The sequence below is a fragment of the Rhizophagus irregularis genome, chromosome 7 (assembly GCF_026210795.1).
Source record: "Rhizophagus irregularis chromosome 7, complete sequence".
NCBI classification, from domain to species: Eukaryota; Fungi; Glomeromycota; class Glomeromycetes; order Glomerales; family Glomeraceae; genus Rhizophagus; species Rhizophagus irregularis.
Window position 1 is genome coordinate 2,349,438 of NC_089435.1, and position 60,948 is coordinate 2,410,385.

Consider the following 60,948-nt stretch of genomic DNA (forward strand, 5'->3'; position numbering starts at 1 on the left):
CTTGAAATTTGAAAACTGGCAAGTTAAAGAGTCGGTTTATATTTTTTTTTTGTTGTAGGAACATCACTAACATACTAACATTTCTTTTCTCTTTTTTTTCTTTAGGTAAAACTCAAGTCAGCTTAAGTCCATAACAAGAAATAAAAAGGAAATATAAGTAAGATAAGGAAAAACCATAACAAGCTACTATTGCTAATTATATGTTTTAATTAAACAACAATATATATTCAAGAACAACTTAACGTAAATTGACACCATTATAATGTTACTGAAAAAATGATTGCTTCAATTGCTATTTAACCTAATGAATAAATTTTAGGTTACAAATGGTTACAAATAAAAATCAATAAAACTATAAATTCAAGTTTGTTTACCAAATAATTTAAATTTCATTTCATTTTCTTAGCATATGAGTAAAATTTCCGTTATCGTACATTACATTATTGACAATTTTTTTCATGTTTGGTAATTCTTCATTTCCTCTTTTAATTTATTTATTGTAATAAGAAGAGGATGTAAAATAATAATAAAAATGATAAATTTTTTTTCTATAAAATTCATCATTAAAAATTATTGTAATACAATTGTGTTCATAAGATAAGGTTATGCATATATAAGTATGTCAAAAAAATGGAATATTTTTTATCCCAAACATTTAGTGATAAAAAAAAGTATGAGATAGAAATAAACAACATTGATTACGTTAATTAATTGTGATAATAGAAAAAGCAATAATACTGTGTATATATATATTAATGTTTGTTTATGTAAAAAAGGAATTAATTAATTTTTAGTTAAAGACCAAACCAATTTTGATAACAATTTCGAATTAAAAATAATGAAGTATCCTAATTTTTTCCCATGCATATAATAATTATTTTCAAAAAAAAAAAAAAATTGACAATAAATAATAAATTTGTTAACCTCAACTTGTGTAACTTGTGTATAACAAATTTTTATCAATAACATAATTTATTCTTAATAAAAATATGTATAACAAAAAATTAATTTTTTAATTATTTTATGAATTGTACCATTTTCTAAAATATATAAAATATATAAACTTCCAAAGTCACAAACAAAAATATTTTGACATGATTAAATAATCACATTTTATGAAATTTTTGAAAAAAAAATTAAATTTAAAATATTTTCCGAATTAGAAAATAAGTAAAACATGTTATATATAACTATATATGAAAAATAATTGTACTGATCGTTATGATCGTTATTACAGTATTTATAACTCCCGGCGGCCGATCATTAAAAGGTGACGTATTACAGCTGATTTCATAATGTGCGGGACACTTAACAAATTTTAAAGAACTCGGAAGTATTCGGTAAAGCTTGATATGGTGGTATAATTTTATCTTATTTTGAACTTTTACCGAATATTTCCGAGTTCTTTAAATATTGCCAAGTGTCCCGTACATTATGAAATCAGCTGTAACAAAAATTATGCGTATATCAAAATTATGAACAATAATAAAATTTTATTGATAAAATCATTATATAATATAATACTTTCTTCATACATATGATCATTTAAAATATTTAAAATATCGCTCAATTCAAGCCCCCACCCTTGTTGGACAACTGTATCGAATAATTTATAAAAACTATAAATACCGTAAGAAAATTAATAGAAAATATAGAAAATTGAATTTCGTGATTTGCACGGTTGATAATATTTATAAATAAATATTAATAGTAGTAAAAATTCGGAATTTTATAAATGTGAATTATTAATAGTTTTAATAGTATTTTTTTTTTAAAAAAAAAAAATTAGAAGTTTGAACAAAATGATCGCCATGTTCATACACTTTGTGTAACAAATATAAATTAGGATGATAAAAAAATAGATAAAACCGCGTTATTTTCATTATGAATCACATTAAAACAAGGGAAAAAAAGTAATCAACGTCATATAATCATTAATCAATGAACTTATTTTTATAATATAAAAAAACACTAATCCATAAATATCATGAACCTAAAAATAAAGTTATAAATTTAAATTCATTGAACATAAAGAATATATTTATAGACCTAAATAAATCGACTCCTTTATTAACCAAAAATATTAAACCGTTTTCTCTTTTTGCCATATTACCAAATCTATTATAATCCTTCTATTTTTCTTTTTGTCTTAATATCACGTCCATTTTTAATTCAAAAAGAACCCTTTTAACTATTGTAGTTTGAACCCTACCCTAAAATCGCATTCCCTAAAAAACCTTTCACAAAATTTTTGTAACATATAACAAGTAAAAATAAAATAAAATTCTTATTATAATGTTCTTTTTAAAAAAAAGGAGGTTTTTTTTCATATTTTAAGTTTTAAGAATTATAAAATGTTACAGTATGTCAATTATGTCGAATATGCCAGTATGTCATAACTTCATAATCATGATTGTTAAACACAGTCTCAACAAATTTATCGTCTAATCTAACTTAGGAAATCGCGATTTTCATTGTCCGTGTGTGTTCGTTTAAAACACAAAGAAATTTTGATTTACCATTGTTCATATTGACAACATTCATGTGTTATATGTTTCAGAATAATTATAAATCTTTTTTAAAATAATATGATAAATTTTAGTTTACAATTATTTTTTTTTTTATAGATTATAAAGTAAAATGTACAACGTTGATTGAAACATATGATAGGTACGGTTAATCTTGCGCGAGATGAAATAATGATAACATTGATATATTATTATTAATATTATTTAGTGCATTGTGCATCATGAGATTTTTTGTTTTTTTAAAAAAAAGATTTATAAGATTACGATAGCATATCATATGGTTTGGTTCCCTTGAAATTATGATGAGAAAAAAAACGATAATCTTTTTTAAGATGATCGCGAGAAATAAATATTTATTTATTTTATATTATTTTTTAAAGAATTAGGCGAATATATATAAGTACTTTAAACTTAAAGCGCGAGAATAAAGAAAAAAAAATTTTTTTATAATTTTAGACTCGTTACACTTTGAAAAAAAAAAGAGAAAAAATTCAAGCTGCGGTTTGATTTGAGATCGACATTAGAAACTAAAACCTACTAAACCTAATTAGTTATTAGTACTACGTAAATCAATAAATAACTCCGATAACTTATTATTTTGATGAAAATGTTTTTAAACTAGGATCAAAAGTTATTTTCAACCTTGTTTTAATATAAAGATTTACTTATAACATAAATTGTAATTTTATACATTCAAATTTAACTTTTATTATGTGTTTTGAAACTATTGAAGTTGAGGTATAGTACTTCATTTCAAATTATTAATACAATTTCTTAGTATCATTTGGATTTTGTAAGCTTTTGGTTAAAAATAAATTTATTTATCTTTTTATGCATAATTTTTATAAAAAAAAAATCGAGAAAATAAATAGCATAATCGAAAAATAAATGAAACGTAATAATAAAAAAATAAATAAATAAATAAAATGAGATGAAATGAAAATAAATGAATGAATAAAACAAATAAACTTTATACAAGAAAATTGAATTAGACTTTCATTGCAAAGCTAAATTTCTTATATTACCCTCAGTTTATAAAATAATATTGATAAGGACCGTTAGTTATGTTAAAAAGTTTATAGTAATGTTAGATTTATGCTAATTTAATAACTTAAAATTAAATATTTTGGCTTAATTGTATAAAAAATAAAAAATGAGTTATAATTCGAACCTTAAGGTAAAATAAATTTATTTTACTAGAAAAAATGTATTAATAGAGTCCTTAGCTCTTAGGAAGAATTCTGGAATCCATCTTGCATACTGTAAGAAACAGTTCCGTTTACTAAATTTGAGGCCGTATTACTATAGGTGTCATTATTTGGATACACTTGGGAAGTAGATTGAGTAGTATCAAGAGATTGTTGTTGAATATCATTTTGCTGATAAACAGGATGCTGGAGTTGTTGTTGCTGAATCTGTTGTTGAATTAGAGATTGTAAATTATAATGATGCGGCAAAAGGTAACCAGGGATATGATTGATTCCATTATTCAAGAGTTGAACATTTTCTGATAGATTTAATTCAGAATAAGTAACACGATAGATACGAGTATCATTTGGTAAATGAAAATAAAACTCATATGTAGTATTATAAGGCGCAGGAGTTGTAGAATTAATATGCAAGGTATTTAAATCAGAAATTCCAACATTATTAGTAATTAAAGTATGTTGAATATTTTCATTTTTATTATTAAAAATTTGTTGAGGAGCGGAGCTATTTCCAGTTTGATCATCCATTGATAAATTATAATAATCTTGTGTATTTTGATTAATTGAATTAATGCTGTTCAGAATCCAGATGATAATAAGTAAAAAATGAATAATAATTAATATAGGGTTGTAAAATTGTAAATTTTCTAAAGTAAAACTCGATAGGTCGTATTCCAATTCACAGGGAACATTATTTAGTGTAAATTTTGCATTAAATTTAGAAAGCTTGCCGGATTGCTTCTTTTAATTATTTACTTAGTATAACGCAATAATTTGTTTCTTTACAATTATAACAGAGTTTTGGGATTTCTCCTAATCTTTTGTTATTATTTTTTATTTTTTGAATGTATGGATGCGTTCTATTATATGTAAAATTTTTCAGTAAATTCCTATCATTTTATAGGAAAAATAATACTATAAAATAAACGCGTTTTATATTGTGCAATGTTTTTTTTTTGGTTCCATTGAAATGTCAGGCGATTTGATGTACTCATTATAAAATTTGATATAATTTAAACAGATATATTGATTTCATATATATATAAATATGTATATACAGTTAAAAAAAATGTTTTATTTAAAATCTAATATCTTATTAAGCGCATAAATATTATTTACAATTTTTTTTTTTTAATTTAATTCTTACTCGATAGGTTTTTATTGAACGTCACATGTTTAATCCAAATAAGTAATAATATGTGCAACTACCAGATTACATATTATACATTTTACTTAACGGCCAAAAAAGGGTTATTATGATTACTAATTTATAAAATTCAAATTTTATAACTCACTTGGTTCTAAGTATTTATGTATTTATAAATTTAATTTAATAAAGTCTTTATCGTTTATCTCGTAAAAAAAAAATCCAAGTAACTGAAAAAGTTTCATTATGTTTTATCCATGGAAATGTTATAGCTACCGTACGTCATGATGGTAAATAGATTTTAATATAACAATGTTCTTTTACTATTATTATAATTAATTGTCCTACGATAAACAATTCATTTATTGTTAAAAAGAAAATTATCATTATTTCCATTCTAAGTACCTAAGTTGGATGTTGTATTTTTATATTATTATAATATACGATTAAAAGAAACTGAGACAAAGACAAACATGAAGGCGTCTCGGAGTCATTATTCATTATTCAGATTATTTTATACTTCACTTGTTTGTAATAAAAGAAAATCGTTATGCTGTACATATCATATGGGCGGATTTGTTTCAGCTATATTTTCATTTTTGTGTAATATAAATTGACTAGTTACACTAATTACACGGAGACCTCACAATCCTCACATCAAGTGATATGCAAATCAATTTCACGTCAAAATAAAAATACAGTAATTTCGTTTAAGGGTAACGACCAATTTATCTACAGGGTGTTTATTATACAAGTAGTAATTTCAGTATTTAGGCCGGGCAAAAAAAAAATTTAGATTCTCGTGACCCGGCCGGGTCAGTTTTTCGAAAAATGGGAATTTTTTTAAATTTTTATCACGTGATTTTAAGTTATTGGCCAATGTGGCGTAAAAAAATTTTACATATAAAAAAATTTTACAAATATAAAAAAAAATGCCGGCCGGCCGGGTCATTTTTAAAATTTTATGTCACGAGAATCTAAAATTTTTTTTTGCCCGGCCTTAGCTTTGGTCATTTTTTCATTGGTTATTATTATTATTTTTTATTATTTAATTACCGTATTTTGCGGTAAGTAAGCACCCCCCGAAAGTAAGCACCCCTGGCCAGAATTATGGCGATTTTGGCCAAAATTATGAGGATCTTGGCCGGCATCAAGTGCAAAAATGGGGTGCTTATATACCGCAAAATACGGTATTTTTTTTAATAATTTCTTAATTTATATTCTGCTCAAGATCAAGCCAGGTTTTACTGCTCCATATGTACAGTAAAAAGTGTGCTAAAAAAGGGTTTAAAAGTCATTCTGGCTTGCAGAGGCATGAAACGCAAAATATAATACACTTCCGCCATACTTTCAGATTCAGAACCACAACACCTTAAAAAAGCTCTTGCGCCTCATAATACTACACCAAACGATACTCGCAATTATAGTGTTACTTATTCCGAATTAAATCCATCAGAAAATATTCGCATTCTTGATTATCAGTTGCCGCATCATTATAATTTAATTCAACAACAGATTCAGCAACAACAAGTCCGGCATCCTGTTTATCAACAAAATGATATTTAACAATTATTCGATACTACTCAGATCTACTTACCAAATATACTCAAATAATGTCACCTATCATACAGTTTCAATCTCAATAAACGGAATTGTCCCTTATGATATGGGAAATACAGGATTCTATTCTCCTTAAGGACTAAGAGACTAATTAATATTAAATCTAATTTTTTTTGGTAAAATAAAATGAAGTAATTTTTTTTTTACTTATTTATTTTACTTTTTAAAATTCGACAATAGAAGTTCCCATTATGAATGATAACTAATTTTTAATTTTTTTTTTTTTACGTAATCGTTGATTTGTTAAATTATTTGCACTTTTCAAAATTGTGCTACCCCCTATAGATCATATAATAAAAAAATTATTAGATTACAGGACGATTACCGTGACAAATCGGACAATGCTGTCCTGTAATCGTCCTGTAATCGTCCTGCAATCATAATCACTCAATAATCACAACGTACACAGAATTCTGAAAACTGCGATAAATTAATAATTCGACCCGAATTATATCACTTTCGGGGTAGGGATTGGAATCGACTATCGAATCTTTGTAGATTCGATTTTTTGTTCCTTAAAAGATAATCCATTTTAAGCTTTAATAATTATTCCATGATCAGTAAATATATAAATTCTGAATTAAAATTGTAAAATCTATTAAGAAATTATATATCGTTACTAACACCCATCGTTGCCGATCATTTGCCGATCATTTGCCGATCATTTTGTCATTTTTGAATTTTTATCGATCAATTTTCTTTTTTGAAAATATTTTAAATCATGCATTTAATCTTTGAATGCAATGTTGAATTAATTAATTTCAATTTTCTCTTCAAATGAGATTCGATTTTGATTCGATTATCGATTCTAATCCCTATTTCGGGGTCCTATAACAACCTAGTGATATATTCTTTAAGTTTTATAAGATGTATTTCTCAATTTATTTATGCAATAGAATTTGGGAGACATGATATCACACAAAAAAGAAATGATTGCCCAGGCTTAAAAACCGACTAATTATAATTTTATGATTAAGGTTATAAATACTGTGTTTAATCCTGAAAAAAACATGGAATATAAACACTAACATAGGAATTTGATGCTTGTATAACGATAATAATAATAATTATATTAATCCCTACACAGTTTAACGTGAAAATTTAGATAATTATAGTTGCCGTAGCACCAGGATAAAGATTTTCTATCTTTTTTTTTTCACAATTTCAAAATTCTTTTAAATTTTGGCTGTGGATGTCACGGGCAATGCAGGAACGTCACAGTCGTCACACCTACTTTACGATCGATTGCATAGTAAAAACGTAGAATTCCAAAATTTTATGATATATCACTTTTTTTTTAAAAAGAAAAAAAAATATCAACCCCCAAAAAAAATAAATAAATAATTTATCTGAATTTAGTCTTATTGCCCATTTTTCTTTGATAAGTTGCTTAATTTAGATTGGTCTTTTTTTTCTTTATTTTTTTATCAAAACAGATGACCAATTTTGAATCGTCAACATGCATCGGAGTTTCCAGTAATGCAGCTTTTTTAAAAAAACTTTATTAATTTAATGTCATTTGGAACCTTCTGGAATCAAGTAAAATGAATTATCAATAAAATTATGAAAGTTTCTTTGAAGTCTTTTGTGTCGAGTAATTCATTGTAAAATTTTATAAAAATCATACGATACATTATACATTTATTTATTTACTTGTTTCACTTTCACATATGTTTACGCCATTTGAAATTATTTATTTAATTGTTATATATATTGATTTAAAAATTTAAAATAAACAACTTATTTTTATAATAAAGAAACAAAAATAGTTATTTTTAATCCATTCCTTTTACAAATTAACGCCTTTGATAATCCTATTGTTCTTTGCATTCTTTGTGTAATTCCTTTTAAAGGTCTGGAACAAATCTATAGAACGTCTTTACCATTCTTCGTTTTGAAACAAAAAAGGAAATCTGACGTTATCTGACTTTGGCCAAAGTTATGAAAATTATGCAAATTTACTCTATGGGTGATTGATCATCTTAAACTCTTTATACAGTACATTAGCCATTCGCATTTACAGATCAAATTTCTATAATCAGAATCATATGAACACATTTTTTTTCTCTAATGGTGATATGATTTATTTATTTTGGTTTAATGTATACTTATAATATCAGACAATATAATAGTGATAACAGAAAATATATACGCAAAAAGATAGTGCAATTAAGAGTGCAATGAAGAATAATGGTAATTACTATATATTATAAAATTTTGCATTTTCTATTTTTAAAGAAAGGTATTAGGTGTATAGGTGATTTTTCTATGTGACACACGTTATTTACTTTTGTTGTAAAATTATGGGCAAAAAAAAAAATTGTAGAGCGTCTTTAAAAAAAATATAACATACTTTTTATAGTAATGCAATAACGTGCAAAGTACTAAATTCTTTGAAAAAAAACGAAATCAAAATTAAAGTATACAAGATTTTAATAAACCTCTTAAACTTCTTATCAAAAGTTAGTAGTATAAATAAGTATAATGCTACGAATCTACGATGTTTACTGCGCATATATTGCAATTCAGCAATTGAATAAAAGGGTCTTGAGTCTTTAATATCGCCATACCCTGCATTAGAAATTATATTATTAAAGATTTGGGTTCATCCCATAAACATCGATTACCTGCTTGATTATATTTTTTTTCTCTTAAGCCTCAAGAGATACAATTCTTCTGCGCGCATTCTTAAAATACATCACATAAATTGTAATTTTTTTTTTACATTGAACTATTCAAATTTTTATTACTATAACTACACAGGCTATAGTTTTTTTTTATAACATTTTATTGAACTTCGCTCGAATTGTACGGAAAAATTAAGAAAAAAAATAAAAACAAAAAATATATATAATGAAAATAAACTCTAAACAAGCAAATTGAAATCGAGTCTTTTACATTTGGATAGAATTATTTTAAAATTTATAGCAATGTAAGATTCAAGTTAATTTAATTGTAGAATATTGAGGCGCAGAAGTTGCAGTATTAAGTTAGGTTCATATTCGATATTCTTGAAATTGTTGAATGTTATCGTCGCTATTATCAAGAATTTGTAGAGGTGAGATCGTGAGAAGCTATTTCCAATTTGATCTATTGGCATACTAAGAATAGTCCTGTGTAATTTATTAATTATCGAATATACAGTATGATATAATTAATTAATTATCAAATACAGTGTGGGACAAAAAAAATGCGAATTTTATTTTTGATCATTAACATTAAATTATAATTAAAAAAACGTGAATTTACTGTATTTTAAAGCTTAAGATAGCTGATTTTATTAAAAAAAAAATTTAATATTATACACTGTAATACACATTCGCCATTATTACAACATCGTCTAATTAACTTTAAAATATCGATTAGAACGATTTTTAGAGTATTTTGGCATTTCTCTATCATAAGTTCTTCCAAATAATTAAAATTTTTTTTGGTATTCGCTTCTCCGCCTTACTTTTTGTGATATCCTATAAATTTCAATAGGGTTTGGGTCGGGGCTATCTCATGGCCACCCTGAAACTTCTAATGAACTTTCTTTTACACTGAGCTTAGAAAAATGACTATTATGCATGGTAGTTTTCTTGTTGGAATACCAATGAACGATCACAAAGCATCCAGGAGATCTCAGAAGCACGTGTACAAAAAATTTCTGCATAAATCTCGATGTTCATAATTTGTCTGAAACAAAATAAACTTGCTTTTCCCTTCACAAACAACCGCTCCACGCCATAATTTCTTATATAATCTTCAGACGTACAACAAACTGGTCTTTCCTCTTTATACTAATATTTAACAGTGTTACTCAAGAGTTGCAAGGCTGATTTAAAATTTTCCCATTGATCATAATATTATTTTGTGCCTACTCTACATGTCTTTGCTTTTTTGCTTCGATTAACATAGATAGGAGTTGCTTTGGGAAGTCTTTTTTACATAACCAACACTTAAAAGATGACTTCTAATTGTCCTATATTATACTTTTCACCTGCATTTTTCAATTTTCTTGCTAAAGTTCTTGTAGAAAAGGATGTATCATGCCTTACATATTGACTGAGTGTGTGGAATGCACTTGCGGTAATTTTTTTTTAGGTCTTCCATTCCCTCTAGAATACCCAAAAAACTAGTTTTTTTTCGATTTTTTTTATAAATTGTTGATTACATGGGGGTTGTGTAATTCTTTAATATTATTATATATACCATTATTTCATAAGTCTAATGAGAATTTATTATAGGTTTTTCTTTTTGCGCAAGTCACTGTTTTGGAATTTCTCACGAAAATAAAGGGCGTTAATGGACGCAAAGACAGTCAAACATAGTCTTACAAATTTAGTTTATTTTTGGCGATGTAGATCATTTTTGTCACGTGAACACTTTTCTCTTTTTTTGTCCCACACTGTATCTAAATATAATTTAATCGATAAAATTATACCCGGTTAAATCGATAAACCAAATCTATGTTTGATTAACTAGATCTTCTATATTATTATATATAGTCAAAAGTATAATCAAATATAGTCAAATGGAATTTTTACTATGTATTTAGTAGAAAATTATTTGCATCAATTATATAAGCAGTATAATTAATTTGACTTTTTTTATATAAACAGTATTAGCTATATAAATAAGAATTACAATTCAGTCAATTCAGTTATTTGATTAGATACATCACCATATCTAATATTAGTTATTTCATGTTCATTGATCCGTGATTATCAATGATATCAACAATTTTTAGATTATATTTGCTTACGGCGTAACTCATATAACTATAATTATGTAAACAAAAATAAGCGCGTAATATATATACATCGACTTTTGACATTCGAGTTTAAACATTTTTTTTTTTTTGACGTTCTTAATAATTTTTAACTTGGAGTTAAAAATATTTTTTTTGACATTCTTAATAATTTTTAACTTGGAGTTAAAATATTTTTTTGACATCCTTAATAACTTTTAAATTGGAGTTAAAAATGAGTTGTAGCGTAGAGAGTAAGTGTGATATATAATTTATGTGAAAATATAATGTAATCTTTGCGAACTCATTTTCACATCATTCCAGGAGAAAATGTTTATACTGAATATTTTAAGCTCATCCCATATGGGATTTGGTCACTCGATGGTTTTGTGACATATGCTTTTTGCAAAGACATTTATGTTGATAAAACTATAGCCCATCAAGAGTTTTATGGGGAGTTGCATTGCATTGGAAATTGTGTGGTTTTGCAAGAAGCTAAACGGGCTAGAGAACTTTTACAGCAAAAAAAGGTTAGTAGATGTTCTTATGTGAAGTGGGATCAATCTCAATCTCTCCCACGCTATTATTGACCTGGGACCCGATAAAGCAAGTAGGTTAGTTTGTTTCACCAGTTTATTTATTTATACAGTATCTCTCAGTATTTGTCTAGTCTGTACAGTCAAAATGGTGGTTTTCTGTTAGCTTCTTCTTGCGCCTTCGTTATGTATTCTTTATATATATAAAGAAGCTAACTGCCATTTGATTTTTCACTTTTAATTTGATTCTACTTTCTGGAAAATACTTTTTTACACCTAATATTTTTTTTTTTTAAAAGTTCGATATAAAAAATCAGATCGACATTGGACACCGATGAAAAAAAAAAGAAACGAATATCCCGAACAAAATATCCCTGAACTGAATTACAAAAGACAAAGAATCGATTATTATTTTGAGGTTAGTATACTTGAATTTGAAATTTCTCCTTGATAATATAACTAATAATATAAATTTTATAGTCAACAATTATGATCAGAATACCGGATTATGATTCCATATATAATACATATTTAATGAACAGTCAAAATTGATGTAAGTGCTTTTAAACTTTGTTTTTTATGAGATTTATTGAATAAACTAAAATCATTTACAATCAATGTTTTTAGATGGAAAGGACCTTTGGATTCGACCATGTCCAAAAAAAAATATATATACAACCTTGGTGGTCTAGGGATAATCCAGCAAAATATTAAATTTTCATTTTTTTTTCTGGAACCCCATCTTAAAAGAATAATAGCTCCGACGCTCTGTTCAATAACATTATATTTCCTTTTTCAATAAAGAAATTATCTCATATAATAATAATAATAATAATAGTAATAACAGTAATAATAATAATAGTAATAATAACAATAGTATTGTTAGAGATTTCACGAAATTGGTTACATCCGTTACGTAAAAATTTATTATTATTTTTTTTTTAAAAAAAAGGGGTCGTTGTTTTCTAGAATTAGATTGACGAAATTATACAACTTAAATTAACATGTCTGATAAAACTAAACTTAACTCATGGACTAGAGTGGTTATTTGACAATAAATATTAAGCTTTATGAATATGAGGATTTTAATAATATTCAAGAAATTGGTTCAAAAGATTTTTGTGCAAATTCGAAGAAAAATCTAAAAAATCCGAAAATATTATGCTTTATACTAGTCGAAAAAGAACAAGATTTGACTTAATTATAGCCTAACGTAATAATAATTTATTAGACTAATGATTTATTTAACTTTTAAAAAATTTTTTAATTCTACTCCTAATGTCTATAATCTACCCACCAAAATTCACCCTGATTCTCTGAGAGTCACTCTAGTTATACATCCGTCATAATGCTCTTTTTATAAAAATGAAAACTAAATAATGCAACATTTTTATTTCATATTACTATCTTATATTAGCGGAAGATCCTGATAATCGTTCACTTCGAGTGACGCATAAAAAAATAAATGTGGTCAGATGATCATTAGTAATAGGAAATTATATGAGTACAGAATTTTGAACTATGTAAATAAAAACTCTCTCCGTTAAATTTTGTAATTTTATTGTAATTCCGCAGTAAAATTTTTTTTATATAATTTTGTAATTTTACATATTATTCATCAATACAAAAGTGACTTCAACAAAAGAAAATATAGAATGGCGCATAAAAACATGAATAGATATGCTTTCATGAAACTTCATACTAGAATAATAAGCTAAAAGCAACTAATAAAGAGTGGAACGCTATGCTACTTTTTACGTTACGGAAACTTTTGTGTTTTTTTTTCTGCTTCACAAAACACTGTATCTTATTTATAAATATATTAACTGACATATTGAAAAATGTTTCAGAAGCTGAGTTAGGAGATATCATTTTGATAATTGAGAAAGATAAACTGTCATAAAGTCACATAATAATCTTCACGACGAGAGGAAAAGGCCAAACGAGAATATTTGAGGAACTAATCTCCTAAAGGATTGCGTTTGTACCCTCTATTCAATTCTTACTATTTTAAAACAGTAAACAGTTTGGATTCACGACTGTACCAGGTTTAAGATGTAGTATATGGTAATCGTGAGCTGTAGCGTCCTTTGTAGGAGAAAAGTACTAGTACGGAAGGGAATAAGACTTGTCACATATGGATTAATGAGGAGTAATTAAACAATCTAGGATCTCATATAGGTGAACAGTACTAGAGACGTAGGATTATCTTATTGCCTCTCGAGAATATGTGTGGTCCTTTTTAGATGGAGAATTCAAATTCATCGTGTCCTAGCGGTCCAGTGCAGTTGGTTGTGCAGAAAATACTTCCTCACGTAACATGTAGCCACAAATCCCACTTTTTGAGGAATAGCAAAAATCTTAGGGAAAAGAATCGAACCACGATGTAGTGGTTCGTAAGGTGGTCATCATATGACATCCCGTGTCCTGGGGCAATATCAAGAAATTAGCGTAGTAGTTAAGACTTCAATGAAGAAACAAGTTGAGCATCAAAGTATTCAAACTTTAATATCGTTGAAACTCCCTTTTATTCGGATGATTTCCGGATCATTGGAATTGAAAATTCATAAAGGGCGCCAAAGATTCCAATCATCAATGGTGAATGTCGGTGGTTGGCTAATTAAAACCATTTAAACTTTAACCCACCAGGATAAACGGAGAAGCTAATGTTCTTCGACAGTTTCAAGAAATTAAAAGAGGCCACCAGCACTAGTTGGTCAGAATTATAACTGAGTTCTGAGTAAAGAAAGTAAAAACAGGGAATGGTACTGAAAAGCCAGAAGGAGAGAAAGGTAAGAAAACAAGTCAATATCCATTTTTAGTAGTGAAGTTTATGTAAATTTTGGAGGCATTTGCAAATTGATTAATTTACTGTAGATGGTAATTTTAATAAAGGAACGGTGCATCAGGAGTGAGTGTCGCCATAGGAGACGTAATGAAGGGTCCGTAAGTAATTGAGAAAATTTTTAAACACGCTTTAATTTTTTTATCTCATTGCCACGTCACCTGAGTGGTCCGCTAAGGTTAATTGATCTAGAAAGCTTTATTATATAGTCATTGCGATTGAGTACTTACATATTATTCCGAGAACTACGCTTAATACAAAGAAAAAAAAAAGAAATTAGCTTTCATCTCAAACAATGATCATATATCCTTTCTCTTAAACTTCAAGGAGTTACAATTTTATTTGATTTTTTTTACAAGCCGTATGCGAATAGAAATAGTCTTTTAAAAATATCATTAGTCGTATTTATATTAAGTATTATAATAATTTTTTGGGGAAAAAATCTTTCAAGATTTATAATAATCAAAATTAAATTTAAATCAAAATAAAATCTTTGCGGTCAAACGTGCAAGTTTATAATTTTTCTTGCTCATTCAGGTTACTCTCAATTACAAATTTAAATCTTGGTAAAATATGAATAAGTGTTTATTATATTTGTTTTATGTTGAACTGTTCAAACTTCAGACCATTTTTACAATACTATAAACATTTATATATACGCAATAATTGTTCTTATTTATACAAAAAACTTAGAAAAATAATTAAAAACAACAACATAAAATGAGTTAAATCTTGAACAAAAAAATTAACGCTAATTCTCTTTTAAAGCTTTTTTCATAGAGAAAAAAAAACGCGATAAAGATCGTTTACTTTACGCTAAAATAAAATTAACAAAATAAAAATGAATTATCAATTCCGTCATAGCCTTAACTTTAATTGTTGAAATTTAAAAGTAAATAAAAAGATAATAAACAAATTAACTCTATTTTACCAAAACAATTAAATATAATGATGTTTCTTAGTCCTTAGTGAGAATTTTGGAATCCTGTAACTTCCATATCTTGCATATCATAAGAAACAGTTCCATCAACTGCTGCGTCATTATTTGAATATTCTTGGGAAGTAGGTTGGGTAGTTTCGAAGGATTGTTGTTGAATATCATTTTGTTGATAAACATTAGGATGTTGAACTTGTTGCTGAATATGTTGTTGAATTCGAGGTTGTATATTATAATGATGTGGAAAAAGGTAATCAGGGATATGAGATAGATTAATTCCATTATTCAAGAGTTGAACATTTTCTAACGGACTTAATTCAGAATAAGAATAAGTAACACGATAAATACGAGTATCATTTGGTAAATTAAAATAAAACTCAAATTTATTATTATTATGAGGCACACTGTGCAAGGTATTTAAATTCGTATTAGATACTCCAACATTGTTGATTAAAGTATGTTGGATATTTTCGTTATTATTTCCAATTTGATCAATTGGTAAATTATAATAATCTTGTGTATTTTGGTTGTTTGAAATCATGTTAATCATAAAAAGAAAATGAATAATAATTTAAAGGTGTATTATTCTTTACTTTAGGCTTTTTTTTTGACAAGTATTTTGCACGCTTTTATATCTTTTGTTGAATTTAAGTTGGTAACACAGGTCATCATTTTTGTAGATTAAGTTATGAAACAAAAATCTTTTCATTACACAACAAAAAAAGGAAATCTTAATTTGTCAAACGATCATTGTGTAATATTTTAATATTTTTAAAAGGAAATTTGAAATTCTACGGATTTCATTCATTCATTTTATATCGGCCGATTGGGAAAATTGGGCCTAAAAATATGATCTAGCCAATTAAAAAGCACCTCATGATAAATGACTTTCTACCCTAATTTTAATTATATGAGACTGCGTCTATCCTATGATCAGCCGAGTTTAAAATAAGCTTTTACGTATCACGAATAGCCAATATATAATTTAACTTTGATTTAACTTTAATCATTAGTTTACCGGCTGCTATCTCATGACGGTCTATTTTTAAAAATGTACCCCAAATTTTTAGGGACTTCCGATATGCTCTTTATCGGGTTGGGATCAATGATCAACAGTTACTAAATTACACAAAAAAAAATGTAAATACTGACCAATGGTATTCACATTAATTTGTTTGTTATTGGAGTAAAGATGCATCAATGAAATATGATGATATAGATATCTAAAATTTAGTTTTACAGAATTTATATTGTTTCATCATTCAATGGTGGCGTCGCTTTATTTATCCGCGTTTACCGAAATGAAAAACCTTTTTTTAAAGAAAGAAACTTTTTTTTTCCACAAAAAAAAAATTCTTTTTTAAAAACAAGGTAATTATTTTTGGAAGAATTCAAATCCGTGTACTCCTCTACAACTTGTTTAATCAAGTTATAGATCCTTTTCGTCCTAATTAAGGACTTCAATTATTAATATATCCTTTAGATACTACATATTTTATCGTAACTTTATCATAATGAAACAAAAAAAAATAGTCTGAATAATGGCCGAGACTTTCATGTGTTTGTTTTTGTATTATAATACAGTAATATAAAAAAAACATTATCCTAATCAAGCTCTTAAATGATAAACAATGATTTTTTTTAGAACATTTCATGTATATGTCATTGTATTCTTATAAATAAACAAAGAATAATGAATGAATTATTTAAGCAATCAAGTTATCTAATAATAGTAATTTTTGACTTATTAAAATATACGCTATGTATATGGGAACATATGAAAATTTTTCTAATTATCAGACTATCATGACCAATTCTATTATAATAATAACGGAAAAACAGATCCTTTTTTGGGCATTAAGAAGCTTAAATAAAGTTGTGGCAGAGTTGTGGCTTGTATTTTATATAATATGCACATTTATATTACTTATTTGGGTTAAACGTATTGATGTTCTTTATTTTCAATAAAACCTTTTGAGTAATAAATTCAATGAAATTTAATTAATAATTTTTTTTCATGCGACTGCGTCTAATGAGTGTTATGAGTGTTGATTATTTTGGAAATGAATATAATGCAAATGGTAAATATTGGTAAATACTGGTAATTTGATCATCGAATTACTACTAGGTAAACGGAACCCATTGAAGTCCATTGCTTATTATAAATACAGTAATTATATAAAAAAAAGGGAAATAAGCAGGGGTAGTTTAATTCAGAAGGGAATTATGACGTAAGTTGAAGGAAGGGAAAAGGAAAGAAAATTGCGTTGTTGATCATTTAGTACACAACAATAGAATGTCCTTTGCTACGCTCCAATCAATAATAAAATTTGATACAACTTTCAATAGATGAAATACGTATTCCTCAGCTGTATATTTATATTTTGATTTTATGTATATATAAATATATATATATAGTTAAAAAAATGTTTTAGAATAAAAAAAAAATGCCAGATTCTTTTAACATAATAATATATAACACAAATAAAAATATAGCCATATCATTATTAACAATTCCTTGCAAAGCAAAAATTTCCATGGAAATAATATCGTGGGTCAAAATAAGGATGGCAATATTATTACAGGTCAAAAAGGACGGCAATAATATCGCACAACATGGATGGCAATAATATTGCGGGTCACATCGAAAATGGCAATATTATTACGGGTCAAATCAGATAATCATCTATTCTGTGTATTATATTTAATAGGAAAGAATAGAGGTGCAGCCTTATCCCTCCCCATGGGTTATAATAGTGTTTGGAATTATGTAATAGTTATTCGAATAACTCGAGTATATTTGAGTATTCGAATAAGCATAGTGGTTATTCGAGTATTCATTTAGCCAGATATAGTATAGTTAAAATTCTAATTGGGCATTAAATCCTTAAATTTAACTGAGTTAAAATCATAATTCAGGCTAAAAATTATGTAAATCGTTACTATAAAAGGAAATTTAACTTATTCGAATATTATTCGAATACACTTTATAAATTTAAATGAATACTCGAGTATATTCGAATATATTCGATTCCAAACACTAGGTTATAACATTGCGTCATGTGTCATATGACATGCATAACGCATGTTACAACTCGTGACGTTTGACATAATGCTAGCCAATGCCGTAATTAATGACATTTGACGCAAAGTGTGACGTATGACGCATTGTATTTGACGTAACTTGATAATAAATTGTATCTTATCTCTACGAAAATTTTTTAAATGCATGCTTGTGGAGTACAATGCGTTATGCTGATCCCATTTTAATAAATCATAATAAATTCGATAAACGCGAAATTTACTTCCTTCTTTTGTTTTACGTGTCACAACCTACAACTCATTATGACAGAAACAGCTAGAACTGATTTACAAAAGCGCAGTAATGACACTTTATCCGAAACTCCTCTTTCACGAAAGAAAGCTAATAAAGGAGGCCCAAAATTTGATGAAGTATGGCAATATTTTACTCAAGGAGAAGAATTAAATCCAGGTCATTATAAAGCTACGTGTTATCATTGCAAAAAGGAGTGGTCAAGGGGAAGGCCAGTAGCTTTAAAAGCTCACTTGGCAAATGAATGTTTGGCATGTCCTGAAGATATTAGCAAATATTGGCGTGATAAACTTGCTGAAAATACGGTGAATTACACCCGAAAGATGCATTTTTCACAAGATCAAACCCAAATTCCAAAGCCTCAGTACAAACAAACCAAAATTGTAAACCATTTTAGTTCAGATGAGCCACTTCCTCCTGAAATAAATAACCGTATTGATTGTTCTTTATTAAAGGCATGGGTGATGGCAGGGATTCCTTTTGAAGTTGTTGAGAATCCCTTTGTTTTGGATTTATTTAAAAATTTAAATCCAGCATATATCCCTCCATCTCGAACTACTTTGTCTGGTAGACTTTTAAATGAAGAAATTTCGCGTGTTAATAAAAAGGTTACATCTGAATTGGAGATAGCAGATAGTTTAACTTTAAGTAAGAAATTTTAATTTTTAAATTATGTTAATTATTAATTAGTTATTTTAATTTATTAATTCTCATCATTTATTTTATAATTAGCATTGGATGGTTGGACATCCAAACGAAATGAATCACTTTACAATTATGTCATAACAACTTCTGATAGAAAAGAATATTTAGTTGCTTTACGCAATTATTCTATGAAATCACATAGTACAGGAGAATTTCTTGCTTCAGAAATATCAGATATTGTAGAGAAAATCGGTTTAGACAAATTTACAGCTGTTGTCACTGACAATGCTTCCAATTCTCAAGTTGCTAGAAGAATAATAGAAGAAAAATATGGTCATATTTGGGATATACGATGTGCAGCTCATGCTATTAACTTGATAGCAGCTGATTTAGTAAAACTTAATGATATAAAGGAATTTATCTCAAATTGTGGGATGATTACAGGGTTTTTTAATAACTCACATCAAGGTTCTGCAATTTTAGCTCAAGGTTTAAAAGATATGAAGATTAATATTGAGAGATTACAAACATGGTGTAAGACTAGATGGGGTTCATTGTATATGACAGCAGATTCAATTTTACGTGTGCGTCCTGTTTTTGACTGGGTGAGATAATTTTTTTGATTGTTTATTAATATTCTTTATTTTATATAATAATTCTAACAATTAAATACTATAGATTTTATTAGAACATAATGGTATTGTTACAAATTCAAACGTTTATCTCTTGATTCAAGATGAAGAATTTTTTACAAATTGTCGTCATATTCGTTCAATTTGGGCTCCCATCAAGGAATGCATTAATATCCTTGAAGCAAAATCAGCTTCTTTAGCTGATTGTTTCGTGCAAATGATCAAATTAGCAATTGCTATATTTCGTCTCCCTTCATCAAATCCCTTTAAAGCTTCAGCAATTCAGATTTTTAATCGTCGTTATCTTGAATTTCAGCATCCTGCTTACTTATTATGTTATTTTCTTCACCCTTATTATCGAGGTATTTACTATTTTCCAGTTAATTATTAAAATCATTATTGCTAACAATTATTTTGATTTTTTAGGTCTAGGACTTAATGATGAAGGATTTAGAAATGCAGCAATAACTGCCACAACTCTCTGGCAAAATTTAGGATATTCTGAACAAGAATGTAGAGAACTTCTTACTCAATTCTGAAAATATGATCAAAAACTTAAACCTTATGATTTATCTTATGATAAAAATATGGATACACCCGAATTATGGTGGGGTTCTATAAGAAGTAAACCATATTATTTACGAGATTTTGCACTTCGTTTATTTGGTATTGCTGTTTCACAAGCAGGATGTGAACAAAATTTTTCTGTACTTAAATGGATTATTGGAGATAGACGCACAAGACTTGATGTTCAAAAGCTTGAAGGTATTTCTAAAATTCGTTCTTATTACTTAGCAAGCATTAAAAATGAATTATCATATTATGGAAAGCATTTGGATGAAGCAGAATTAAGAGAAGTTGCCAATACCTCTGCAGTTGGTGAAATTATTGCTTTAGATGATAATGATAATGATACTAATTATCTGCTATTAGAGGAAGATCAGGAAAGAGAAGGTACACAAGAACGTACTACTTTAATATTGGAGGACATTATTGATCTTACACAACCAATCTTTGAAAATGCAGAAAATGTGGATAATAATACTAATGAAGAAATCAATATAGATAGAAATATGGATTTTAGTCCTTATTGATTTAGTTAACCAAATTTTAGAAAACTAATTTGTTAGTTATTAATTTGTTGTATTAAATTCAAATTTATTGAATAAACTCATAAATCATATGTCAAATTTGGCAATTTATTATATTTTAAGTTACGGCAATATGGTATGCGTCTTAAGTTATGGCATACGTCATTACGTCAAATTTACTCTTGAGTTACATGCATTATACGTCTATGACGTGACTTAACTTAAGGTTACGTCACGTCATTAAGGCTGCACCTCTAGGAAAGAAAAAACTTAACTTGTTCCTTAATTTTATTTACGAAAAATAAATGTATTTATATCACGTTTCCGAATGTAAGTTCATGCTTAAAAGCTAAAAAAAGATAAAAGACATTAAGTTTATAATGTAATTTGGAAGAGTGGTTTCGAACTCTTCATACAATGAGTTAAAGTTTTTGATACAAAAAAAAATAAGGATTTATATACAAAAAAACTAAATGACCTGATTAAGAAATAAATTATTCAGGTTATAATGGTGTAGTTAGCCGAAAAACGGAGCCGAATTCCTGATTACCGATCATCCGGACCCGGTTTAATCGCAGAGAATCCCCTGGAATTCCACGACGTGTGTCATATGACTAATTATTTAAAAATTTAATCATATCCCACATATTAATCCCTATAAGAAATATGTATACGGAAAGGATACGTTTTGTATACATTTTATGTACGTTTCTATAGTTTCCGTATACAAATTCCGTATATTTGATAAGCAATTCATTTTTGAACATTTTTTAAAAAAACTAATGTATACGGAAAAAATTAATCATACGGAATGTATACGGAATTTTTAAACTTAATATTTTTAGAAAATAATTTTACAAAAATCTCGTATCATAACACGAGATCACGTGATTGTTTATTGTTTTGTTATGATACGTTTTTTGTTTTTTATATAAACCTTTACTTTGATGAGTTTGATCTTCCGATCTTCCTTTCTGTCTTTCCCTTCCTTCTCTTTTCTCTTGTCTTATTTTTGTTATTTTTTCTAAATTTTTCTTCTTTTTTCGTCACCCCCCTTTTAAAAAAAATTTTTTTTTTCGTACCTCACTTTAAAAATTTTTTTTTTCATCACTCTCCTTTAAAAAAAAATTTTTTTTTCGTCACTCCCTTAAAAAAAAAATTTTTTTTGATTTTATTCTTTTATTCCCACTATTCCCACTTTTCTTTTTTTTAAAAAAAATTTTCTTCTTTCTATTTCTATTTCCTCTTTATAAAAAATTTTTTATTTTTCTAACTTTGACGTCCTCCCTTTAAAAAAAAAATTTTTTTTAACTTTCCTAACTTCGTTACCCTCTTTTTAAAAAAATATTTTTTTTTGATTTATTCTTTATTCCCCTTTCTTTTTTATTTATATATATCCCTTTTTTTATTTCATAGGTCAGCAGATTTTTTTTTGTGAGAAGATTCAGTTTCTTTTTTCTTTTTTGTAGATCAGTTTGGGAGTCCTTTCCTTTTTGTAGGATTGTTTAGGATTTTTTTCTTTTTTTAGGTCAGTTCAAATTTTCTTTTTTTTTTTTTTTGTAAGTTGGGTTCAGATTCTTTTCTCTTTGTAGGTTGTTTCAGTTTTGTTGCTTCAGAGTCTTCTTTTTTTGTAGGTCAGTTTTGGATTTATTTTGTTGTTTTGGTTTATTTTTCATCAGATGCTTCATAATTCTTTTCATTTATATAGGTCAGACATTCTGGAGTTCTCTTTCTTTTTTTGTAGGAATGCTGACCTTTGGTGACTTGGATGATTGCAGATACTATATGAAGGGGGTTTTTGTTTCCAATTAAGTTAGACGTTCTTATGTTTCTTTTTTTTGTTTTTTTTAGGTTGTTTGACTCCAAATGAACCTGAACTTATAGGTAATTTTGGTTGCAATAGGTGGTTTTAATAAGGAGGGAATTTTCATAATGTATTTGTATTTTGTTTATTTTTTATTTTTTATTTAATTTAATAAAGTAAAATTAGATTTATATAAATATATTATAGTAAACTGTAATACAAATAGTAAATTCAGTGACCAAATCGTATAAATTTCGTGATAAAATCAGTGATAAAATCATGTAAATTCCATATGAATTCTGTGCAAATTCCGTATCCAAACCATGTTTTTAGTGATACGGAATTGTGCATTTTTCCGTATCCTATTATGATACGTTATTTCTAAGGAAAAAAAAATCGTATAAAAACTTTATAAAAAACGTATCCCGATTTTTTTATAGGGAATCCGTCCCGAAACTGCACTTTTAGTAAACACGATGGCAATGGATTTATTTTTATTTTTTAAAAAATATAAATTCGCGAATTCATTCTCGTGTGTAAAATTTAGTTTGGGTAATTATTGATCAATAGTAATATTTTAAAAATATTTATTCTGGAATAATAATAATATTTAGTTAATATTTACTAATAAGAAAAAAAAATAAAAAGAAAATGATGAAATAATAAAGAATAATTCAATAATATTAGTTTTATTTATCCAATTTCATTTTATTCTTTTTTTTTCGAACTCTATGACAAATGTTACATTTAATTTTATACAAATAGATTATTATATTTATAGCAACTAATACAGTATAATCTTTTCTTTTACTAAATATATGAGAAGCAAGGGTAGGGGAAGGGGAAGGGGAAGGGGAAGGGAACTATTTAAAAATTTACAGATAAAAAAACTATTCACATAATTTCGATTTTTTACAAGAAAAAAAAAATAATTTGAAACAAATTAAAATTCTGAAAGGTAATTAATTAGTAGATAGATAAATTTTATATATAAATCTATTTTAAAAACTTTAATAAGAAGATTTCTTGTCATCTTTTTTGTTTTTCTTGTAGTAATCATCTTTTTTGTGGTAATCGTCTTTGTGATCATCTTTCTCGTAGTAGTACTCATTTTTGTAATCATCATCCTTGTAATAATCGTCATTGTAGGTATCATCTGGTGAAGCTAAGGCATTACGTCTGTAGTATTTCTTGTCCTTATCTTCGTAGTCATCTTTCTTGTGGTAATCGTCTTTGTGATCATCTTTCTCATAGTAGTACTCATTCTTGTGGTCATCTTCCTTATAATAATCGTCATTGTATGTATCATCTGGTGAAGCTAAGGCATCACGTCTGTAGTATTTCTTGTCCTTATCTTCGTAGTCATCTTTCTTGTGGTAATCGTCTTTGTGGTCATCTTTCTCGTAGTAGTACTCATTCTTGTAGTCATCTTCCTTGTAATAATCGTCATTGTATGTATCATCTGGTGAAGCTAAGGCATCACGTCTGTAGTATTTCTTGTCCTTATCTTCGTAGTCATCTTTCTTGTGGTAATCGTCTTTGTGATCATCTTTCTCGTAGTAGTACTCATTCTTGTAGTCATCTTCCTTGTAATAATCGTCATTGTATGTATCATCTAATGAAGCTAAGGCATCACGTCTGTAGTATTTCTTGTCCTTATCTTCGTAGTCATCTTTCTTGTGGTAATCGTCTTTGTGATCATCTTTCTCGTAGTAGTACTCATTCTTGTAGTCATCTTCCTTATAGTAATCGTCATTGTATGTATCATCTGGTGAAGCTAAGGCATCACGTCTGTAGTATTTCTTGTCCTTATCTTCGTAGTCATCTTTCTTGTGGTAATCGTCTTTGTGGTCATCTTTCTCGTAGTAGTACTCATTCTTGTAGTCATCTTCCTTGTAATAATCGTCATTATGTGTATCACCTGGTGAAGCTAAGGCATTACGTCTGTAATACTTCTTGTCCTTGTCTTTGTGATCATCTTTCTTGTAGTAGTCGTCTTTATCATTTTTGTAGGAATGTTCTTTTTTCCCTTTTTTATAATCGTAGTAGTAGTAATAATAATCATCTTTGTCTTCCTTCTTCTTATCATCATAATAATATGAAGAAGGTGACTCGTCACGTTTATCATTCAATTCAATCCCGGTATTAGGAGTAGGAGCAGCAGTAACTACATATATATAAAATGAATTAGAAAAAAACATTTTACTTTGTATTCTTTACAGTCAAGTTTTATACTCACCTTCATTAAGGGTTGAAACTCCCAAAATTGCCAAACAAATAGCTATTGTTAACTTCATAATTGAATTTTAGACTTTTATTTTTATTTTTGATTTCGAACTTTTTAATTTATTTCAGATCGAACTGGAGAGTTTTTGAAGGGAGAAGAGTGAGGGTTTATATAGTTTTTGGAATTCGAAATTTTCTATTTATAGTTTACATTATTTTGACTTACCCAAGTTCCCTTGAATAGAAATTTTCATTGTTATCATCAATGATGCTAAATTTTAATTAAATAATCTCTTCTCAATCTATTCTTTCAATTGTTACCTTCGTCCGGCTATTCTTCTCATTCTCAATTCATTCTTTTGAAAATTGTCATTATGAGAATCAGAATTTCCTTTTAAAAAGGAAATTCATACTGGGTAATAATCCTTTAATAGGTTAAATAATTTCTCTACAATACGTAAGCCACCAACAAGTTTTATTAGGGCTTGCATAATAAGTAGTTCCGTCCAATTAACTTACATTATTTAAATTTGAATATTCATTCTAATGCAGATCATTCTGGGTCAGTAGTATCAATTGTAAAACAAGGTTTTCAAAGAACTCGAGGCGAAATGAAAAATTTTATTTGTATTACATTGTCATCATAATATACATGTACGTTTATTATATTTTTTTTATATAAAGAAATGGTAATACCATAAACGTAATATTTTTTTGAATTAACTTTCATAGTCGTACTCGGTATGGCTCATATTAAAGAAGAAAAAATGATAGTCATGCAGTTGTGCATAATATGAAAACTTTAAAGCCTTAGCCGTTTTCAAAAATGATTGATCTCTCTGTTGATCATGAAACACAAAATTTCTAAGCCACGCCGATCACAACTTTTTTTTACATAAAAAACTTTTTTTTTTGTAAACACCCTTTAAACATTGTATACTATAAACTCGAAGTTCTTTTAGTAGAAATTTTCTATTTGCTGCTTGACCTTTATATCACACTTTGGATCATACTTTAGATCACAGAACGAACACGCTTAGATTACACTTTCATAGAATAGTGCTAGAATGACATCGTGGGTATTAATAAAATATATTTTTTAACTTGTTGCGAGACAACGGAATAAAAATATTGTTAACATAATACATAAAATATATGAAATTAATATTATATGAAAATTTCCCTAACTAATGATCAAAATTTTTGTATATATATATACATTATTTTTTTTTTTAATTTTATAGACGAGAAGTATAGATAGCGTTTTCGGTAGGCGGTAGTTTTGTAAGTTTCAGTATGAGTTTTTTATTTACTTGTTATTTTATAATATTTTGTAATTTTTTTTTTTTACAGGAAAAATTTTCTAATTAACTAACTCATTTTTTAAAACGCTATACTGTATATAATTGTTTTTTGACCGTTATTTGAAATTTTGACGAAGAATCTGGCGTGAAAACAAGGCATTATATTATTTTGTAAGTTGAAATAGTGTTGAAATTTATAATTAGAAATTTAGCATCTTCAAAAAGTTATTTAATTTTATAATAGATTTCTTTTGTTTATTTTTTTTTTTAATTTTAAACATAATCAATTTTTATTTAATTATTTCATTTATTTAATGACTTTGAATATTTAAACAAATAAATTCAATAATTAATGATTAATACAATAAAATTTAACCCTTTATTGGCTTCTGATAATATATCTATGTTCAAATTTTTTTATGAAAAAACAAGAACGCGACTCGTTAAATTTATATGATTAGTGATTTTATGTGTCCCGTTACGATCAAAATAAAAATCTTAATATGAAAATGCAGTGAAGGCCACGTACTTTTTTTTTTTGCCCGAATTAATTAAAAACATTAAATTTGTGTATGCAAAGGGGTTAAAGAGTACGATTATATTTTGACAGTTTCAATGAATGATCTAATTTAATATGGAAGGGATCGTAAAAAATCTTCCGATTTAAGTAATTTAAAAATTCTAACTCGATACGAAACTCAAGAAAAGAGAAACGAACTTTTTTTTAAAAAAATCCAATAAAATAATATAAACCAATGCAAGTTTGATTAATATTAAATTTTTGTTACAATTTATTGTCACCACTTCAACAAATCCTCTAAGCTTCTTTAAAAAGGCACTAATTTCTACTAACAACTTTTTGTTGCCTTCCATTATTAGTTGACCGGGTCTTAACCTTCTGTCTATTATATTTATATTGTCCAAATAGCTTCTTATCCTGATCATCCTTCATTCCAGACGCTTCCTTTCTTGGAGTCTTTCTTACGATCTTCGATGTCCGACTAACATCGAAAATCTTTTTCGGGATTCGGGTGTAATCCTTATAAAAACATTGTACATAGTAATATTATCTCGATTCATCACATTTTCATAACTTTTTATAACGTGATTAAAAGAATGTGCTACTTCCAAATTACTATTACAGCTTTAATTCATGAATTTCTTTTTATTATTTTATTTTTAAAATAAATACAGAATCTGGGATTACAAGCAACCGCAAGTAAGCTGTAATTTTACAAAAAAGAAAAACAAGACTAAACTGTGCACATGCGAGTTCATCCAATCCCCTAGGCACTGGAAAGGAACCGCCCTGCCTATTATTCTACGGAATCCTAGGCATAGTCAGATTAAAAGGTAATAAACGGACCAGAAGAAAAAGAAAAATTAAAAGATGTAATATAAAATACTAAGTTAAAATATACAGATAAGAAAGAAAAATAATCTATAAACTGCGAATGTAAATTTTCAAACGACCGTCTATCCTGGCAGTCGTGAATAAAACCACTCCATCCACCCGCGTGAAGATAGTTCGAAGTTATGAGTATGATCCATCCTGGAGTTAAAGGACCATTTGTGTTGCGAGTGTGGTAATAATGTTGTAGTCGTAAACGGTCATCGAAATGATTCAGATTTCAGATGGTCGTACTTTCTTTTAGTCACACGAGATAAAGTCACGTAATGATTTGATGAAGTTATGTGTGCGCGAGGATGCGAACGAGCTAAGTGTTTGTTAAGGCGACGTCTGTGAGCGCGATGAAGGTGCTTCTTTTTCTTGTCGAGGCCAAGGGATTTTCCCAAAGTGGTTATTGAAGTCGTAACCAAATGGCTTTGTAAAAAAAAGTTTGAAATTGAAGCATAAAGCTGATAATTAAATGTTTGGTTTTAGAAAAATTTCGAACATAAGAATGGACGAGGTCGGTGAGGTTTTGAGGAACCAGAGTATGTATAATCAGGTACGCTGGATTGTTTGATCAGTAATATTCGAGAAAAAATGATTAGCATCGAATTCACGTGACAAACGTGAATTATCGATGTAAGAATTATTAAGTTCTTTTATTTTTTCCAATAAATTGTATTTTGTGATGTCGTTCAATTTCGGCAATGACGAAGGACAAAACCCGAGATGAGAATTTGTATCATTGATTCATTGACGGTCTTGCATATAGGACATTTGATAGGAAGTTGAGAAGAATCGTACAGCGATGGATAATGTGCAGCGAGCACCTCGCCACATGGTAAAATGTGGTTTAAGAAGGCCATCTTATTAGATTTGTCCGAGCTACATATATCGTCAGTTCGTTGTATGTCATCCAATCTTGCGTCAAAGGCCAGTTGATAATGGTCAAGGGATGATCCTGCTGGAATATTTGCTATAGGGAGGAATTATTATTATATGAATCTAGTGTTTTAGCATCCGCGATGATATTGGCGAATTTTCTGATGTGTTATTTTCTTTACTTATTTTTATATCATATTAGTAAGATTAATTATGTAATACTGAATTATAAAATGATAAATTTTCAATATTATCAATCTCTTTTTTTTATCGTGATATCATCCGATTTGGATCGCCATCTAAGATAGGACGAGATGAATTATTAGATAGAAATGCAGTAGCCGTATTTTCTTATCGTTAACGATCATGATGTTTCGTTCGTAAATATTTGTTATCATTTGATATAATGCCCCAAATGAATAAATTTAGAAATTTATATAATTTATAGAGAGAAACATAAAATATATTTATTCAATTTATTATTAATTTTCTTATAATTACAAACTTATCATTATAATATTAAAATTATTTTGCACGTATTTCCTCCAATAATTTCTCCAATTTCTCCAATTTCTCTAATTTTTCTTTATCTGATTTCTCTAAATTCTCTAACTTATCTAATGTCTTACCATAAGTTTTTTCTAATTCTTCTAACTTATCTAATTTCTTTAATATTACCTTATTGTCAATAGGGTCATGTTTAATTTGAAGTTTGTCCAATAAATTTTTCCGCATCTCCGCGAATTCCTGTTCCTTAGTATCCCATTCACCCTTTTCAATCAATCTTTCAATTTCTTTTCGAGTCTTATCAGCATCGGCATAATAATGTCTTGAAAAATAAATTTGAATAATTAATAAAATCATAACATTAAATTCTTTTTAAAGTAAAATTACATACATTACTTCAGGAAACCATGTTTGCCAACGTCTCTGATGTGGTAATAGATAAAATAATTCAATCTCAGCCAAAATCTTTAAAAAATAAAAATTGAGATATATTAGTATTTTTACAGAAATGGAATGATTAATATTAATATTATTTACTTCTGCTTTCTGTATCAAATATGATACTCTATTATTATCTTCTTCAATTGCAATATTGAGTAATCCTATTAACAAGTTCATAAGATATACAACAATTAAGAGGGAAAATAAAACAACTAATACTGCAATAGATGGATTGTTTGTATAAGACCAATTGGATAATGCACTTGAATCACCTATTGATAATAAGAATTGCTTGAAATTATTAGAAAACTATTTTTGTATAATTATATAATTATAAAAAATTGAAATATACCTGTTAAAAATAAATACATAGCAAAAAGAGATGTTCTAATATCTATAAACATGTTTGTATTTTCATCAGGTATTTGAATCATGAGTGGGTTGGAGTTTATATTTCCATCAATTATTTGACCATAACTAGGTGTTAACTTCCAAGGATTATTTGGATCATTATTATTTGTATTATATTGATCAAGTAAAACTTCAGATTTTGGTGATAATAAAATATAAAATGCATGTGCAAAACTTATTATAATAATGAATAAGACTATTAAAAAAGAAAAAATCTTTTTTCCAACACTAATAATAATTGCAAAATATACTCCAAAATATTCAAAAGCTCTAAAAAATAACAAAAATTTTATATTCAAAAATAAGCATGAAAAAGAAAGCAATGTAATTAGATAATTATCATTCTTATCATTTGTCATGAGCCAGTAAATAGAAGTGTAAATTGAAAGCACATAAGCAATTATATCTGTAATTTAAAAATATTATATAATTAATTTCACTTTCTTAAATAAAGATATTGTAAAATAATTAAATTAAATATTTTATATTTACCAAAAATATTCCAAAAATTATAGAACCACTTAATAATATTATAAAAAAATTGACGAATTTCAAAAATCAGATGAATAAATCCAAGTATAATTGAAGCAATAAAAAGTTGTTGTCTAACTTCTTCATTGATATATTTCTGAGGAATTGTTGCAGCAGCAGTAAAGCATCCAAGTAATGTCATAAATAAAATCCAAATCATTATATAATAATATTTTCCATAAGTATTCCATTTAAAATTAATTATTGCCTCTCCATTCCATGTTTTATAGATAGTTCTATTTATTGTTTCAGTAAATAAACTAGGTTGAGGTTTAATTAATTCTAAAAACCAGTTATAATCTTTTGAATAATTAACAAAATTAATATAAGGAATCATGAAAGTGATTGTTGGTGTTGTTGTTACATCTTTAAAAGGTTCAACAATGAGATATTTAAAAAGCAAAGAAAGGAAATAGTAAACAAGGGAAAATAAATCTGTAATGTAAATGTCATTAATAAAACTGTATTTTGATAAAATATAAAATGTAGTCAAATAAAGGGGTAAAGTTAAAAGTATTATTAAAACTTGAATAACACATATAATTAAGTATATAAATATCAATAAATCTCCATCTTCTATTATGCAATAAAATTTATAATGGTATTTTGTCCATAAAAGAGATTGAGATAAATTAGCTACTTGGGGAAATTGAAAAAAAGAATAAAGATGTAAATTTTTATTTCGATGCTCTATACTATAAAAAGAAGAATCTATGATCATATTCATTTCCGATGAATATTTTAGAATATATTCTGGATAATATTCATCTAGTAATGGCATTGCAGAAGTGATAATGCTTAGAAATGACTTATTGTTCATTAAATCCTCTTTAAAATAAGTCATACATTTTTTATAAATCTCATCAATTAATTCTAACTTATGTTCTTTAATTGCAAATGCTAATAATTCAACTCCATAATTCAAAAAACTTGACTTATTATTTTTTATAACTGAAACCCATCCGTCTACTCTAAAACTATCAGAATTTGGTAATGGTAAAGTAGATTTTGAAAATATTTTTTTGTAATATTGAAGTATATTCATATTGTCTTTTCTGACAAATTCAGGTACTGAATAATAAACAAATTTCATAAAATAAAAATAGTTTAAAGAAATAGACTTGTTATTTTCACTAAAAGTATAAATAAGAATACCAAATGTTGTTAATATAACAACATCATTGTTATTAAATAATGAGCTTGCAATTATTTCATGATCATTGTAAAAACCATTAGAAAGTACAAATTTATAAGGACAATAATAGTTATCAGTTCTCCTGATAATTAAATTCCATTCAGTATTATGATTACTAATGGTGGAAACTGCTAGGTCAATTTTATTGTCATCAACACATATATCCCATTTAATTAAATTTCCAATCAATTCAGTTGATTTTTTTTTACTATCACTATCATCACTATAATCATCGCTTATGACTTTTTGAAATAATGTAGACGCGGTATCCATAAATGAATGAATATTTATGGTTTCGTAAGTTTTCTTGATTTTATCGTCATCATCACATTCAATAATTTTATTATTTTCTATATTTAATTCATCAGAATTTTTGGATGAAAAGTTCGTTTCTGACATCTTTTCTTTAAATTTAGATTTCCAAACACTTCCAAAAACTAAATTTTTTGTTCATCAGTTGGTTTATCAAATAAAGTTTGATTAAATCTATTTTTGTATTTATTGTTCCAGCAATATTTGATTTCTTTATCCGGTGTATAATAGAATAAAGAAGGTAAAAGAAATAAACCATTATAATCCATAAAATTATATAGTCGAATATCTAAATAAGAACATAATGGTTTAATATGAATAATAATTAAAATATAAATAAAATTTTTAAAATAGTTACCATTATTTGTATCCAAAGAAGTAATAGGAATTCTAAATTCGATTGAATAAATGATGATTTTATCATTGATTTTTAGAAAAATAAACTTTTTGTTACTGAATATTCCAATATCTTTTGTTTTTAACTAAACAATAAATAGTATTTAATATATTTAATTATCGGTCAGTTTGAAAATAATTTTATAATATTTATTACCTTATTCTTGTCATTATTATTACCAAATATTTTTACAGTTTTCTCAGTATTAATATCCCATTCATAAATGTAATCATCTGAAAATAGGTAAACTTTATCATATTTTGATATACTAATTAATTCATAATCTTCAGGCGTCTCGTAAAATCTCTTACATTCCCATTTGTTATTTTCAGTTTGCGTGGGATAAATCCAAATAGTTTTATGATTTCTAAAACTTACAGAACCAAAATTACTATATAAAATATATAAAATAAGTTCACCTTTTAAATTAAAGTTACAGTAGTAATCTATTAGTTTGGCAACTTTTGTGTTTATATTTAATGCAATTTTTTCATTATTATTATTCATATCGATTACTAAAAAAAATATATTAATGTTAAAATAAATATCAATTACCATAATTTAATAAATACATAATCAAATAATTATCACTTACTAGTAGAAATATATTTACGATCAGTATAAGTAGCATAAGCAAGTTTCTTATCATCAGAAACACACAAACTTTCGATTTCATCTTCATTAATTTTAACAGTTTGATCTAATTTAAGTTGAACCTTATCTATATCTTCAACATTCCAACCGACAATTGAACGATCTTCTTTACTATAAGTAATAAGGTATTTTTCATTTGGTGATATTTCTATCTTAGTAATAGGTTTACCATTATGTGATTTATTATCGAGGGTAAATATTTTGTCAACATCATTTATATCATCGATATCATTGAAGATAAATATTTTATCAACATCATCTTTATCAACATCGATTTCGATTTTGTCAGCATCATTGTTAATTTTTACTGGAATGTTATCCATTGGTAATCGCTTATAAAATATATAAATTTATTGCCAGAGAAATAATTTTTATCTCGTCCATTTGCGATTTATATGTTATTTTGTGTAACATGCATGACTGTACGTAGAAAAAAAATTTTTTTGTTGTGAAAAGTTATTTGGGCTTTTTTATTTGCGCCTCCTGCATAAAAAAAATATTTTTATAGTGATTTTTAAACACTTGTGTAAGCAATTTCCACATACTGATATTGCCACATCAATTTCTAAATCATTATCAAGTACGGTTCTTACTAAAATAGAAACTAATGACGCCCAATTACCTTTACAAGAAGATGCAAAAATGTTTGTATTTATATTTCTAATTTCTACAACAAATGTAGGGTTTTTTTTGTTTGTTTGAAATTTCTTGTGTTATTCATAAAATTAATTTTCAAATGCAAATGATTGATTATCTCTTATATCTGGGAATCAGTGTGACAAATGACAAATTGACAAGCCATTTTCTTTGTTTAAAAAAAACTCTACTTCCTAATTTAGTTTACGCCACTGCAGGTTCCCTTGTATTTTGCAGCAGGTCCACAGTCCACATGATAAACGGATCGACATAAATTTGCCTTTTTGCAAAATTACAATGAAATTTAGTTTTTCCTAAATTATATTTTTTTATTTTATTTTGTTTTTAAAAAATTTAATGAGTTACGAAATTATATAATATTTAAACCATTTTTTTTTTAAAGAAAAAATATGAAATTAGTCGTTATATGGTAACATAATGGTGTAGTTAGCCGAATTCCTGATTGCCGATCATCCGGACCCGGTTTAATCGCAGAAAATCCCTTGAAATTCCACGATGTAATACCTAAGCCCATGATAAGTCACGTTGCCACCTTAGATATTGACAAAATAATACTTTATTAATGATATAAATAAATAAAAAAAATAACGGTCAAATATTTATCCTAAAATTTTAAATAATTCTCAAGATTCGTACCCTCTTTTTAACAAGATCAAATTATCTGCTATTTATAAGAATCCCAATATAGTAATCTGTTAAACTCAACCTACAACTGTTTATATTATGCGTTGCCTTAAAAACTAAATATTTACTAAATGCATTGCTAAAAAGTATTGTTCCACATTATCCAAACGATGTTTATCATTACTAATTCATAATCTATTTCCTTAAACGTAAAGTCATTTTTAAATTATCTTCAAATTTATACTTATGGATCTACAAAATAATCACCTGATATCTTAATCACTTGACCTAATAACTCATTTTTTTAGCGTCATCTCGGACGTTACATTTACAACGTCATACTATTTTAAAATACTAAAAATTTTATAATTCTAAATATAATACTGCTTTCTAGGTAATATTATTATAGCATTACAACGACGATCTACGCCTGAGCCGGGTCTGGATCACGTTGCGACTAATTTATTTTTTGGCCAACTACACCATTATGTCGGTAATGCCAGTCGCAAATATTCAAAAATTATGACCTTTGTAAAAAATTGATTTAGTAAATAGTTTATACGCTAAAAAAAAAAATTATAAAAGAAATATTGATAAAAAAAGCAAATTCCTACAGACACTCTAGGCCCATTCAAGACAGATACAAATTTTAACCGACAATTCAATTATTTATAAACAATATCAAAAAAATTCTAATATATATGATTCGCTTTGAAAATGCAATATGATCGGTTAATGACACTCGCAAAAAATTTTTTCGAGTAATTTGTTTTCTAAAATAAATAAAATAATAAAATCAATTTTCCGAAATGACGATCAACAAGAATCAAAATGAAACTTTTAACTTTTTTCACTCTTGCTCCTCTTAACAATCTTTGCTACTTTTGCATCTGCACGAAAATGTTAGGGATGTTGTGCAGACACAAGAATTACTAGTAAGTTTTTCGAAAATTTATGAAAAACAAAATTATAATTCTGGCCGCATATTTAGTTATTTTTTTGTGATGTTTTTAAATCTCTTTTTTTTTGGATTATTTTTGTTTTTGGCTGTTTTTGAATTTGCATTGCGAGCTTTGCAAATGTAATGTGAATGCAAGCCTGATTCAAAACAATAATATTGCACCTTCCATCAGCAATAATGTATAACCAGTTTTTTTACCACAAATTTCAAATTTAGATAGTTGAAATTTAGATTTTCTTTGCAAATTGTTAAAAGTGTATATATATATATATAATCAATAATACATACTACGTATTATTTACTTGCATTATTTAAAAAGATAAATAATGTTAGTTGTCATTAAATAATTGTAAAATTTGTATCAAAAAAAAAAAAAATTTAAAAATTTTGGTTTATAAATATTTTCAGTTAGAGTATTTTTGTAAATGCCAGTAAAATGTAACTCATAGATTTGATTTCAATATTTCAATACAAAAAATTAAATAATGGGGGACGAAGTCCCCGCATAACATAGTAACACGCTGATCATTAAGTCACATTTTTTTGATTAACCGCTTTTTGGTATTAGACTAAGGAAAAAAATTAGATGCCGCAAGCAATAAAGAAGCTTTTCTACTTTTAGATAACAATATTTTTTAATCATATAATTAAGTCTAACGTAACCATGCCGTCCTTGTAATTCATGCAACAATCGGAGCCTCCATCAAAATCTGCATTTCCTACATACTGTAGGTAAATCTGTCAATTTTGGCCGAATTAGCTGAAATTTTTTACTGAGAAAATTTGGCCTTATAGTGCAGAACCTCTATACTCAACTACTTATGTATAGTAACAATTGATTGATTATAAATTCCTAAAAAAAATTTTTTTATATTAAAGTAAAAAATTTAACCGATAATTTTTATAGATATGACCATTAGCTTTAAAAATTATCGGTTATTTTTTTTCTAAATTAAATTTTGGCTGAGTTTTAGCTGTTTAAAATCTGTAATTTAAATATATTGATTAAATTTAGTCAAAATTGAGACTAGTTTAAATTTTGTATTACACGTTTTTTTAGCTACATTTAATGTACAGATTTTTTTTTTAATATGCCAAGAAGAAAAAAAATTTTAAAACTGCAAAAAAAGATTTAATGAATAAGGTTGTTTAAATATAGGTCAATTTAATGTTATAGATGATAATTATATACCATCAAGTGAATATTTAAAAGACAGTTCAGATGAATTTATAAATGAAAAAATTCAAAAACTAAGTAATTTTACTTTAATTTAGTCAAAAAATACATATAATAAAATACAAATCTCATTATCGTATACCTAATTCATCAGTTTATAATGAAATATAATAAATAAATATATTATATAAATTTTATATCATATAACTTATAAAATCCTAATTTCTGATTGGTTAATATATGTATTACGTGATGCTTACATAATCTGAAAAATTGAGACTTTTTTTTTATTTTATAAATCAATTCTTTTTAATAAATAGAGTTTAATTTTTTTTATAAAATTAAAATCCAATCATAAAATTAAATTTTATTTAAATTTTTTTAAGTTCCTATTATAGAGGTTCTGCACCGTACAAAAGAAGCAATCCATCAAGCTCTCTAAATTTAATGAAATTTACCCTAAATAATGTCCCCTATAAATTGGAATACGACCTATCGAGTTTTATTTTAGTCGCTATTACTACACAATTTTACAACCCTAATTCTTCTTTTTTTATAGTTCCTAATTAACCGACGTCTTTAAAAAAATTAGTTTTTTCTTAAAAATTTAGCAAACAAACTTTGCTGTGTAACCGTTAATTTATCTTTAGTGCTGTGGGCATTTTCGTTTCAAATTTCTTTTTTTTGATTAATTTCTTAATTTCATCGAATTTTTTCATTATCGTACTTGATTCTCTATTGATAGAGGAACAAACTGAATTAAATTAATAAAATTATTAATTCAACTTAAAATTTTAATAATTTAGGTCGATTCAAATTATATGAGACTGTACACATATTGACTTTTAGATCATTATGTAAGAAATCATTCAATCATTCAATCATTCCTCCGTATATTTATTAATTTATACAGTAATTTTACGTAGTATAGTAGTACAACTGTATTAATATCAAAACTATAAATTTATTGTAATAACAATAAAAAATTATTTTTTTGGACATTTCCACGTCAATTAGCTAGGTGCTTCAGGCACCCTGTGTGATTCTTGTCATGTTTAATATTATTTCATGGGGTGTGATTAACTATTTTAACTATTTTAAACTAAAATTAGAAATTTCCCGGTTATCTATATGAGACTGCTGGAAAATAAGTATAAACTCAGCAATCACTCGCAATTTTCAAAAATTAATCATGAGTGACACTTAGTGCGAAAGGGGATTAATTTGCTAAATCATCGTCCCCCAAAAAATTCGCCCCTTGAAATCAGGAAAACTCTTGAAATCGTGATTATACTTTTTTTATTTCGTTCATATAATGTTATCTAGGCTTTACCAATACATTCTCTTTGTATTTATTTATACATATTAGCCCTGTTCATTTCCGGTCGGTTACATTTTTCGGTCGGATTTTGTTGTATAAAAATTATCCGAAAAAATTTTTTATTTTCAATCGCAAATTGAACTGCTTTAGATTGAAATTTAATTCGAACTCCTTCTATTAATATATATTTTTTTTTAAATGTCACGTAAACAGAAATTATCTAATTTTGGTTGGTTGTTTTTGGCGTTCGAACAAAAAACCCCAAAAAATTGGGCTAAAAGTTCAGAAAATGGTTGCGTTGTACAAACTGATCTGCCCAATCAAAATTAACTTAAATCTGACCAAAAAATGCGACCGACCGGAAATGAACAGGGCTATTAGCCCTGTTCATTTCCGGTCGGTTGCATTTTTCGGTTGGATTTTGTTGTACAAAAATTATCCAATAAAATTTTTTTATTTTCGATCGCAAATTGAACTGCTTTAGATTGAAATTTAGTTCAAACTCCTTCTATTGATATATTTTTTTCTTAAATGTCACGTAAACAGAAATTATCTAATTTTGGTTGGTTATTTTTGGCGTTCGACCAAAAAACCCCAAAAAAATTGGGCTAAAAGTTCAGAAAATGGTTGCATTGTACAAACTGATCAGCCCAATCAAAATTAACTTAAATCCGACCGAAAAATGTGACCGACCGGAAATGAACAGGGCTATTGTAAAGTTATTGAAGAAATTTCAGTCGAAGACCGTACAATAACTGAGTTATAGTTCGATCATTAGGAATACTGCGGTGACCAATAGGAATTAATGCTACTAATAACGATTTCAAATATTGGATGTCTCATTAAAAGTTATTGTTCAGCCGATTAAGAATTTAATGACCGATATTTTTTATCTTCAATGTTTATTTCTTGTTTCATTTCAGATTATATAATTATGTAATAAAATTATTTTAAAACATTTTTTTTGTGGAGCGGAATCATAATTCCATTCTTAACAGGTTATATATATTTTTATATATTTGTTAATCTTCAATGTTTATTTTCTTGTTTACATTTCAGATTATATATTTATGTAATAAGGTAAATTAAATTAAAAAAAATTTTTTTTGTGGAGCGGAATCATAATTCCATTCTTACACAGGCTATATGTAAATTACTTATTTCACGGGGAGTCATGAATATCAATGATCTTCACGGCTGCTGATTGAACCTATCAAATTAAATTTTTTAAACTCATATACAGTATATATATTTATTTATATTTATTTTAATCAATGTTTATATATATTATTGGATGGAAAATATTATCTCTTTGTATTTATATACTTATTTCTCTATTATTAACAGTAAAAATAACATTGTAAGGTTATTGAAGAGATATCGGTCGAAAACCGTCCAATAACTGAGTTATAGTTCGATCATAGTTCAATACTGCGATGACCAATAGGAATTAATGCTATTAATAATGATTTCAATATTGGATATCTCATTAAAAGTTATTTGTTCAGTCGATTAAGAATTTAATGACCGATATTTTTATCTTCAATGTTTATTTCTTGTTTCATTTCAGATTATATATTTATGTAATACGATAAATTAAAACATTTTTTTTGTGGAGCGGAATCATAATTCCATTCTTAACAGGTTATATATATTTTTATATATTTGTTAATCTTCAATGTTTATTTTCTTGTTTACATTTCAGATTATATATTTATGTAATAAGATAAATTAAATTAAAAAAAATTTTTTTGTGGAGCGGAATCATAATTCCATTCTTACACAGGCTATATGTAAATTACTTATTTCACGGGGAGTCATGAATATCAATGATCTTCACGGCGGCTGCTGATTGAACCTATCAAAAATTTTTTAAACTCATATACAGTATATATATTTATTTATATTTATTTTAATCAATGTTTATATATATTATTGGATGGAAAATATTATCTCTTTGTATTTATATACTTATTTCTCTATTATTAACAGTAAAAATAACATTGCAAGGTTATTGAAGAGATATCGGCCGAAAACCGTCCAATAACTGAGTTATAGTTCGATCATAGTTCAATACTGCGATGATCAATAGGAATTAATGCTATTAATAATAACGATTTCAAATATTGGATGTCTCATTAAAAGTTATTGTTCAGCCGATTAAGAATTTAATGACCGATATTTTTTATCTTCAATGTTTATTTCTTGTTTCATTTCAGATTATATAATTATGTAATAAAATTATTTTAAAACATTTTTTTTGTGGAGCGGAATCATAATTCCATTCTTAACAGGTTATATATATTTTTATATATTTGTTAATCTTCAATGTTTATTTTCTTGTTTACATTTCAGATTATATATTTATGTAATAAGATAAATTAAATTAAAAAAAATTTTTTTGTGGAGCGGAATCATAATTCCATTCTTACACAGGCTATATGTAAATTACTTATTTCACGGGGAGTCATGAATATCAATGATCTTCACGGCTGCTGATTGAACCTATCAAATTAAATTTTTTAAACTCATATACAGTATATATATTTATTTATATTTATTTTAATCAATGTTTATATATATTATTGGATGGAAAATATTATCTCTTTGTATTTATATACTTATTTCTCTATTATTAACAGTAAAAATAACATTGTAAGGTTATTGAAGAGATATCGGTCGAAAACCGTCCAATAACTGAGTTATAGTTCGATCATAGTTCAATACTGCGATGATCAATAGGAATTAATGCTATTAATAATGATTTCAATATTGGATATCTCATTAAAAGTTATTTGTTCAGTCGATTAAGAATTTAATGACCGATATTTTTATCTTCAATGTTTATTTCTTGTTTCATTTCAGATTATATATTTATGTAATACGATAAATTAAAAATTTTTTTTTGTGGAGCGGACTCATAATTCCATTCTTTAACAGGTTATATATATTTTTATATATTTGTTAATCTTTAATGTTTATTTTCTTTTTTACATTTCAGATTATATATTTATGTAATGAGATAAATTAAATTAAAAAATTTTTTTTTTGTGGAGCGGAATCATAATTCCATTCTTAACAGATTATATATATTTTTATATATTGGTTAATCTTCAATGTTTAGTTTCTTGTTTACATTTCAGACTATACATTTATGTAATAGATTATATTAAAAAAAATTTTTTTGTGGAGCGGAATCATAATTCCATTCTTACACAGGCTATGTATATATTTTAATACTTAATGTTTATTTTTTGTATTATTATTTACGTAATAAGATAAACTAAATTATTTTTTTTTTTGTGGAGCGGAATTAATTGCTATCATAATTCCGTTCTTATGCCGATCAATAATTTACCCCTCGTTTCGAAATATTCACCTTAATATATAAACAAACCGCAAAAATATCCGCTATTTTTTAAATAGAAGTCTATAAAAAATATAAAAACCTTCCATTTTGATTAAAGAATAAAAATTAATTTGCTTTTTTAAATTTAAATTTCCTAATTATATTAATTACTTATTATCATCTGGATTTGAACAACATGAATTCAAATAACCAAAATACACAAGATTATTATAATTTACAAACGGATCAAACTGAAAATAGCCCTTCTCCTCAACAAATTTCTAATAATAATAATAATAATGAAAACATCCAACATACTTTAATTAACAATGTTGGAGTATCTAATACGAATTTAAACACCTTGCACATTAATACTATTAATTCTACGACTCTTGCGCCTAATAATACTACATTTGAGTTTTATTTTTATTTACCAAACGATACTCGTATCTATCGTGTTACTTATTCTGAATTAAATCCATCAGAAAATGTTCAAATTTTGAATAATAGGATTAATCTATCTCATGTCCCTGATTACCAGTTGCCGTACCATTATAATGTACAATCCCTAATTCGGCAACAGATTCAGCAACAAGTCCAACATCCTATTGTTTATCAACAAGATAACATTCAACAACAATACTTCGATACTACTCAACCAACTTCCCAAGTATACTCAAATAATGACACCTATAATACAACTTCAATTTCAGTAGACGGAACTGTTTCTTATGATATGGGAAATATGGGATTCCAGAATTCTCCCTAAGAACTACGAGGCTAATTATTAAATTTAATTGTTGTTGGTATGTTGGTAAAATAAAGTAAATGTTGTGTAAAAAAAATTTATTAATAAAAATCTGTTTATGAAATGATAACTCATTTATTTTTTTACATAATTATTAATTTGTTTAGCGTAAATTAAATGATCTTTGCCTCTCTATAAAGAATGGTTTTCTTGTTCAAGGCTTATTTAATTAATTTCATTTTATTATTTTATATATTTATTATAATGAAGCCACAGGGTGTAGTGACCTAGTGGTTATTTTTAATTTTATTCTTACTTTATTTTGGTTTTGTATTATTAGTAGTATTTTTTTTATTTTCGATATATTTCATTTACATTTATATATAGTTTTCTTCTTTATAATACTTTATTAATTTGATAGTAGGTTTTTATTTTCTATTCTCGTAAGCGATGACCAACTAGTTGGTAGCCTCTTGTAATTTCTTGAAACTGTTGAAGAACACCACCACGTACTAGTTTCTTCGTTTATCCTGGCGGATTAAAAGTTTAAATAATTTTATTCACTAGCGATGATTGACGCTCTTTTCGGAACCAATTAGTATTAAAAAATAATTAATATGTAACTAGTAAAAAAAAATAAAACTATAAATACCAGGAACGGGTAAATCTAAATAAACCGAAAAAGTGATTTTAATGATATTAAATAATATATACTGTTTTTTTATCGATTAACTACTACGTTAGTTTCTTGAGCTACGATGCAGTTCTTCTTATTATTCCACAAAAATTTTTTTTCGTTATAGCGATAGGATTTGTGGTTACAATATAACAGATATGTTCCTGTATCAACACTAAGTTTATAGGAGAGAAAGAGCAAACTGTCAAAATTGCATGATAATTTTCACGAGAAGAAAAGATCAAATGGGAATATTAGATTGCAGTTCAAAGGAGTATGTTTGTACATCCTACTCAGTTAAACGTTCTGATAGTCACTATACTTTATCGTTAGGGGATTCATGACCGTACCAGGGTTTAAATATGGCTGTATTGACCTTAGTATGGAATGGTTTCGTCAGCTGTTGGTCTTTTATTAGGATCAGAATCCCAACACCTCTTCATTAATCTTACATATATAACATATATAGCGGGTAATGTGTCTTCAACAATTTTCGGTCTCAATCCTTTACAAATATCTAAAGAAAGGTCAAAATCATGAGGTCTATTGTTGAAAACAGGAATACCAGATGTAAGTTCCCACATAATAATTCCAAAAGAATAAATATCAGAAGCTTTAGTATATAGCTTTCCACGCAATACTTCTGGAGCTATGTAAAGAATTACTCCATAAATTTCATTTGTAATAGCAGTTTTATTTACTGGTCTACTTAATCCAAAATCGCTTATAACATGTCGGTTACCGATACTACTTAGAAGTACATTTCCACTATGAAAATCATCATGAACTAAATTACGCTTGTGTAAAGTTAAAAGTGCTTTTGCAATATACACTAAACTATGATATTTTTGATAAGATTTTATTCTTAAATTAGTTCTTAGATTTCCTTCATCCATAAATTTCATTACCATCATATAATTTGATGTTTCTGGATCTTGCGTTATTCTATATGTGCGTACAGCTGACTCATAAGAACGACTTCGACTCACACATTGCAGATGATTTGTCAACTAAAAATTAAACAATAATATTAAATTAAAACAAGTATGTACTTTTTTAAAAGAAAAACTTACTTCGTTTAAGAAAATCATCATTAATATTTGATGAATTATTTAAGCTCTTAATGCAACATGAAATCCCCTTCTTTTTTTATTAAGTGATGATTTAACATCTTTTGCAATTTCATAGTCATTACTATACATAACGAAAACGGTATACCTTTCCCATTTTTTGGCTTTATTATTCCACTGTTCTATATACCCATCTAACCAAATAGCTCTATAGACAGTACTAAATCCACCTTTAGAAAGATATTTAATATTTCTAAATCTATTGTAAGGAATCCATCCTATAACAACTTCTTTTTTTCTTGCTTTCAGTTGAGTTTCTTGAATAAACTTGTCAATATATTTATTTCCACTAGTCCATTTACCAAAATCATGTTGAAAATTGGCACCAAACATAGAAGGTTTTTGGTTGTTCACAATCGGTACATAAACCATATTTATTTTTTCTATATTCATATTCACTCAAAGTATTTGAATTATTACTTCTGAAATTTCTGAAGTTCCTATTAGACTTTTTAGACATGTTAATTTCTTTTGCAAAATATATTTTTTAATTGTACAAAAATTTAATTTATATTTTAAAACGTCTTACACAAGTTAATTTATTTAAGAAAAAATTTACGACATTTCGGAGTTTCATTTGCGAAAAGATTGCTGCAACATTCGATCAATGAGACTATTTTCAGCAATGATAATAACATTATCATACCAAATTTGATTTAAAGTTTTGGTTACGCGATTTTGCAAAAATAATTCTTAACTGATTTATCCAGATAAAATAAATTCTTTTAATATCTCAATAAATTAATTTTTGAAATAACTGTAAATAAATACTGTAAATTAACAATTACTATGATATTACGGAAGTTTAATCATATCCGCGATCTGCAGAATCGGCCTAAATTAAGGGATTTAATAATTTAACTGAAAAACGTGATATTTGTTTCACAACCCTGCTTTACATGGGCGGACTGATAAAAAAAAATGGAACTTTTATTTTTGAAATAAAGAATACCGTCATAAATACAAATAAACAACACGAAGTTGGATTATTTGTATTATCTTCTATGACCAATTATGTATTCCTCTTACTCCATATTAGAACACAAAATCAAATAAACATTTTTAATTTGGTTAGTGAGAGAAAAAAAAAAATTTTTTTCTTTGAGTTTTTATGTTTCTCTTTATTTTATTTTCAGAAAATAATTAAATGTACGTACACGACAAGTTTGGTAAAAATAGTTTAATTAAAAAAAGCTTAAAAATTAGTTTGTGTTATCTGTAACAGTCTAAGCTATTCTAGAATAAATAAAAATAAAATGACAAAGTTAAAAAAAAAGTGTATCTCAATAATAATGTAATAATTAGTTTTTGTCTCTGTACATTATAAATTCATTTGATTACAAATCCATTCACTAAAATCTCCATAAAAATCTTGATTAGAATTAATTGAATGTAAAATTATTTATCTCCTACTGTGAATTAAATAAAAAAGTAAAAAATTTTTAGTCATTTAATTTGCTTTGATATGTTATTTATATTTTCAGTGAAAAATACTCTTTTTTGACATCCTTTTAAGAATAACAGCATCTTTCACTGAGAATTAACAATTCCTTTTGTGAGTTTTCGCTATTCAAGAAGAGAAATATTCATATTTATATCAAGAGTGAAAGGTGGAATAACTAATGAAATCATTCGTAAGTAAAGAATGAAGAATATTAATTGGTAAAAACGATTGGTTTTAAGATGATAAAGAAGGTACTATATTCGTAGTTCCAGAAATGAAATTAAAAACGTTTGGTATTCCATTTCGCCTTCAAAATTTTGCGATCTACACAATATATAACATCCGGGGTTAAAAGTTCAAGGGTAATGTTTACATCCAGGGCAAACAGGTGATCAATTTTTTAAAAATTGGGGTGATTATCTGAACACGTGTAGCTAAATACCGATAATTCTAATTAGACAAAATAACTACAAAATGATGATAAGTACCTAATTGATACTATGAGACAGAGGTAATGGTAGAAATGGTTGAAAATTAAGATATTCACGAGTGAATAAGACGCTTACTCAATTCATTATGATACTTTTTTTTTAATTATAGCGAATTTATAATTTTATATAGTTTGAGAATGACTCAAGGCTAAACAATGGTCTTTCATTAACACCAATATCTTTTTATAATGTGTCATATTTATTAATTTTTTATAGGTCTTTTTTGGCAATATTAAATATTCAGTAATTTTTTTATTTAAAAACCTGCAATTTTTTTTGTTAAATATTTTTTTTGTCATATATTATTTTTTTATTATATATATCTTTTGTCAATTCTTACTTCTTCATTATTTTATTTCAAACTGGATAAATTTAGATAAATTCTGGCCACTTAAATTTTTAAAAGAGGCTGAAAACTGAAGCTGAATTTAAAGAAAAAGGTGTGTAATTTTTATTTGCAAGCTTAGAATATCAGTATCCTGAAAGACCATGGCAGTAGATCACACCACTTGGATAGTATGGTATCATTTCTTTCCAAAGGCTTTTTTTATGAAATATGGTGATGAAGTGTTGTCTGTTGGTTCAAGAACTAACTATGTACCTTCTTTATTCTAAATAAAAAGTTCACACTGCTAACTAATATCTTATTTTCTTTCAATAGACAAAATTAAACAATGGTTAGAATTATGCTGGAGAAAAATTATTGAAGAACATAATAAAAAGGTGATGTTTATTATTATTTCTTCATTTTCAGGTTGAATTTAAGGGAAAAGAGGTGTATTTTTATTTTGCAAGTTTAGGTAGAATATCAGTATCCTGAAGGACCTATAAAGGGATTAATATAATCCCTATATTTATGTTTTATATTTCATATTTTAAGTATTTTCAGAATTTATAACTTATTTTTTTATTTTTATTTTTAAAACCACGTGAACAAGATTACAGAAAGATAGACAAGAACAAAAGATAAAACAAAAGTCGAACGCTATCTAATACTAAGCTATAATCAAACCGCCCGAGGACAGCACCACTCTGGTACTTTCAACGAACTTGGAGGAGTCCCTAACACGACATCACATCCTAATAAACCAAAGTAAAGGCAATCTAAACATAGACCCGTATTTTTCTTTCGGTCGAAAAGACCGCCACCTGTTAATACTGTAAGAGGTGGAATGGTTCACACTATTCTTATTGTTGTACGTTGTTAAAAAGGTGTACGTGGGGGTTACCCAAAAAAAAAAAGATGTAATAAAATACTAGTCAAAAAAAGTAAAAAAAAAGTGGCTAGGTATAACGTAAACTATGACTATCAGCGTGCCACTAAAAATAAAAGATAAGCTGATAGGTGATCTAAAAATTGTTAAAGTGAGGCGGAGACTTTAAAGTCTGCTGAAGAGAGAATATCTAGTCTCAATTTCTTGATGTGGGTGGTGTGCCTGTCTGCATTTATAGTCAAGACAGGAGGACATTTATGTGGTCTGATTTCAAGTTGTTTTGCATCATCGGATGTGTGTCCTTTATAACGATAATGGGAGTCATCAATGTTCATGACTGAGAAATAGTCGATATTAAAACGACCAAGCTCCTGTTCTAACTGGAGTAATTGTTTGTTAGTTTTGAAAATGTTTTTTCCCTGTTTAAGCCTGTTCTCTAGAGCAGCACGACGCTCAATCAGAGGCGAGATTTTCTTGTGATAATGATCCTGGAAATTGGTGAGGTCTTTCGTCATATCTTCACGATATTCTATACGGTTGATAGAGGTACCCCAGAGTTGAGCTCTGGCATAAAGTTCTTTTTCAAGAGTGAGGCGAGCATTATCATATGCTTCATGATCTTTTTGTTGACGTAAAGCTAATTCATGAGCTTCTTTACGTTTTTTAATACCATCTAACCAATACGCACAGCCTGGCGTAAAATGTTGACCTTTGAGTTTGGCCTGTCTTTTAGAAATATAAACAGGTTCGTCGGTTACGTAAGGAAGGAGACTGTTAGGAATCCAAATACCCAGCTTGTCGTGCCAAATGTTCTCATCTTCGACGGGAACGGGTTGTGAATTGGTGGCAGGCGAGCTAGTACTTGTCGTACTAATTGAATCGTCCCTTGGATAACGTGGAGCGGGTCGGCGGAACGGGTTATGGTAATTCACATGTTGTATAGGTCTGTTAATATGCTGTGAAGGTAAAAATAGAAAACGGTGTTGTCTAGCACGCTGAAGTTTTTCTTCAAGACTATCCACACGTCTCTGTGACTTTTTGTTATTACCACGATTGTAGAAAACCGATCTACATGCCCGCTGAAAGCGGGATTTTTGTTTGTTACTCCTTTTACTATTGTCGGAATGGTGTGAACGGAAATTATCTAACCGTTTACGGTACATAAGGTGTTTCTTCTGCGTGTTGAAATGTTTATATTCGTTCGCTAAGTACGAGACATCGTACGAAATGCCTAAGCGATTTGAGTAAACGTGTTTTTTCGTGCCATGTTTCCAGTTGAAATAAGTGCGCAATGCGTGAGCTTCTTTGTGGTTAATAGTGTCATTATGGGTCAATAACGGGGTGTGTTTCTTGACATTATGAAAAATGTCTAAATTTTTATGATGAGAAATGCAGGCTCGTCTATTATGAAACATAATGAAGGGAGAGGGGACACTACACAACTGTGTGTGTTCACTTCCAAAATTGTGAGTAATGGAGAAGTTACATGGTGTGAAAATACCAAAGTAAAAACGATAACGTTTATAAGAAAAATTAAAGAAAGTTTTTGTGCGGGAATTTCTTTGTGTGACTGTGTCAGCACGTGATTTGATAAGAAAATATCTATCAAGTAATTTGGAACGAATAAGATTAAAATATTTCTTTTGAATAGATCGGGGGATGACTTTTTGATGGGAAAAAAAATGTTGTAACATCTTACTAATCTGGTATTTCAGATTAGGAAAGCTACAGGTGGAAGAGTAGCTAATAGGGGTCGATTTCATGTGATAATCATTTGTGTGTATTTTAAGATGAATATCATTGGTGTTTGTTGAGGGATCGACTAGCTCAAAAAAGAAACTTTTTGATCTCCTGATTTCATAAATCTTGTTACATCCAGCCCGTTTGGGTCTAGTCACGTGAAATTTGTGGAATGAGACATCGAAAGAAAATTTTCCCAAGGAAATATGTTTAGGAAAAAAAGAAGCCATATTTTTCAATATGTTGTATGGGTGTGAGATAAAAAAATATTTTATTATAAAAACTTCTTTCAGAGGTCGGGTAATAAGGAGAAGAACCTTTCCATAAGAGGCCACCCAGTGGTCCTCTTTCTTCTCGAGCGTTAACAAACGTAAAAAAGGGTAAGTAAAAAAAACAGTATTTAACTGCGGATTTCTATGTGAAAAAATGGAAAGGGGAAAAAGTTTTTTTTGCCGGGTCGAATTTATAACTTATTAAAATCACGAAAATTATAATTGTTAGACACGTGTGAGATCATGTGATTTTTATATCAACTATGTATGTGTGACAAATAGGATTTCACACCTCAAAAAAGGGCCCTCGAAAAATTCAAGTGACGCATGTGACAAAACAGTTACGTGATTGATTCGTGAACATTTTTATAGGGTACGCTGGGTAAAATATTGAACCCTTAAGTAATTTCTTTTTAAAAAAATGATGGACCAAATAAATGCAAACTTTGTATTACTTTTCAAGGATAATTTTCTGGACTTTGTATTCACTGGTTCGTATAAAAAAAAAAATTTGAAAAGAATTAAAAGCCTATTTTAGAACTACTCACTAAACATTACTAATGCTAAAAAGGAAATTTTCAATTGAAGATCATATTTCTCAGAGTTCAGTGTAAAAAAAAAAAATTTTTTTTTTTTTTGAGAGGAATTAAAAAGCCTATTTTAGAACTACTCATTAAATATTACTAATGCTAAAAAGGGAAATTTTCAATTGAAGATCATATTTCTCAGAGTTCAGTGTAAAAAAAAAATAAAATTTTTTTTTTTTTTGAGAGGAATTTAAAAGCCTATTTTAGAACTACTCATTAAATATTACTAATGCTAAAAAGGGAAATTTTCAATTGAAGATCATATTTCTCAGAGTTCAGTGTAAAAAAAAAAAATTTTTTTTTTTTTGAGAGGAATTAAAAAGCTTATTTTAATGCTAAAAAGGGAAATTTTCAATTGAAGATCATATTTCTCAGAGTTCAGTGTAAAAAAAAATAAATTTTTTTTTTTTTTAGAGAGGAATTAAAAAGCCTATTTTAATGCTAAAAAGGGAAATTTTCAATTGAAGATCATATTTCTCAGAGTTCAGTGTAAAAAAAATAAATTTTTTTTTTTTTTAAGAGGAATTAAAAAGCCTATTTTAGAACTACTCATTAAATATTACTAATGCTAAAAAGGGAAATTTTCAATTGAAGATCATATTTCTCAGAGTTCAGTGTAAAAAAAATAAAATTTTTTATTTCATTCACCTCATAATAACGTACTCGCAATCATTTATTTATTATGCTAATATCGTTACACCTGATGCATAATCTTAGTAAAATATTTATATAAACACCGCGCAATTCTTCTAAAAAAATTTAAAGACCTTCTATCTAGATTAAAGAGTACAAAAATCTTAAATTTCCTAATCATACTTATTATAATTTGTCTTTTGATATTGAACAACATGAATTCAAATAACCAAAATACACAAGATTATTATAATTTATCAATGGATCAAACTGGAAATAGCTCCGCTCCTCAAAATAATAATGAAAATAATCAGCATACTTTAATTAACAATGTTGGTGTATCTGATACGAATTTAAACACCTTGCACATTAATAGTATTAATCCTACAATTCTTGTGCCTCATAATACTACTTTTGAATTTTACTTTCCCTCACCAAACGATGCACGTATCTATCACGTTACTTATCAGTATACCGAATTACACCCATTAGAAAATGCGAGACTCCTGAATGATAGAATTAATCTATCTCACATTCCTGATTATCAGTTGCCGCATAATTATAATTTACAATCTCTAATTCAACAACAGATTCAACAACAAGTCCATCATCCTATTGTTTATCAACAAAACAACACTCAACAACAACCTTTCGACACTACTCAACCTATTTCCCAAGTATACTCAAATAATGACACCTACAATGCAGCAACGCAAGATATGGGAGATACGGGATTCCAGAATTCTCCTTAATGGATATTTAATGGTTTTGGTAAATAATGTTAATTTATTTATTTATTTTATTTTGCTTTTTAAAGTTCGAAAAGAAAAGTTAAGATTATGAAATGATAATTCATTTTCATTTTTTACATAAGTATTATTTTTTTTAGCGAAAATTGAACGGCCTTTATCGCATTGTTCTCTATGGAAAAATACTTTAAAAGAGAAATAGCTTTAATTTTCTTATTCAAAATTTATTTATTTTTGTTTATTTTTATTTTTGTTTATTTTATTTTTTTTGCTTAGTTTTTTGTATAAACGGAACAAAATTCAATAAAATGTTATTCATTCTTTAAAAAAAATTTATTTACTCATTTTACTGCGTATAAATAAGTGTTTATAGTATGTCCGAACAAATATAATAATAAAAGATTTATTCACATTTTTACCGATAATTTAATTTGTAATTAAGAGTAACGGCCAAACGTATAAGAAAAATTATAAATTTGTACTTCCCTTGAATTTTGATCGCAAAAACTTTATATTTATTATATTATCTGTTCTGTTTGAAAATATATACATCTTTTTAATATTAAAATAGCTATATTATCGATGCAGATTTTATTTTGATTTTAAATTTGATTTTGATATTATAATTCTTCTTCACCAAAAAAATATTATATATAAAGACGATTAATTATATTTTTTAAAAGACTATTTCTATTTGCATACGGCTTGTAATAAGACTTCAAGAAGGATTAACAGATTCGTGTCCCCTTGAACCTTAAGAGAAAAGAATATGTGAACATTGTTTTAGATGAAATCTTTTTTTCTTTTCTTTCTTTTTTTTTTAAAAAAAAGAGTAGTTCCCGGAATAATTTGTAACTAGTACTTAAACGCAATTACTACATAAAGTAATAAAGCTTTCTAAATCAATTAACCTTAAGATGATAAATTAAAACATGTTAAAAAAAATTTTCTCAACTACTTACGGACCTTTGTCACGTCTCCTATGGCGGCACTCCTTATGTTCCGATCCACCCCCTAATATTTCTTTTCTTTTGGACTCTCCTCGCTTTTTAGTACAATTTCCCGTTTTTACTTTCTTAGTTATAATCCGGGTGGCATCTTGTAATTTCTTGAAACTGTCGAAAAACATTAGCTTCTTCGTTTATCCTGGTGGTAAATGATTGGAATCTTTTGCACTCTTTATGATGCATTTTCAATTCAAATGATCTGAAAATAGTGTTCCGAAGGGGTCGAGTCGGATCGGGTTTTGAGGTGTATTCGAACTCGACCCGTGCGTAAAAGTAATGACCCGGATTCGACTTGACCCAATTATAGACTGACTCGGATAACCCGGGTTCGTATTTAATATAAAAAAATTTAAATTTTAGTTAAAAATATAATAAAAAGATTCGGGTCGCCGGGTCAAAGTAAAGGTATAACCGACTCGACGAGTCGGGTCGAGTTCATGCGGGTTACGGATCATCAAATCGTGCGACCCAACCCGACCCTTAATTTGAAAAAAGTGCATTTTAGAAATAATCAAATGTGTAACGAATCATCAACTTTTCGTAAATTCCAATACCAACTTTCCACCACTATCGTATATTATCCCTTACTTTCTCTAAAATTCTCTAAAATTCTTGTATTCCTTTTAATTCCTCACGTTATCATCCAACAACATAATAAATAAATAGTGCGACCACTTAATAGTCGTATAACCAAATCTATCAACGGAGTAATCATCCAATTCCCATGAATTCAACGTATATATTTATGACATAACTAGAATAAAGGAGGGATTTCAACGATATTAAAATTTGTGACTTTGATACTCAACTTGTTACTTCATCAAAGTTTTAACAGCCACGCTAATTTCTTGATATTGTACCAGGCCACGAGAATTTCATATGATGATCATCTTACGAACCAGAATATCTTCTATATCGTGGTTTAATTCTTCTCCCTGAATTCTCAAAAAAATTTTTTTTTGTTCTCCAAATGTAGGATTATGGCTACAGTACATGAGAAAGCATTGCCTGCACAATCAACCGCGCTGGACCGCTAGTTCACGATGAATTCGAAACCTCCATCTGAGAAGGACCACACATATTCCAAGATAATCCTACGTCCCTAGTACTGTTATCTACATGAGGTTTAGATTGTTTAATTACTTCTCATTAATTCATATGTGACCCATATTACGAAGCCCTTCCGTACTAGTACTATTTTCTCTCAAAGGACGCTACAGCTCATGATTACCACTTAAACTGGTAACCTGGTACGTCGTGAATCCCCAACTGTTTACAATTTTAATAGTAAGGAATTTATAGAAGGCACAAACGCAATCCTTTTAGGAGATTTGTTCCTCAAATATTCTCATTTGGCCTTTTCTCCTGTCGTAAAGATTATTATGCGATTTTATGACAGTTCATTATTTCTCAACTATCGAAATGATATCTCCTATCTTAGAGATATATATGTGCGTCAATACGGGAACGTATCTACTATATAATATTTTGATATCTTTCAGTATGTTTGTTATTGTATTTATAAAATAAGATAGAGTATGTTGTGAGGTAGAAAAAATACCAAGTTTTCGCAAAAGGTCGCATAGTGCACCACTCTTCATAAGTTGTTTTAACTTGTTGCTTTTGAAGTTTCATGAAAGTCTATATTATATAATATATATTCATGCTTTTCTATATTTTCTTTTAAGTTGAGATCAATTTTGTGTGAAGAATAAATATTAAAAACTACAAAATTATAAAAAAAATTTTTTTACTGCGGAATTACAATAAAAATTACACAATTTCGGAAAGAGTTTTTTTTTTATTTATCGTCAAAATTCTGTATTCTTATAATTTCCGTCTGTATTTGATCGACTGATCGCCAAGCTCGCATTTATTTTTACGTCTACAGACGTCACCATCATTCTATTTGGTAAAAAGTTACTTTAATATGTAGGGATTGGAACCGGTTAATGTTAACCGGTTAATTAACCGGTTAAGACGGTTAACCGGTTAAAGGATTTTGAAAATCGGTTAACCGGTTAAAACTATATTTATCATAATCCTAGTCAGATTTATATAATGCGGCCCAGAGATATGTAAATTGCGGCCACGTGTTCCTAAACTTGAAGTTTTAATGCCGAATTTTTTTCTATTTATTTATAATAATTTTAGTGATATATAGTCTTCCTATAACTAAATATGCAAGTAAAATCAAAAATTGGTACAATTTGCAGTAAAAAAAGTTTTTAAAATATTTTTAATATTAACCGGTTATTACCCGGTTAAGACCCTTGGTTAACCGGTTTTTAACCGGTTAAGGTTTTTTTGGACGGTTCCAATCCCTATTAATATGACTTTTGAATCAATTATCATCATGGGTTAACAGTTATTAATCTGGTTTATCAATATAAATTCATTAAATAAAGAATTAATGAATTAGATTGAAAATAAAAAAAAAGAAAGTTCAAATAAATTCGAGTTCTCTAAACATATTATTGGTAGTTATTACAAAGACTTTTCGGAAAAGAGATTAAAAAATTCAATACAAAACTTACTCTGAATAATATTTCATGAGAATTATAGAAAATGATTTATTTATCAAAGTATTTTATAAAAATTTGGCAGCTGTAAAACCCAAAATTGCAACAATTATATTAATTCTAATAACAATAGTAATTATTATGATAATTAACACGTTCGATTAAATTATATTAGATATTCGATAATTATATTAGATATTTTAATAATTTTAATTTAAAAATCCTTTTTCAATTGAAATTGAAAAACATGAATTCAGATAATCAAACTAAACTGGAAATAGTTCCTCTACAAATTCTTGATAATAGCAACGCTAGCTTCAATTGACAACGTAAGGACATTTAATACAAATCTAAACTTTTACACATTACAGTAATATGACTCAAAGTTTTAAATAAAAAATATTTGTAACTTTTTATTGAAACCTCAAAAAGAAAAAGTAAATCTAACATCCTACTGGCAAATAACAAGAACGTAAAACTTAAAAGGAATTCATCTTTTTTCACCGACATAAAATTGATCGTGAAAATTTGCTTTAATTATTAATAACTGAACCTGCTTATTTTTCATTTAATTTATTTTTTCTGCTATATATAACAAAAAATATTGTTTATATAAAGTAAATAATAAAATGTTTGCATAATTTTTTCTTCCTATAATTATATGTATTCCACTGATGATGTCATCCTTCAATATATATTATTTTATGTTATTTTATGTTCTGGATAATCAAGTTCAATAAGTTCATGCACAGACCAGAATTCTGGCGGGTGGATGATATAATGATTGATAATGAAGATTTTTCGTTTTTTTTTTAAAAAAAAAAGGGATTTATTTGGAAAAATTTCAAAAATCTTTAATATGACGTATGATTTTCTAAGTTGAGTAATTTTTATATCGATAAATTGCGATTTAGCGAAATAAAGTCATGCAGATTTTCATTGAAACTGCCTAACCAAAAATAAATTATTTGTTGTTAATAAAGTAAAACGTGAAATGTCTGTCGGTAATAAAACGGTAAAACGTATCATTAACTGTAACTAATAATCTAATTTAAATAAATGAATAAACAAATTTTAAGTCGTATAACAATAGTCTCATCATAGACATCACTATAACTCATTTTAGTAAATAATAAACTAAAAAAATGAGAGTGATACGGAAAGTTATGTTGTTGTTTGACAGTTTACTCAAACACGACGGGCCAAACACGTGATTCAGAGTGGGCCGAGATACTATTCATCACCTGAGTACGTTTCACATCCCTTATGTTACACGCCGCCAAATGTCACTCTAAACTATTCGTCTCACCGAAAAAATGAATGCTAGTTGCGGATCTTTGTCGTACAAACATAATCAAATGATCTTTTTCTCTGTCGAAGAAATTTTAGATCAAAATAATTTGAAACTCATTAGGAGGTCTTCTTTTGGATTTTCCTTTATTTCTTAAAATATCAATTTGTTACAAACATTAAATTATCTCTTATTTGGATTTGGATTTACGTCATTCCGATATGTCATGTGATAGCGTCTTTAACATCCGAAAATCATTGACTAATTTAGGAAGTTATAAAATGCTGTCAGCTGTAAATAGAATATGTGTGAAGTTATATAGTAACTATGTAAGTAACTATATAAAAGACATATATATAATATATAGTTACAAAAAAATTGTATATAAACAAATAACTATTCTTTCTTTTCGATAGAAAAAAAGTCTAAAAAAAATTTATAAACATTCCATCCAGATTAAAGAGTAAAAAATTTATTCGCTTCTAATTTTAAATTTCCCAATTATATTTAATTATTCATTGTCTACTTAATATTATTGTTTTTTGAAAAAACATGAATTCAAATAACCAAAATATACAAGATTATTGTGATTTATCAATGGATCAAACTGGAAATAGCTCCGCTTCTCAACAAATTTTTAATAATAAAAATGAAAATATTCAACATACTTTAATTAATAATGTTGGAATTTCTGATTTAAATACCTTGCATATTAATTCTACAACTCCTGCGCCTTATAACACTACATTTGAGTTTTATTTCCATTTACCAAATGATACTCGTATCTATCGTGTTACTTATTCTGAATTAAATCTATCAGAAAATGTTCAACTCTTGAATAATGGAATCAATCATATCCCTGGTTATCTTTTGCCGCATCATTATAATGTACAATCTTTAATTCAACAACAGATTCAACAACAAGTCCAACATCCTATTTATCAACAAAATGATATTCAACAACAATCCTTCGATACTACTCAATCTACTTCTCAAGTGTATTCAAATAATGACACCTACAATACAGCTTCAATTTCAGTAAATGGAACAGTTTCTTACGATATGCAAGATACAAGATTCCAGGATTCTTCCTAGATCTATTAATACATTTTTCAGGTAAAATGAACGAAATTTTTCTCTTTTTTTATTTTACTTTTTTAAAGTTCAACCACAAAAAGTTCCACCATGAAATGATAACTCATTTTTTATCTTATATTTATACCATAAAATTCTTTTTAACATAATCAAGCGGCCCATTATCATTAACATTTTTTTCTAATAAACCGGCAATATAAAAAATTTAGCAAAGAATGCTTTTGCAAATGAAAATTTATTTTTTGCAAGGTTTAATTATTTTATCTCATTTTATTTATTTTATTTCTTTTTGATCATTTTATTTCATGTTTTTTTTTAAAATATAAATAGGACAATAAATTAAATTTTATTTTTTTTTAAAAAAAAATATATATATATATAAATATATATAAACTGCGCATCATTATTTAGTATTTTTATAAATAATCCGGAAATTTAGCTCAATGTTTGTTTCAAGGAATTAATTGTATACTGTGGACTAAATATTCTTAACATTAGGTCACATGAACTGTAGGACCACTCATCACACTTTTTCTTCTTGACGTTGTTGATCGAATGTCGTAATTGCATATATTTATAACTATTGGGGTAGTCATTTTTACAGTAATTTTTCAATTTTCAAAGTGTGATTAATTAGAAAAAATTTATATATAGAGATTGGGAACCGATTAACGTTAATCGATTAATTAACAGATTGATCGATTAAATCATATTTCTGGTCAAATTATTTAATGCGGCCCAGAGATGTGAAATTCGGTCACGTGTTCTTCATACTAAAATTTCTAACGGAATAATAAGATCAATAAAATATGACTTCGCTGCAACTAAATATACGAGTAAAAACAGATTGAACTATTTAACAGCGTCAATTAATCAATTGGTTAAGGCCCTTGTTTAATCGGTTCTTAATCGGTTAAATTTCCGAAACTTCTGGAAATTCATATAATAATTAACTGATTAATTTATTAATCGATTACGGTAGTTGGTTAATTAATCGATTATTAATCGGTTAAGGTTTTTTTTGATCCTTAATAATTACTTTTATGTTTCGTTCAAATTATTATGTTGCGATAATCATCATGTGAAGTACTTTTTTATTACTCGTTATATGGAAAAATATGGCTTATTGAATGGATGAAAAATATAATGAGAATTCGTTCAAGCTGAAATACAGTAACAACCGTCATGGAAATTATTAGACTAATAATGGCAAATAATTGTTTTATTTTTTTTATAGACAGCTTATCTAAAATCTGAATAATTTATACAAGAAATTATATTTCTCAATTTTATTATGCAATAGACGACACGATATTACACAAAAAAGAAATAATTGCCTAAGTTATCCCGACTAATTGTAATTCCATGATTTAAAGTTTTATAAGTTATATATTACCGGAAAAACATGGAATATAAAACATGATACAGATATTTGACATTCATATAATTATTATACTAATTTGTAATAATTCCTTACAGTATAACGTGAAAAATCTTGTTTCGAATTATAAATAATTATAGTAAACGTATTTTGATGTAGCCCCAGGATAAAGTTTTTTTTCATGCAATTGAGAACGAAAAAAATAATCGTATGAGAATATTTATCATATATATATGTTGATATAACATGAAATCTATTTTTAAATCCACCTTTTTATGGCAAATTCCCTCCTGTGGCAAATATTTATGTTACACCAATTTCCTAAAAGGACATTTCAGTTACCTTAAGAAAGATTTCACTAAAGGAATTTTAACATTTTAACGGAAATTTTATTATTCAAAATTTCAAAAGAAATTTTTAGGATTTTTGTCACTTTTCAACTGAACGGTACACATTTATTACCTGTTACCAGCTTTGAAAATTGTAATGGACGGATGTATTTTTTTCAGTAAATCTTGTCAAACATTTAATTGCTACAGGGAACGTCCATCCAGTCAATACGTTGGTTACATTATTACAGGGGAAGTTGTAAACATTCTCCTATATATCCTTCCACAAATATGTTAGTAACCTATTGCGTGCGATTGTTGCGATTGAATTTGTTGAGGAAAATTTGTTGAGAAATTTGTTGAGAAAGTTGCGATTGAATTTGCTGAGAAATTTGCGATAAGCGTCGTAGCCGAGATAAATATTATGAACTTTTTGGCACAAACCGCTAAAAAACCATGTAATCTTTTGATTTTTTTCTTGTTTCTATTTTTTGTAAGCAATTTTGAGATATAACCCAAATTATCTGCTGCAGTAGTTACAATTTTAGATTATACATCTCTTCTGTAAATTACAAGGATTTTGCGGTCTCGGATTTTAACAGTCCTTACATTAACACTTTATGTGGTTATTTCCGGTAAAGGTAAAGTTGTATATTTTTTTATTTTAATTTTAGTTGTTTTATCGATCGTTTCAAATGGTTTGTTCAACTATTTCGTTTCTTGATGGTGGAAATGGAGGTTGGGTGTAAAGATTTATGAGTCGATGATTTTTTGTTGTTTCAAAAACAATAAGACATCATGAGTTATTGTATTCATTTCAAATGAGTTAAAAAAAAATCATGTTATCAATAGATAAGAAAAGAAAGAAAATCGTTAAAATCGTCATTGTTTATTGATAATGAAAAAAAGGGCAATGATAAAGCCTGTTTTTTTTCTTTACCTTATAGTTATATATACTTTTTTTTTAATAATTAAAAAAACCTGAAACAGCGAAAAAAAAAAATAACGCATATTAAGTACATCTAGTATTATTGGATCTTTTGTTTTGACATAATACATGCATTTAAGAAAAACGCCACTTACGCCAATATTGATGTTATGCATTGTCGCATTTTTTAGATTTTCAGATTTTTAGACGTTTAATGTGTGACATTATCCCATAATCACGTGTAGTAAACATGTGATCTCTTTGATGCTGCGGTTGAATATTTACTTGTTATAAATCAATATAAATTATTATTTATTTATTTGTATATTTTTTTTTATAGAATCTGGAAACTCAAAAGTTAAAAAGTCAATGGATATATTATTTTTTTTCGTAACACAAATTAATATATCTTCAAGAACCATTATTTCTCAGCCTTCCTACTAAATACGTATTTACTACGCACAGGATGATCTAATGCTTGATCAATAAATATTATTAAGCGCATTTTTATGTATTATAATTCTCTTAGTAATTATACTGTAAATTATGGTAATAATAACGCAAAAAAAATATTTTCAAACACAATATGGATACTTATTTATTTAACACGTGATATAAACAGGAATATAAAAAATGTTAGACTAAGCCAAACGAACTTTTCTCCATAATCAATTTGAAAAATTTGAAAATAGGCTCAGCTTAAAATCAACTTGATTGGATCATTTCTTAAAAATAAATACTAAATACCATACCAGTATTAAAGATTTTTATACCTAAATATTAGCTGACTTAAATAATTCATATTTTAGCTGAATATCGGCATCACTTTCACAGAACGGCACAAAAAACTTGTACAAAAGTAGAAGATACACTATTAATCATTAAACTTTATAATTTCGGAAACGCCGAATTGTTCATATAGGTGAAACTAACCTTCTTTAAAATATTTTTTATTATTTAATAGAAAAGGACATTAATTATTTAGTTTATGCTTTCTCTTTTCGTATTAATAAAGTTGACTTAAAATTTCAAAAACTCTTTCAAAATAAAAAATGAGCTCATCCAAAAAAAATTCAAAATAAAAATGGAAATCACTTTCCGTTTTTGATTTATCTTTTTTTGAAAAGATTCATTTCACAAGTACATTAATAACTGTTAATTTTCATAGATATGAATGATTGATTATAGAAAATACCTACGATCTTTGTTGTCAATTGTCGATTTGCGTTAGCTGACAGTTGATGTGAGTCAGAACCCTATAAAAAATTTATTCCGTGTTTTTTTTTATTCATATAAGTTAATACATTATA

The 60,948-nt window shown here is 27.2% G+C and overlaps 12 protein-coding genes across 12 annotated transcripts; 5 read left to right on the forward strand and 7 right to left on the reverse strand.

Annotated features, from left to right (window-relative positions):
- Positions 1-3,757: 3,757 nt before the first annotated feature.
- On the reverse strand, positions 3,758-4,264 carry OCT59_027314 (uncharacterized protein; the record flags this gene model as incomplete). The annotated part of the gene is made up of 1 exon (XM_025330123.1): positions 3,758-4,264. The coding sequence occupies one exon, from the start codon at positions 4,262-4,264 to the stop codon at positions 3,758-3,760; it is 507 nt and encodes a 168-aa protein (XP_025184077.1).
- Positions 4,265-6,045: 1,781 nt separating this feature from the next.
- Positions 6,046-6,449, forward strand: OCT59_027315 (uncharacterized protein; the record flags this gene model as incomplete). Its single annotated transcript, XM_066136873.1, has 2 exons — positions 6,046-6,073; positions 6,238-6,449. The coding sequence occupies 2 exons, from the start codon at positions 6,046-6,048 to the stop codon at positions 6,447-6,449; spliced, it is 240 nt and encodes a 79-aa protein (XP_065993315.1).
- Positions 6,450-11,470: 5,021 nt separating this feature from the next.
- Positions 11,471-11,825, forward strand: OCT59_027316 (uncharacterized protein; the record flags this gene model as incomplete). Its single annotated transcript, XM_025310259.2, has 2 exons — positions 11,471-11,489; positions 11,560-11,825. 2 exons carry the CDS (start codon positions 11,471-11,473, stop codon positions 11,823-11,825), a joined length of 285 nt encoding a protein of 94 aa, XP_025184075.2.
- Positions 11,826-15,181: 3,356 nt separating this feature from the next.
- Positions 15,182-16,149, reverse strand: OCT59_027317 (uncharacterized protein). Its single transcript, XM_025334076.2, has one exon. It carries the CDS (start codon positions 16,101-16,103, stop codon positions 15,582-15,584), a length of 522 nt encoding a protein of 173 aa, XP_025184074.1. The 5' UTR covers positions 16,104-16,149; the 3' UTR covers positions 15,182-15,581.
- Positions 16,150-24,069: 7,920 nt separating this feature from the next.
- On the reverse strand, positions 24,070-25,356 carry OCT59_027318 (uncharacterized protein; the record flags this gene model as incomplete). The annotated part of the gene is made up of 2 exons (XM_066136874.1): positions 24,070-25,226; positions 25,299-25,356. The coding sequence occupies 2 exons, from the start codon at positions 25,354-25,356 to the stop codon at positions 24,070-24,072; spliced, it is 1,215 nt and encodes a 404-aa protein (XP_065993316.1).
- Positions 25,357-29,389: 4,033 nt separating this feature from the next.
- OCT59_027319 (uncharacterized protein) lies at positions 29,390-30,183 on the reverse strand (the record flags this gene model as incomplete). The annotated part of the gene is made up of 5 exons (XM_066136875.1): positions 29,390-29,693; positions 29,763-29,836; positions 29,909-29,973; positions 30,076-30,084; positions 30,165-30,183. The coding sequence occupies 5 exons, from the start codon at positions 30,181-30,183 to the stop codon at positions 29,390-29,392; spliced, it is 471 nt and encodes a 156-aa protein (XP_065993317.1).
- Positions 30,184-31,312: 1,129 nt separating this feature from the next.
- OCT59_027320 (uncharacterized protein) lies at positions 31,313-32,348 on the reverse strand (the record flags this gene model as incomplete). Its single annotated transcript, XM_025324837.2, has 2 exons — positions 31,313-31,330; positions 31,395-32,348. 2 exons carry the CDS (start codon positions 32,346-32,348, stop codon positions 31,313-31,315), a joined length of 972 nt encoding a protein of 323 aa, XP_025184071.2.
- A 38-nt stretch (positions 32,349-32,386) lies between these two features.
- OCT59_027321 (uncharacterized protein) lies at positions 32,387-33,635 on the reverse strand (the record flags this gene model as incomplete). The annotated part of the gene is made up of 4 exons (XM_025331671.2): positions 32,387-32,550; positions 32,620-32,743; positions 32,815-33,173; positions 33,254-33,635. The coding sequence occupies 4 exons, from the start codon at positions 33,633-33,635 to the stop codon at positions 32,387-32,389; spliced, it is 1,029 nt and encodes a 342-aa protein (XP_025184070.1).
- A 7,962-nt stretch (positions 33,636-41,597) lies between these two features.
- On the forward strand, positions 41,598-42,170 carry OCT59_027322 (uncharacterized protein; the record flags this gene model as incomplete). The annotated part of the gene is made up of 1 exon (XM_025330122.2): positions 41,598-42,170. One exon carries the CDS (start codon positions 41,598-41,600, stop codon positions 42,168-42,170), a length of 573 nt encoding a protein of 190 aa, XP_025184069.1.
- Positions 42,171-47,250: 5,080 nt separating this feature from the next.
- OCT59_027323 (uncharacterized protein) lies at positions 47,251-48,267 on the reverse strand (the record flags this gene model as incomplete). Its single annotated transcript, XM_066136876.1, has 1 exon — positions 47,251-48,267. The coding sequence occupies one exon, from the start codon at positions 48,265-48,267 to the stop codon at positions 47,251-47,253; it is 1,017 nt and encodes a 338-aa protein (XP_065993318.1).
- A 2,284-nt stretch (positions 48,268-50,551) lies between these two features.
- On the forward strand, positions 50,552-51,088 carry OCT59_027324 (uncharacterized protein; the record flags this gene model as incomplete). Its single annotated transcript, XM_025334075.2, has 1 exon — positions 50,552-51,088. One exon carries the CDS (start codon positions 50,552-50,554, stop codon positions 51,086-51,088), a length of 537 nt encoding a protein of 178 aa, XP_025184067.1.
- A 5,369-nt stretch (positions 51,089-56,457) lies between these two features.
- On the forward strand, positions 56,458-57,000 carry OCT59_027325 (uncharacterized protein; the record flags this gene model as incomplete). Its single annotated transcript, XM_025329576.1, has 1 exon — positions 56,458-57,000. The coding sequence occupies one exon, from the start codon at positions 56,458-56,460 to the stop codon at positions 56,998-57,000; it is 543 nt and encodes a 180-aa protein (XP_025184066.1).
- Between the last annotated feature and the right edge of the window lie 3,948 nt (positions 57,001-60,948).

Coding starts and splice junctions, on each gene's coding strand:
- OCT59_027317 (XM_025334076.2), bottom strand. CDS start 16,103: ATGATTAACATGATTTCAAACAACCAAAATACACAAGATTATTATAAT.